This window comes from Lactuca sativa, chromosome 8 (assembly GCF_002870075.4).
Source record: "Lactuca sativa cultivar Salinas chromosome 8, Lsat_Salinas_v11, whole genome shotgun sequence".
Taxonomy (NCBI): domain Eukaryota; kingdom Viridiplantae; phylum Streptophyta; class Magnoliopsida; order Asterales; family Asteraceae; genus Lactuca; species Lactuca sativa.
Genome location: NC_056630.2, coordinates 277,816,361 through 277,888,449, shown reverse-complemented (window position 1 = coordinate 277,888,449; position 72,089 = coordinate 277,816,361). Strand labels below are relative to the sequence as shown.

The window sequence follows — 72,089 nt, the reverse complement described above, 5'->3', positions numbered from 1 at the left end:
TCAATGGTAGCGGTATATATCTATAGAAAAATATACACGTGCAACATTATTAAATATAGAAATTCGTTAACTGATAATTATAAAAATAATGCATAAGTATTACTGTATTAAGAAAAGTAAACTCGTACAATAAAAGTTCCACTAGACTTTGACAATATCAGGCCACTCGGAACCCACAAACACCGCTAGCTTATAGTCTACTGCACTGGATACCTACCCACTAATATGTATACTAGGATATGATTAAATTTTTAAGATTAATAATAATAATTTATAACTTAAATCTTATAGTTAGTTTCCAATTCTTAACTTCTTTGATGACCGGCCCCACATTTCGCATGCGAGCCATAATATTAGAGCCGAAAATGTCTTATTAATCGGTTATTGTAATAATTAAAAATAGTTAGATTATAAACTTGTCCAGGACATGAATTTTACAAAAAAAAAAAAAGTAAGAACGCAGAATTTAATGTAGTTATAATAATCATGATGACAAAGATTAACGGAAATTTCTCTTTCTATTGCAAAATTACAAATATAATTCTGCCGAGTTACACAACTTACTAGATATAAATGGAATTTTCTCTTTCTGTAGACATATTAATGAAGTATGAAGTCCTCTTCAATTATAAAGATAAACATTCTTCTCAAAGTTCTCTATAGGTGAGGTTGAAGAGTGAAATTGCATGGTGATTGATGCGTAAGAATGTGTTATGACACAGAATGTCCTTTTATAGGAGTGAGGCTTGGGTTTTTGGTGAACATGGAGCTATTACCTGGCATAACAATAATCATTGACTTGGTCTTGTTACTTGAATATTTTGTCGCTGCTAGCATCTATGTACATGTAATCCTCATCGAGACAGGCTTCTAGTTATTAATAATAATCGGATCGATTCTGGTCCTTGCAAAACTTGGTCACCGGTGCTTCTTGCATCTTTCTCGATCTCATCGAGTAGAGATAATACTTGTTGAGATAGTAGTTGCTAGTTGTTGGGATATAGTCCAAATTTCAATCAACATGACATTTTCCTAGTCTTGGTTTATATATATATATATATATATATATATATATATATATATATATATATATATATATATATATATATATATATATATATATATATATATATATATATATATATATATATATATATATATATATATATATATATATAGGGGCGAAACACAAGCATTAGAACTACGGGGGCCGGTATCAAAACTTCGAAACTAAACTATATAAACAAGTTCTATTCGGTTCAAAATTATGACGTATCAATTTTGTAAACAAGAATAATAATATAAAAATTGTTGTTACATTGTTTATGAAAATGGAACGCGACAATCTTTATATTTTTAACATCTTATAAAAGTGTCTCTAAACTATCTAAACTAAGGGATGTATAGAGATTTTAACTACTTTCATATCATACTAATAAAATATATATAAAAGTTCTAAATATTATTATAAGATTTTTGTTTACATTTTGCTAATAAATCAACAAATAATAGTTAATAAGCATATAAAATTCATATTCAATAGATTCTATTCTAATAAGTAAAAAATATATATGATTGATTTTAAAGTAAATAGTAAACTTTAACTAATAAGTAAAACCTCTCTCTCTCTCTCTCTCTCTCTCTCTATATATATATATATATATATATATATATATATATATATATATATATATATATATATATATATATATATATATATATATATATATATGATGTATCTTAATTCAATGAGTATTACCTATTTTATAGGGTGTAGTCATAATAATTAGGTCACATTTTCTTCACTTCTTTTATCTTATTTATTTGGAGCGTTTGAATAGTGAGAGAAAAGTTTCATCTTATTTACCTGGAGTGTTGTATGAATAGTGAGAGAAAAGAAAGATATATTGACAGAAAGATTAAGAGAGACAAAGAGATAATTTATAGGAGAAGACGGAAAGTACCTTTGAGATAGAATCGACAGCCGACTGAGCACACAAGTGTACGATGGAGGTCAAGTCTGAGCAGTCTAGGCTTCAGCGACCAACGAAGAGAGAGAGAGAGAGAGAGAGAGAGCATACGGCAAGAAAAGGGGGGGGGGGGGGGGGGGAAATCCGACGACCAGAAAAGAGTACAAGATGGAAACGATCTTAATGGACAGCGTTGTTTTTCCGGTGAGTTTCAAAAAGGCTTTTTCTGGCGGCTTGTATAAATTTGGGGTTTTAGGTTTACACTTTTTAATTTTTCTTAAAAGTTTGAGTTAAATTGCTATAAATTAGATATTTGGGTTTTTTTTTTATAGATTTTAATAGGGATATTGTTTCAATATGTACAGATTCCTAAAGAAATAAGATTGGTTTTGATTTGGTTAGCTATCTTCCGAAAATGTTGTTACCTATTATTTATTGTTTTAGTTAATATCTAATTTGCTTAAATTTAACATATTATGTATTTACAATAATCTGAAAACTAGGGGGGGGGGGGGGGGGGGGGGGAACTTGTGATTGTGGTATTTTTTTCAATTTTCATAATACATATACAATTATTAGGAGAGCAAACAGCGGGGAGGCCATGGCCCCCTTGGCCCCTAACAAGGATCCGCCACTATATATATATATATATATATATATATATATATATATATATATATATATATATATATATATATATATATATATATATATATATATATATATATACTAGTAGTATACCCGCGCGGCGGCGCGAGATAATTCGTTATGGCAGATAGTTTTCATGCGGCGATTAGTTTACTTTCGTGCCAGATAGTTCTTTTCAGCGAATAGTTTCGTCGAAATAGTTTCAAATTCGGTGTAATCTATTGCTCTAGTTTTTATTTTACGATTAGATTAAATGTAAAAGTATATGCAACGGTCTTCAATGCAGGATCCGTGAATAGGTTTGATCGACATTTAGTTTCCTTTCGTTTTCAGCGGTGACGACGATTAGTTTTTAGATAAAATTCATTTCGTTTTGACGATTGTCAAATAGTTTCGTTTTGGTTTGCTTAATTTCAACGATTTGTTTGTTTCGGCATATTGTACTAAATCGGTGAATACATATGTTTCGTATATTATTTTTATTTATAAATCATGTAATATATTGTTTTTAGGTTAAATAGATAAGGATATTGATGATTTTGGTTATATATAATGTTGCTTTTTTGTGTTAAAAATAAATATATTTTGTTGTTTTGGTTAAAGATAAAATTAAATTGTTTATGAACAATTTTAATAAAACCTAGATATAGATTGTTCTTTAATTCAAAAATAACATCTCATTAATCTATATTGCTTTTGTAGTACAAACTCACATCTCACAATTCCATTTAATATGAGTTAAAGACTTCAACTTAAAACAAAATATATTCATTATTTTTAACAGACTTATTCTTTCTTTTTTGTGTACATTCAACTTTTTTATTCATTATTTTTTATAATATAAATTAATAACAATAACAGAAAATATACGCTAAATGAAGGAAAAAGAGGGTTACAAATAAATTGTAGGCTCGAGTACTTTTCATATTTTCAAGCAAAAATATACACGCCATATTTTTTCTTCATTTCCAATTAAGATTTCACAGCCTAGATTTTATTTAAACATACCATTATCTTTTTACTTTTCTTTTATTACATTTATTTTACCTTATATAACCAAAACATAATACGTTTATAATTTCAAATAATAGTAACATGGAATTAAACTTTAAACACATAAAATTAAATAATTTATAAACTGCTTTGTTGATTATGATCGGTTCCAAATAAACTTTTGAAGTTAGCCCAAATTGATTAGGTTAAGCCCAAATCCTTGTTGTTGCCCTAATCTTTTGTTTGTCCAGCCGACAAAAGAGAACAAATATCCTTATTGTTTCTTTTCTTTCATCGATAACCAAAGGAACACAAATAATTTCTTTCTTTCTTGTTCTTTCTCCTTGTTCAAGTCGACACAAACAAAAGAAATCAAGAAATCTTTTTTCTTGTTCTTCCTTTCAATCAAGAGTTTGAAATAAATCAAATATTGTTTTTTTTTTCTTAATCTATCTTTCTTGGTTCGATGGTGTCGTGAAGTTTGGTTTCCAGTTTGGATGTGAAAAACGAAGAAGAAGCTGCAGGATCTTCGAGGTTCTTGGGTTTTACTGGTGAAGTCGGGTTGTCGAAGACGGAGGAGCTCGATTGCAGCAGTGGAGTGGTGATGATGTTCTTCAAAAAAATGGCAACCCAGCAGGTGGTTCTGGTCTCGAATTCTCGATGGCAGCAGTAGGTGAAGGTGATCGTTATCAGTGATGTTCGAGAGGGGTTGATATAAGGTGGTGGTTGTTGGTTTGTTGGAACGAAAACGAAATGGAACGAAAACGAAAGCAGTTGATGTAAGGCTTATCGGAATTTTCTTTGCTGTCCCATTTCAAATATTAGTTATTTTTTCTTATTTCCTTTTCTTTTGTGGGTTGATGCTGGAAAACAAAGATCAATAGTGTTGGCCTTGGTTGTAAGGCAAAAACGAAAGCAACAATTGTTGGCTCTGGTCTCGGTTGTAAGGTGAAAACAAACGAAATCCTCATTACTTAAAACTCTCAACAATTTAATTTTGAATATTTTAAAGTTAATTTTATTTTCTAGATCTGGATTTTGGCTCAACTGGATTTTAATTATTAAGGTTGTGCCCATATGTATTCCAGATGCGATGTGTAATGGTGGTTATAGGCTTTTTAAAGAACATATGTGGTTTTGAACCTTGAAACTTTGTATTAAAATCTATATTTGTCTTCAAAATTGATTGAGAAACTGAAGTGAGTTTGTTTATGGATCAGAATTATTAAAGGAAATAATATAATAGTACCAAGGATTAAACTCATTTCAATTTCTCAATTCAATTTCTCACATTTTAGATCTGAACCTTGAAAAAAACTCATTGTTTTCTTATATATTTGAAGATTGAAAATAATTAAAATCATAAATAATAAATTGGGAAAGAAATAGGAAGCTAATGTTACCTACAAATCTCAAATCACAAGTACATTATATGTATGGTTATTAAGCTTTAACTGGGAACTATTCTTGTTTGTCAACAGATGAAAGTGAATCCTTTTTAACATGAGACACAAATACACCAAAGCCACCTTCCATGACACCAAACACCAAGTAGTTATCTTAATCAGGATGAGAGATTCATGCAAACCTCTTTTTTTAATATGTCACCATCAAAATTCAACCCCATAAGAAAACTTGATAGGTTTGTTGTAATGATGTTCAATGAAAATGGTTAACATTATGATATCAAATTCCTACCAGTTAAAAATAAGTATTACTAGTTTAGTTTTAAATAAAGTGAAGAATGAACCTTTTGAATGCTTAAAACATGTACAATAACCAAACGATAAATTTATAGAAAGGTACTGATGTTCAATGAAAATGGCTAACATTATGCTACTTTTTATTTTGACAGGAAAAGATGAATGTGAAGAAAGTGCTACCTGGTGGTGTATAGAAAGATAATGAGGCTGAACAAAAAAATGTTCAAAAAAACAAAGAAATAAAGAAAGAGAATAGGGGGCTACGTTTGAGAGAGAGAGAGAGAGAGAGAGAGAGAGAGAGAGAGAGAGAGAGAATGTGAGGGTATAATGCTGGTGCTAGAGTTTATATAATGAAGAGTCTGCTTTTTGTAAAAGTTAAATATGTAATCCTATTATTTTGATTGGCTGATTCTTATTCTCAAGGATCACCATCTTAGACCATTCAAATTAGATCCAAATCATGTAAATTAGATCCAATGGCCAACATCCACTCTCCTTGTTTTTTAAGACTTAGTCTTAATTTTAAGACTTAGTCTTAATTTTGATGCGGCCCACATTTATATACTCTTTATAAGATGGTATATATATATATATATATATATATATATATATATATATATATATATATATATATATATATATACCATATATAGGGAGAGGATCAAATGAGAACACCTAAAAGGTTGAGAACGCGAGAACAATTCTGGACCAATCAATATATAAGGGTATACTAGTAATTGTATATTTTAATTAAATTAAAATAAAATAAAATTCAATCAAATTCCCTTAAATTTAGGACCAGTTACCAAAAAAGAAATAAATATTCAATTTTTTATTTTTCTTATTAATGGAATATAAAAAACATTTTTATCAAAATATATTTTAAAACTGAAAAAAAAATTCTTAAAAAAATCATTTTTTTCTCCTATTTTACCTTTTTTTTTGTGCTAAAAAATGAATAGAAATCGAATACCAAATTAGTACATTTGTATTCATAAATGATTTTTTTTCAAAAACCCTAATACTACTCCAATAAAAAATAAATACACATCAATTTACAAGTAATCCAATTTCTTTTTTTAATCAACTGAAAATAAAAAGAGTGTAAAAATTATCATTTCTCCATAAAAAGAATACCTCTAATCATAAATAAATATACTCATTAACACATGCTTACACTATTATTCATAAATGAATACACTGCTATTAACAAATATATACCTTGTTATTCAGAATTGAATAAATGAATACCTCTAATTATAAATAAATACATTAATTCACTGTTATTCACAAATGAATACACTACTATTCACACATGAATGCACTGCTATTCATTCACTATTATTCACACATGAATGCACTGCTATTCACAGATAAATACAATTTTTCATTCTTCCATTTCCTCTCACACTCCCTTCTTTTTCTCCTGTCTTCGAGGTGTAACAAAAACACCCCCACTAGAGGTGTTTGCGGTTTTTATCGGTAACGAAGTAGAGGGTCACACCATGCTTGTGGATATCCTTCACATGGATCAGAGGGGACAGAATGTCTTGACAGAACTTGTCATAAATCAGTATCTTGTAAACTTCCTCGTTTGCTGTTCCACTTGCGTTTATAGGTTGATTCAGATTTAGCATCCGAGCTATGCACTCCGAAAGTATATACAAAATTAGATCATGTTTTGCTTTGTTTGCAAGGAAAAAAACAACTACAATGGTATGGTATGAAAACTCTGAAACTCCATATCAAATAACTACATTTATTTTTAAATATTCAAGTTATGCAATCCGAAAACATTTCTATTTCTACTCAAGTGTAAGCCTCCAAGTTACTCATACACATACATATACTTCAATATGCGGATCAAAACTCACTAATTATAGAAAAAACCTACAATATCTCGTACAAAAGCATGAAATCGGATCGTACAAAAGCATGAAATCGGATGAGATGGTGCTGTAGCTTCAAATTAAAGAACACAATATAGAAAACCGTTCGATTTCTTATGAGAAGGCGTATCAATATTATTTCATATGATTCGCTATCAGTGCCCATCCGATGTAATACCTCAATAAACATTGATTTTCAGATTCGGATTTAAAATGGACGGTGTTTCGATAATTAGATCATAAATCCACAGCATACATATATATAAATTTATTTAAGATCCAGATTATGTTTATATTAATCGTGATAGACATTCAGGCTTAATTTCATATCCGATCGGAGCTTGAGATACATGAAAATCGGGCAATAGACATATGGGGGAGAGAAATCAATCACATGTCTGTCTTTGACGAAGATTGAGCGCCATTGATGGATCTAGAACGAGAGCGAGAGATCGATCAAGGGAGATGTTAGTCGGTTTTGTGGTTCGTCTGTATTCGTCCCTATCAATTCAACGAGTAGATCGAGAGAAATCAATCACCTGTCGGTTTTGTGGCACGGATATCATCGATTATAATCGGTGTTGAAGCGAGAGGTGATAGAAGTAGTTAGGGTAAGACGACAGTGGAGCGATCGACGGGAAGAGAGGAAAGAAAAGGGACCCGAATTCATTGAGAGAGGTGTTTATTTTGAAACCCTAGAGAGAGATCGAAGGAGATAAAGATATTGGATTATGAAAGGAAAGAGGAGAGATGGTGAGAAATTGTAGGAAATAGGTAAATTTGCAATTCCTATTATGCCCTTCTGGCAATTTAAAAGTTACACTTTAATGCCCGTAGTTTTAGAATTTATCATAAATTGCCCGTTTAATAATAGCCTTAGATCTAAATATTTAAATGGTTCAGATCTGTTCTCGCGTTCTCAACCTTTTAGGTGTTCTCATTTGATCCTACTCCTATATATATATATATATATATATATATATATATATATATATATATATATATATATATATATATATATATATATATATATATATATATATATATATATATATATATATAGAGGGCTGGCTAAATAGACACTCCATTTTACTATTTAGACACCATATATAATTTTTAAGGTATTTTTATTGGTTAAATTTACGTTGTTTTTTGAAAAAAATGATTAAAAATAGTTATCTATTGGTTGACTTTTCACAAAGATATCTATAGGATGTCTGAAGGGTGTAGGGTGACAAATATATATATATATATATATATATATATATATATATATATATATATATATATATATATATATATATATATATATATATATATATATATATATATATATTGAAAGTCGAAACCACTCATGATATTTGTTACGCATTTTTAGAGTTATTTCATATTATTTCAATGACAAATCACATACATACATTTTTTCAACATTTCCCCTATATAGTGGTTGGTAAAATAAGGGCATATATATATATATATATATATATATATATATATATATATATATATATATATATATATATATATATATATATATATATATATATATATATATATATATATATATATATATATATATATATATATATATATAAAGTTTACAACATTTCCCCGCTATATGTGATGGTTGCTTAAATTGCGTAAATAAGGGCATATAGATAATACACAATTAAAGCGTATCTTAGTCATTTCGTTTTATTTAAATGACAATCACATACATATATTTCCAGCATGGTTGCTAAAATATAGATAAAACTAAATACTAATATTTTAATTATGCAAACATTTTGATTTTGAACAATATTTTAAGATTGGACCGATATCTATATCTTGTTGAAAGTTATACATACAATCATACATAACAATATCCCAATACCCTATGTTGGACACTAATATTTAGAACATTTACTATGGACGAAGTCTTAAATTTTCTTTATATATATATATATATATATATATATATATATATATATATATATATATATATATATATATATATATATATATATAGAGAGAGAGAGAGAGAGAGAGAGAGAGAGGTAAGTTTAATTGAAAAAATAAAAAATGTTGAGAATGCATGAATCATTCTCAGTCATTCATTTATTTTTGCCGCAAAAGCCTTCATCGTACTGACGACAATGAGAAAGAATACGCATGTATTTTCCAACAAAACATGTTTCCTTAAACTATGCTAATCATTACCTTAATATATAGAAAAACATAGTTTTTTTCGTTTTTTAATTTTTAAGAATCTATTTTTATCGAAAAATGATTTTAAATATATCAAAATTCATAATTTTTTATTCTCTATAATAGACATCCATATTGTTATAGTTTTAAGATAAATTGATTTTTTTTATAGTTTCATTTATCGTTATTCATAAGTGAATAAAAATACATAAGATTTTTGTTACAGTACATTCGTTATTCACTTATGAATTAAAAAATATGATTATTTTTTTTACACATTTAAGTATCATTTATACACTACTTATTCATATATGAATAGCAAATTAACTGTAAAAAATTCTGATAAATATTTCATTCATATATGAATATAAAATATGACGACAACTAATACACGTTTTAATCATATATAAATATAATATATGATGAAAGATGAAGTAAAAAAATATATTTTAAGTAAGAAAACTTTATTACGTGTTATATTCATATATGAACGATACTCAAACTATAAAAAAAAGTTAAGCATACGTTTTATTAATAAGTGAATAACGAATGTATTGTAATAAAAATCTGATGAATTTTTATTCACTTATTAATAACGAGAACTGAAAATCAAAAAAAATAAATTTTTTATTTTATTTTAAAACTATATCAATATGGATTTTTATTGATAGAGAATAAAAAATTATGAATTTTTATATATTTAAAATAATTTATCAATAACAATAGTTTTCTAAAAACAAAAAAAACAACAAAAAAAAACAAAAAAAAAAAAAATGTTTTTGTGTATATTAAGGTAATGCCTAGCATATTTTAAGGAAACATGTTTGGTTGGAAACACATGTGTATCCGTTATCCATTTCCGCCGGTATGCCTAATTATTTTGCGGCAAAATAAATGTGTGGTGAGAATGATTCCCTCATTCTCAACTTTTTTTATTTTCTATATTGAACCCTCCCCCCTCCCCCCCCCCCCTCTCTCTCTCTCTCTCTCTCTCTATATATATATATATATATATATATATATATATATATATATATATATATATATATATATATATTCCCTAATAAATAAAGAACTTTTTGCTACATGTCACACTTTCATTGATTTGGCCATATGTCATTTTGTGGTTATTTTCAATTAATTTTTTTCCACATGGCATTTTATTAATTTTCACATAATATTTAAATGTAATAATTACAATAAATATAATAATAAATGCATATCAATTTCATTAATTGACTTCCATCTAATTTCTATTTTTCTAAATTAAAGTTTCATTATTTCGGTTGTTTATTTATCTAAATTATTTGTTTAATTAAAAAAAAAACAAACAATTTAATTTTAATAATTCAATATTTTTTTATATTTTTCTTATAAATTCAAACTTCTCGAATGTTTAGAATTTTATATATATATATATATATATATATATATTTTTAAAATGAACTCATGTAATACATGGGTGTTACACATAGTGTGTGTGTATATATATATATATATATATATATATATATATATATATATATATATATATATATATATATATATATATCTGTGTGTGTGTGTAGGTTCATATTTGGATGAACATTTATTTTGTAGACTTAGGAACGAATCAGATTTTAGAAGGAATTAAATTATTAATTAATAATATAAGGGTGTAGTGGTAATCTTAGTTATAATTAAATACGGTAAAAATACTAAATCAATAATTACATATACACTTAACTGTGGGGAGCCTTACCTAGAGTACCTTTTTGCCTTTTCATACTTTGGCCACCAAACTTTTCTATTTTTGGACTTTTGACACTTTGCTTTTTTTTTTTCGTCTGTGACCTTAGTTTCTTGCTGGCTCCCTCGAACCGACTTCCCCTTTTGATTTTAGCGGTTCCACCGCCTTGCTGACCACCGTGTTTATCGTCCAATGAAATCAAGCGGTTTTGTAAAACGTATCGTCAAGAACGTCGCCCCTCCGTCTCATCTTCTTTTGTGCATATGGCTGGAGCGTTGCTGTTGATCGGCTTTCAATCCTTTTTACCGGCTAATATTTTATGGGGTGCTATAATTTTTGGGGTTATTGGAATTGTTGGGTGGAACCGCCTGGAAAATTGGGAATCTTTGGTGGAATCATGACCATGTTGCGCACATGTTTTCTTCCTATTGTGTTCAGGTTCATCAACCTCCATCTTCTTTCCACCTCCTCGCGACAGATTATGGTTGCGCACCCTCCGAAAATGCTACGACGCCAAGGGGTTGACCGGTGGGTATGCTGGGTATTTTCCACTGACCGCCACTACCTATGTTGATGTCTCCTCCACTGCCTCACTCTGCCTACTCTTCTTCTCACCACTTTGTTCTTATTTTCTTCCACCGACTCAGGTTCAATCTCTCCTCGATTACAAGTATCCACATCTTCTTTTGCTTGCTTATGCTTGAAATCATAACCAAAAGGCTTCAGGTTCTTCTGGCTCTTTATTTACGACATTCTTTTCCTTGATTTGGTCATCTGTGTGTTAAAGTATATTTGGGTTGGTTATAGATTAACATTACATAACTTATTTCACCACAGGAGCTTCAGGTTCTTCTGTTTATTGACGTACTCTAGAACTGGCCTAAGAGGAGTACTCAAACTTATTGTGGTGACAGATGGTGAACATATCTTGGGACTTGAAGATCTTGTGTGTCAGGTTATGTCACACCCCCAAACCGGAACGACGGAAACGTTCGGGGGCGGATGACTTCATGTGGTAACGTAACAAATGAATACATAGTAAAGAAAGCAATACAACCATCATATATATAATTGAAAGTTTACATTGTTAAAAGGTACATGTTCAAAAACCAATTACAATATGATGAGTAGATCAGCATTTAAGCTGGTGAGTTTCATAAGTATTAAATGACAATGTTTGTATGAAATGAAATGTTTTGTTCTTGTTTGTTTGTTCCTAGAAAATCCTATATTTTCTACTAGCATAAATGTAGCCATCTATCAAGAGCAATGTTTGTTTCTAGAAAATGTATGTACGTATAAGCTTTCCAATACGTCTGAGAAACCCCGTAAATCAATGTGTTTTTAATACTCCATGTGAGTTTTATAACCATGCTATTGACTAGAAATGCCTATACACAACGTTCTTCAGGCGTTGGAATGTTCTGACGTTTGTCACCCCAAATGGTGGACTGTAGCTAACAGTCAGGGCGCAGGTTGTCAAGCCCGTATAGATCTATACACAAACACCATGCTCCCCTTCCAAGGGATTCTGGTATATAATACAGGACTTGAAATGTGTACTCGAACGTACGTGAAGTTAATGTCTCACAAAACTTAGTATAAAACAGATTTACGTGTGAAAATGTTCATTTGTTCTTGTATGTGAAAGTAAACTTCTTGAAATAGTGTTTCTAGTATGTAAAAGTTCGTAATGTTCTCGCAACACTATACTTATTATAGTTTTCTAAAAGGGTGTCTCGTTTGTATAGTAATCCCTAGTGAAAATGCTCACTTGTTATGAAAAGTAAAATTTTTATAGTGCCAAGATGGACACATATACATACAGTATAAGCAGAGTGTTTGATCTATACATATATATAACAACATTTTTCATTTCCAAAAATATGATGTTATCGTGATATATTTTACATACGAAAGTTTTCCTATAATAGTTATAAATCACATATGATTTCATTTATAAAAGAGGTATAATGAAACTTTATATAACATGCGATAATAATCGTGTGGTTTACTTGTATCCCCCCCCCCCCCCTTAAAAGTATATAAAAGCATTTATAAAACATTTAAAAGTGTGGATTATAAGGGCATGAACTCACTTGAAAGATCGAAAAAGGCGAGATGAAAACTGAGCAGAACTTCGACTCGAGAAAGCGGATTTTCTCGGGATTCTCGGGAATCTCGGGAGCACAAACGACCTTCGGGACTTGAGCAAGGTAACCGGGACTTCGGGATATCAGTTGCACGAAAAACGAGGCAAAACGCAAGAAAGTTGAGAGAGAAATGAGCCCTTTCTTCGGAACCCTAGCATCCCTTTTATAGGGGCTGGGAACCGCCTCGGTACGCTGGGGGTACGCGAGTACGCTGGGCGTACTCGTGCGTCATGCATAAGCGCATCCTCGACTACTTCGGACTCCGGATGAGACTAGACATAGGCTCGCATAGGGCGCGACGTGGACGATCTGATGCCTAGGCCTTGAGTAGGCTGGGCATATGCGTGTACGCTGGGCGTACTCGTGTGCGACTCAGCCTTCGGATAATACCGAAATTTCTATTAAATTTTATATTTTTAATATTTAATAAACTTCAAAAATTCATATCTTCCTCATACGAACTCCGTTTTCGACGTTCTTTATATCCACGCGTAGGTGAGACTATTCTCTATAACTTTCGCTTAGATTCCGTCGGAAAATTTCGAAATTATTTTTATTATTTATTTTAAAAAGGTCGCGGTAAGAAAATTTCGTTAGAAATTCACAACTTCTTTATCTGCCGTCTATTCTCGCCAGACTTTTTACTGTTGCAATACCATTGCCGAGACCTTCGATTCTCGTTTAGGTCATTCCGGCCAAAAGTCGCTCGATCTCCGATTCAAGTTTTTAGCTGTCTGTCGTTAAGCCGAACTTGGAAAAATCATAACTTCAATATACGAAGTCGGATTTGGGCGTTCTTTTTACGTACGATCACGGTTTAATGACATCAAACATAGTAGGTAATTATTTAGAGACTTTTTGGACATTTTATTTTCGAAGTTAATTTCATTATATCAAAAGTAGTTACAATACTTGACTTTCTAGGTCGTTACATAGAGTTGAAATATCGGGTTGTCACATCATCCCCCCGTTAGAGGGAATTTCGTCCCGAAATTTAAAGTAAGAAAGATACTTGTGAATCAGAGAAAAAGATGAGGGTACTTTTGTTTCATCTGATCTTCGCGTTCCCATGTGAATTCAGGTCCTCGCTTGGCGTTCCAGCGAACCTTCACGATGGGTATGCGACTTTGTTTCGTTTGTTTGACCTCTCGGTCCATGATTTCTACCGGTTCTTCCACAAAGTTGAGGCTCTTGTTGATCTCGATCTCGTTGAGTGGAATAACAAGAGTCTCATCAGACAGACACTTTTTCAAGTTCGAGACATGGAAGGTTGGATGTATGTTACTAAGTTCACGTGGTAGATTAAGCTTGTAAGCTACAGTGCCGATCCTGGCGAGAATCTCGAAAGGCCCTACGTATCTTGGATTTAGCTTTCCACGCTTTCCAAAGCGTATTAAGCCTTTCCATGGTGAGACCTTCAATAGAACGTGGTCTCCTACCTGGAATTCCAAAGGTTTCCTCCTTTGGTCAGCGTAGCTTTTCTGTTGGTCTCTAGAGGCTTTCAACCGTTCACGAATCTGAACGATCTTCTCTGTCGTTTCCCGTATGATTTTCGGACCGGTGAGAGTGCTTTCAGGAACTCGTCCTTTAGCTAACTGGGTGTCGCCAACTTCAGTCCAGCATAGAGGGGACCTGCACTTACGGCCATAGAGGGCTTCAAATGGAGCAGCCTTTATGCTCATATGATAACTATTGTTGTATGAAAATTCGACAAGGGGTAGATGGACATCCCATGTCTGTCTAAAATCAATCACATAGGCTCTCAGCATATCTTCCAAAGTTTGTATCGTTCTCACTTTGCCCGTCTGTTTGTGGATGGTAGGCTGTACTCATGTCTAGCCTAGTCCCCAGGGAACTTTGTAGTGACTGCCAAAACCTTAAAGTGAATCTGCTATCTCTATCGGAGATAATGGATCCCGGAACACCATGCAGTCGCACTATTTCTCTTATGTAAGTTCTTGTAAGCTTTTCCATCTTGTCAGTCTCCTTGATTGGTGGGAAATGCGCGGATTTGGTCAATCTGTCGACGATGACCCATATGGTATCGAGTCCACCCGTCGTCTTGGGCAACCTGGTTATGAAGTCCATAGTAATCCGTTCCCATTTCCATTCCGGTATCTCCGGTTGTTGTAGTAATCCTGACAGTTTCTGATACTCGACCTTAACCTTAGCGCAAGTAAGGCATTTACTTACGAAGATAGCAATTTCTGCTTTCATGTTAGGTCACCAGTACAGTTTCTTAAGATCCAGATACATTTTACCTGAACCTGGGTGAACGAAATATATCGTGTTGTGTGCTTCGTCCATGAATACGTCTCTGAAACCACCATGTTTCGGTGTCCAGATACGGTCCATGGGATAATATGCTCGGCCACCCTTGATTTCTAGATTCTTTTCCATTTCTCTTAGGGATTCATCCGCCACATTTTTAGGTTGCAAAGCTTCCAGTTGAGCCTCCTTAATTTGTGTGGATAAGTGGGAATGGATAGTCATAGTCAGAGATTTGACTCTCCGACCAGTGTATTCTTTTCGACTGAGGGCGTCGGCTACCACATTGGCCTTGCCAGGATGATAACGAATTTCACATTCGTAGTCATTGATTAGCTCGACCCATCGTCGCTGTCGCATGTTAAGCTCCTTCTGATAAAAAATGTGTTGAAGGCTCTTGTGGTCGGTGAAGATAGTGCTCTTTGTTCCGTACAGGTAGTGTCTCCAGATCTTTAGAGCAAATACCACTGCTCCTAACTCAAGATCGTGTGTTGTATAGTTTACTTTGTGTGTCTTAAGCTGTCGGGAGGCATAAGCAATAACCTTCCCTCTTTGCATAAGAACACAACCAAGTCCTTGGTTTGATGCATCGCAATACACTACAAAATCCTCTATCCCTTCGGGGAGGGATAGTATCGGCGTGGTGCACAAGGCCTGTTTTAGTGTTTGGAACGCCTTCTCTTGTTTTGCTTCCCAGTCAAAGGCCACGCCTTTCTGGGTTAATGTAGTAAGAGGTTTCGCAATGCTAGAGAAGTTCTTTATGAATCTGCGATAGTAGCCAGCAAGACCTAGAAATTGATGAATCTCTGTAGGTGTCTTTGGTGCCGACCAGTTCTCAATGGCCTTAATTTTGGAGGGGTCCACGTGTATCCCCTTCTCGCTAACAACATGGCCCAATAATTCGACTCTTCGAATCCAAAATTCGCATTTAGAGAAGTTCACATAGAGCTTCTCCGATCGCAATGTTTCTAAGACTTTTCGTAGGTGCTGACTGTGCTCTTCCTTACTTCGGGAGTAGATAAGTATATCATCGATGAAGACGATGACGAACTGATCCAAGTAAGGATGACACACCCTATTCATTAGGTCCATGAATACTGCTGGTGCATTGGTTAATCCGAACGGCATCACTACAAACTCGTAGTGTCCATAACGAGTTCGGAAGGTTGTCTTGGGAATATCCTCCTCTAGTACTCGTAATTGGTGATATCCGGATCGTAGATCTATCTTTGAGAAGTAGTTTGCTCCTTGAAGTTGATCAAATAGGTCGTCAATGCGGGGCAAAGGATAACGATTTTTGACAGTTAGCTTGTTCAGATCTCTGTAGTCGATGCACATGCAGAACGATCCGTCTTTCTTCTTTACAAACAAGACCGATGCTCCCCAAGGTGAGAAACTTGGTCTAATGAATCATGTTTGATGGAGTTCGTTATGCTGACTGGAAAGTTCTTGCATCTCTGATGGTGCCAAGGGATAAGGCGATTTCGCTACTAGGGTAGCCCCTGGAACTAAGTCGATTCTGAATTCGACTTGGCGTTGTGGTGGTAATCCCAGTAGTTCTTCTAGAAAGATATCGGGAAAGTCGCGTACTTCTGGAATGCTCTTGATGTCCTTTAATTCCTAACTCGTATCGACGATGTGTGCAAGAAATGCTTGACAATCCTTCCGCAAACACTTTCGAGCTTGGATGCATGAAATGATGCGAAGGTTTGTACTTGATTTGTCGCCGTAAATCACTAATGTTTCGTCGTTAGGGAGATTAAGACAAACTGCTTTCTCAAAGCACATGATGTCGGCGCGAAGAAGACTTAACCAATCCATGCCGACTATGACGTCGAAACTTTTAATTTGGATCGGCATGAGGTTGATTGGGAAAGAATGACCATCTAAAGTTAATATACAGTCCATGTATATGCAGTTAGTGTTTTCCGTTAATCCGTTTGCCATTTCTAGAGTGAATGATTTTTCTAACTTGCTAGGTTTATGTTTAAGTAAGTGAATAAAGTTTTGACTCACGAAGCTTCTCTCCGCTCCACTATCGAATAGTATGCATGCATATGAATTATCGAGAAGGAACGTACCATCAACTACTGTCGGATCAGCTACGGCTTCATCGTGGCCTATAGCCAAAACTCGTCCCACCCCGCCGGTATTTGCTACCTTTGGGCAGTTTCTCTTGTAGTGGCCCACCTCGCCACAACCGTAGCAAGCTTGGCTTACACCAACGTTGGGAACTTGAGTGATCGGCTTTGCAGGAGCTTTGCAGAAACGGACAGTGTGTCCCTTTCTGTTGCAGTTGGAGCACTGCATTTCCCGACAAGGTCCATGATGGTGGTAAGTGCATTTGGTGCACTTTGGAAGGTTACCCACATAAGGCTTTGTTCGGTAGGGATTTGTAGGAGCGGTAGTAGGTATAGTAGCAACATTCACTAAAACCAGTTGTTATTTCTTCGAGGATTCTTGGAAAGATCCACTTATTCACTGAAACCAGTTGTTGTTTCTTCGAGGATTCTTGGAAAGATCCACTTATCCCTTTATTCCATCCTCTCTTCTTGTTATTGTTGTTGTTAATTCCTTTTTGTGGTTCTGGTGCAGAAATTGTTGAGTTCTGATGACTTCCATGATCAACAAGAGATTGTGCCAGTTCCTTGGCACTTTCAAAAGTGTCAGGTTTTGAAGCTAACACGCTTGACTGAATTTGGGGCGACAGTCCCCAAATGTATCTCTTTATTTTCTTGCTCTCAGGAGTAATCATATCTAGGCAAAGGATTGCCAGATCGCAGAATCTATTGGTATAAGTTGCTATGTCGGTACCAATCATTCCAAGAGTCCAGAGTTCGTGTTCGAGTTTTTGAATCTCACCTCGTGGACAGTATTCTCTCATCAGCATGATTTTTAAGCTCTCCCAGCTTATGGAATTCTCCACTATCAGAGTAAGTACCTTAACGTGGCCATTCCACCAAGTTAAAGCTCTATCAGTAAGCGTGAAGGTGGCAAACTTAACTTTGTTGTGCTGGGGACAGGAGCAGATTTCAAAGACTGACTCTGTCCTTTCAATCCACTGTCTCAAAATCATCACACTCCCTGTCCCATTAAACATCCGGGGTTTGGCATTCGTAAAGTCTTTATAGGTGCATTCTCGGGGTTGTCCATGACTCTCGCCATGGTTGGAAGGAAGCGTACCAATTCCCGAGCCAGTAGTAACAGGGGTATTGATTTGTGACATGGCAGCCGCCATAGCTGTTGTGACTGCTGCTTGGAACATGGCAACATCAAATTAAGGAGGTGGAGGCAGTGGTGGTATAGGTGCTTCCCCACCGTTGTTTCGTCTCGGGTTTGTACGCGGAGGCATCCTTCAACTATAGGTTGAAAAAGATAAAGATAAGAATTCCATAGCATAGAAAATGAATGTGTCTCATGAACTAAATTGCTATAGTTCAACAACAGATGAAAGTATGAGTCTCAAAGAAGAATAATAGTTATTTGTAAGACCGAATATATGAAACAAGCATATGGTTTCTCCATAACATTTTAAGGATTGAACGAAATACTCAACATAGTAGTAATAGTGCCACTTATATTAATATAATAGTTGATACAACGATTGCGAAAATTTGACCCCTATAAGGGTCTCCGGTTACAAAGTTTAAGAAAAATAAAAACTTTTAGCCAAGGTCCTAACTTATAACAAAATTTGGGATTTTGGCAAGCACTACTTGCGACGTAGGTTGCGCTTGGAGCTTGACTCTGCATCCGATTGCTTTGATTCCATAAGACGCCTATCGAAGGCGGCTTGTTGTTCCTTCAATTCAGCGAGGGCTGCAATCATCTGCGCTTGGAATGCCTCGGTTTGAAGTTGGGCATTGTCCTGAGCTGTGTCCAGCCTACGGATGTCTGAAGTGTGAACCTATACTTCCACGTTGACTTCCCGAATCCGGCTAGCTTGAACTCCGGATTGGTAGGACTGGTTGGCTAGTTTACCCACCATGACTGGGAGTGCCCGATCGACTGAACCTCCTCCGCGGACATCGTAGAAGTCTCGGCACATGCCGTAGGGAGGGCGTAGGTTTTGTTGATGGCTCCAATGGTAGAGGTGACTTCCCCAGACGGGAGTCGGTCCTTGAAAGTTTCTCACGAAGACGGGAGGTTGTGCGGGTGGTGGGTTGATCACTTCCGGCTCTGAGTCGGTACCGGAGTCATCCTCTTCGTCCAATTCTATGGGTTCTTCTTCCTCCTCGGGATCCTCTTCGATCCATCCCCCGTTGCCTTGGTTGGGATAGTAGGGTCGCCGGGGCGATGAAATCCAACCATGTGGCTGTACGAGAATAGGGTTATATAAATTGAATAAATTTGGAACATGTAATACTAAACATGTAAGTTAAGCTATTTTATGTAGCAAATACTCCTATAGTATTTAAATTCTTGTGTTTGATCCTTGTGATATTTTTGGTAAGTTTTGACTTGTTGCTCACTACGAGCATTCCTCGATATACATTGGTCTGATCTCGGGAAAATATAGTTGATCACGCTATATTTGTCCCAAATCTGCTTACATATATCGAGTCTTAATCGTAGTGTCCAACTTGTCTAAATACTTGTTGTATAGTTATAATCATGAAAATAAGTTGTTGTATGCCTGTATTTGTACTCAAATGAACTAACAATTTAAGTTAAACGAAACGCGGCTTAGGCGTAAAACAAAAAAATGTTTTGTCAGAGAGTATTAGTCCCTTAAGCATTTATAGTTTGTATATCTTATGTGGTTCGATATACTTAGTTCACTATAAACATTGCTCTGATACCAATCTGTCACACCCTCAAACCGGAACGGCGGAAACGTTCGGGGGCGGATGACTTCATGTGGTAACGTAACAAATGAATACATAGTAAAGAAAGCAATACAACCATCATATATATAATTGAAAGTTTACATTGTTAAAAGGTACATGTTCAAAACCAATTACAATATGATGCCAAAATATGAATTTAAACTGGCGCCGCAACGTCCCTTCTTCAAAAGCTGTTTGTTACCTATAATTATTGAATCCCTGGGACATACAAGTAGTTTTGAAAGAGTAGATCAGCATTTAAGCTCGTGAGTTTCATAAGTATTAAATGACAATGTTTTTATGAAATGAAATGTTTTGTTCTTGTTTGTTTGTTCCTAGAAAATCCTATATTTTCTACTAGCATAAATGTAGCTTTCTATCAAGACCAAGGTTTGTTTCTAGAAAATGTATGTACGTATAAGCTTTCCAATACATCTGAGAAACCCCATAAATCAATGTGTTTTTAATACTCCATGTGAGTTTTCTAACCATGCTATTGACTAGAAATGCCTATACACAACGTTCTTCAGGCGTTGGAATGTTCTGACGTTTGTTACCCCAAATGGTGGACTGTAGCTAACAGTCAGGGCACGGGTTGTCAAGCCCGTATAGATCTATATACAAACACCATGCTCCCCCTCCGAGGGATTTTGGTATATAATACAGGACTTGAAATGTGTACTCGAACGTACGTGAAGTTAATGTCTCACAAAACTCAGTATAAAACAGATTTACGTGTGAAAATGTTCATTTGTTCTTGTATGATTTCATTGATAAAAAGAGGTATAATGAAACTGTATATAACATGCGATAATAATTGTGTGGTTTACTTGTATTTCCCCCCCTTAAAAGTATATAAAAGCATTTATAGAACATTTAAAAGTGTGGATTATAAGGGTATGAACTCACTTGAAAGATCGAAAAAGGCGAGATGAAAACCGAGCAGAACTTCGACTCGAGAAAGCGGATTTTCTCGGGATTCTCGGGAATCTCGGGAGCACAAACGACCTTCAGGACTTGAGCAAGGTAACCGGGACTTCAGGATATCACTTGCACGGAAAACGAGGCTAAACGCAAGAAAGTTGAGAGAGAAATGAGCCCTTTCTTCGGAACCCTCGCATCCCTTTTATAGGGACTGGGAACCGCCTCGGTACGCTGGGGGTACGCGAGTACGCTGGGCGTACTCGTGCGTCATGCATGAGCGCATCCTCGACTGCTTCAGACTCCGGATGGGACTAGACATAGGCTCGCATAGGGCGCGACGTGGATGATCCGATGCCTAGGCCTTGAGTACGCTGGGCGTACGCGTGTACACTGGGCATACGCGTGTACACTGGGCGTACTCGTGTGCGACTCAGCCTTCGGATAATACCGAAATTTCTATTAAAATTTATATTTTTAATATTTAATAAACTTCAAAAATTCATATATTCCTTATACGAACTCCGTTTTCGACGTTCTTTATATCCACGCGTAGGTGAGACTACGCTCTACAACTTTCGTTTAGATTCCGTCGGCAAATTTCGAAATTATTTTTATTATTTATTTTTAAAAGGTCGCGGTAAGAAAATTTCGTTAGAAATTCATAACTTCTTTGTCTGCCGTCTGTTTTCGCTAGACTTTTTACCGTTGCAATACCATTGCCGAGACCTTCGATTCTCGTTTAGGTCATTCCGGCCAAAGGTCGGTCGATCTCCGATTCGAGTTTTTAGCTATCTGTCGTTAAGTCGAACTTGGAAAAATCATAACTTCAATATACGAAGTCGGATTTGGGCGTTCTTTTTACGTACGATCACGGTTTAATGACATCAAATATAGTAGGTAATTATTTAGAGACTTTTTGGACATTTTATTTTCGAAGTTAATTTCATTATATCAAAAGTGGTTACAATACTTGACTTTTTAGGTCGTTACATAGAGTTGAAATATCGGGTTGTCACAGGTAACATAAGAAAAAAAATTTCTTTTCTTGATGATTACTTTCAGTTGTCTCTATTAATCGTTTTCAAAGTATGATTTTGATTTCATTTTTTATGATCCATTTGACTTCTTATTCAATATAAGATTTCCATTTCCCCAAATATTTTTGTATACACCGATTTTAGGTGGTTTGTCTATTTGATTCTGCCTTTTTTTATTGTTTTCCCCAAGGTAGTCTTCTGGGCTTTATTTTTGTTATGATGAGAGTAAAGGGTTTTTTTTTAAGATGAATGAAAATTTCCATCTATTCCTGTATAGCTATTACTAAATTGTTTATAAGGACTAGGGTTTACATTTCAAAGAATTTGCAAATGCAGAGTATCAACCCATGTTTTAGCGACGTTAATTAGCTATCTGCCAATTACTTTTCTCTACAACTTGGATTACGCGTATCAGGTAATTATGATAATTCCTATTTCTTAATCGAATTTTGTTTTATCATTGTGTTCTTGAATTTATGTGAATTGTCTTGGGTAAGTGGTATGAATAGAAGACTTATCCCGAGTAGAGGCTCTATTTAACTTCAAATTTATATGACGACGATCAAATTTTTAGGATCGTAAGAACTTAGGATAATTGTCTGAGCATTTTCATCATCAACAAATGTTGAAGATTACTCATGGGGGTTTATAAAGTGCTGCATAAGTTCTCAGCTTTCTAGTGAGTGGGAAAATTGAATATGATCAGGATTTGCTGACTTTTGCAATCAAAATAAACTACTTATTAAACATAATTCTACACTTATCCAACTATTGAGTTTAAATCAAAATTTTATCTTATTCTTATGGGTGTAATATGCTTTTTTTTCTTCTGATGAACAGGCAGACATGCACGTAGCCTCCAGTTATGGCATGTACCATATGATAGAAAAAGATGTTCCCTTAAGACTATGAATTCGGAACTTTACAAAAGACATTTTGTAATTTCAACAAAACATTTTCATTCAAGTGCATGCCACAATTCACCAATGTTCACATACAATCAGCCCAAAATAAGCCATATGAGAATCCATTCAGCATCTGCAGAGTCTCTAAGTCATGAACAAATTGAGCAAAATTCTGAACACGAGTTTGAAGTTAGTTCATATAATCCTGAGAAATCACAACAAAAACCAAAATATGAAAACAGATTCCTTATTTTTCCACGCGTAGGTTCGGTCATCACTAATGCTGCTGAATCATTTTTCAAGAGTGAGATAAGGAGATTATTTGTTACTGCCGCATTACTTGTAATTAGTCGTGTAGGATATTTTATTCCTCTTCCTAGTTTTGATAGAAGATTGGTACTAGAGAATTACCTTAGTTTTGTCTCGGTTCAGTTGGTATGTTAATGATATTTTAATTTCAATCATCATTATCTTTTCTTTTCATTTCTTATTGTACTTATAATTCCAATGTCTTAAATGACAGAGGAGCTTGGTGAGCTAGCACCAAAACTTAAGCTTTCCCTATTCCAACTTGGAATCAATCCCCAAATTGCAGCATCTATTTTTATGCAGGTTGATTGTGATTCTTGATTTTATAGAAATTGAATTTGATTTCATATATTTAAGCTAATTATAGAGTGATTATGGGATCAGGTACTTTGATATGTTCTTCCTTCATTAGTCAAGCTACGGAAAGAGGGGTTGGATGCTAACGAGAAAATAAAGGGTTATATGTATGTTTACTCACATTCTCTTAAAAATAGTTCTATACTTTTATACTATTATATAAGGTTGATAATCCCATGTTTTTCTTACTTTATTCTAGATGGTGGATGTCGTTTGGGTTTGCAATTGTAGAGGCATTGATAATTTCTTATTTTTCACTTTCATATTTAATTTATGCAGCAAATGCGAGTCAAAGGTAATTTCTAATATTGATTTACACACCTTGGAATTTGATATTTATTAAATAAACAGGTCTGATATTTTACTTTGATATTGAAGCACATCATGTTGACAACAATTTGTTCGTCTCTGGTGCAATGACTACAACTTGGATCTGTGACAAAATATCAGACTCTGATATGTGAAGGCAGGGTTGTCTAAATTTTACCATTGGTGTTACCAAAGCAACTGAAGAGGGTGGCTGAAAGCCTTCTCTGGTTTATGTGTTGCCAGCGGCGGACGAAGACTATTTTAGTAGGGGTGTCCCTCATACTTCAAGCGGCTGCACCTAATAGAAAAAATTAAAAAAATAAAACTTTTTTTACACTACGAGCCGGAAATTGAGCAGTGGCCCGGGACCCCCAATTCTCCACATAAGTCCGCCACTATGTGTTACTTTGATATGGATGAAGTTGACTAAGGATTTGTTTCTTAGCTGAAACATTTTTCATGTATATCGTATGTCTTGTCTTGTATTGTATTATAAAAAATAAAATCATCTCATTTGTTGCATTTGATGGTGTCATGTGACAAAACTACTACTACAAAGTATCTGGTTGACCACAGAAACAATTTGAGAAGGTATGGTGAGGAGAAAGACCTGAATGCAAGGCAGTTACATGCAGAACCTATGTTGCAAGCATGACCAACTTAACAATCTGTTTTAAATACTTGATCAATAACATTTTTTACAATGGAATACCTGCTAACCCCCGCAACACGGGGGGAAACTTTTCTAGTTATCCCTAATTTTAAGGTTTCAGTTTACCTTAAATAACCAACACCATCGATACTTTATACCGTTTCCTTTTCTCTTCACGATTACTAGTCCTCCACAATTCACAAATCACAGATTTCTGGCGTTGTTTGTATCCTCCCCGTCGCAGCAAGGTAGCAGCGCAGACTTCCATTGACCTTGCATCCTCAAACATCATGTTCCCCATCTTGTCGTTTGTCGCCATCTACCGTGTTTCCGTCTCTCAGCCTCGATTGAATCGTCACCCGACTCACATGGTCCTGTATCTTACAGTCAGAATCGACTTCCCTTGTGCTTCTAAGTTCTAACTCTCGTTTACCTCAGACTCACTCGCATTCTTCTTCTACTTCTCACTACAGACTCACACAAAAAGTTTCAAACTTATGTCTACAGTGCCATCAACCATCACCACCACCAACCACTGGTGCCAACACCACCAACATCTTTTCCTCAAAAATCAGATCTAGATAAAAAATCAGAATGCACAGTTTAATACAACATTTCAAACACTAATTCACAACTTAATTTAATATTTCATATAATAATTCACAACTTGGTCCATAAAAAATACACATTTACAACTTAATGAATTAGATGATAGTAGGCGGCGAGCAGTGGTGAAGAGATCGATAACAGTGACATGAGGCATGTCACACCCCCAAACCAGAACGGCGGAAACGTTCGGGGGCGGAGGACGTCATGTACAGTATCACAACAGTGTAATATAATAAACAAGCAACAACATCATCCATTGCATTATAAGTAAAGTTTAATACATGTGTGTTCTTTCATTGTAATAAGACACCAAAAATATACAATCAAAATAAAAGACGAGACTTGTCTGCTCCGTCTTCTCAAAACCTGGCCTCCGTACCTGACTACTGATGACCTGAGAATACAAGTTATTTTGAAAGCGAGTATCAGCTTTAAAGCTGGTGAATTCATAAGTATAATAGTGTCATTGCCTTGTTTGTGAAAATCTGTTATGAAGGCCATGTAAACCTTTAAATGAAAATGTTGAGGTAAGTATGAAATCCTTAGAAAAACCCTTATTTTCTATAAGTATGAAATGTAGTCTTCTACCAAGACCCGAATGTTCGGTACGTATAAAGTGTAGTCTTTTACCAAGACCCGAATGTTTTGTAAGTATGAAATCCCTAGAAAAACCCTTATTTTCTATAAGTATGAAATGTAGTCTTCTACCAAGACCCGAATGTTCTGTACGTAAAATGATAGTTTTTCCTTTGTATTGACTAGTACTAAAAGTGCTTAGTCTAACTCATCGTTTATGTGAATGTATCACAAAATAAAGTAAACATGAAAAGGTACTACTGTAGGTGTTGTCACTGGGTACTAGGACCAACACAGCATCGCATTAAGCGAAATGTATAACCTAATGAACATCCGAAGATTGTCCAATTGTCCTCTGTAGCAGCAGCAGGTGGGTGGAAGGGTTAGTCCCAAATCGATCTTCCTAATATAAGTAGTAACCTTAGACCTCCGAAGATGGTCATCGACCACTGGTGCTAATCAGTGGGGTTCGGAATGGTAAGTCCTGCCTAGATATCCCATTGAATCGTGATAGGAAAGATAATTTACACACAAAGTACTAATAAATTATCCTCTTAGTTCTAAGTACAAGTATCCAGGTAAGTGAATACAGGATAATGCACCTATGTAAAAATGTTCCTGTATGGCATTCATGTATGTGTGTCCATGTAACAAGTAAGTATGTGTAAACATATTCATGTATCAGGTAAACATCTGTAAATACTCATGTATCAGGTAATGTACTAGTATAGACTCATGAATGAACTGACTCTTGTGTGATTCCTTGTAATAGAAGTAATGTTTGATATCTTCAAATTATCCCTATGATAATCTACTATAATATAACTGGATGATCATGTAGGTTTATACATTCTTACTACTCAAGGGTGTGGGAAACTAATTGAAAGATGTAAACTATAAACTCAATACATATATAAGAATATAAGTGTATATGCATAGTTTAGTTCAAGAATGTAAAAATGGTTTTGTAAGACCTCTTATGGGTTTTGAACAACAATTAACAATGACTTTATGTCATTTTAATAAACCTTTCAAAGGTAAAACATTTGGTAACAATGTGTTTTTAAGATGTAAAACCATTTCATGCATCACATTTTGTAGCATGTGAAATCCGTTAAATGACAAACATAGTTATAAAATACATATCAATGATTCAATAACATGTTTGTTTCTACTTGTATCCCCCCCCCCATTAAAGCGTTTAAAATCATTTAACATATTGATTAGGGGTATGAACTCACTTGAAAGTTTGAAGATAGCGAGATGAAAAACTGGGCAGAGTTTCGTCTTGGGAAACGGATTTTTCTCGGGATTCTCAGGAATCTCGGGAGTAAAATCGATCTTCGGGACTTGAGCAAAAAGACCAGGGCTTCGGGTTTGAACGGGTACGGAAATCGAGGCAAGATCGTGAGAGAAAGGAGAGAAATGAGCAATTTTTCCGAAAACCCTTGCATTCTATTTATAGGGGGTCTGAGAAGCCTCGGTACGCGGGGCGTACGCTCGTACGCAGCGCGTACTCGTACGTCATGCATGACCGAGTCATCAACTGCCTCGGCTTTGGACGGGACGGGTCGGTAGCTTCACATAGGGGCGATGTGGACGGACCGAGACCAAGGCCCTCGGGTACGCGGGGCGTACAGGGTTACGCAGCGCGTAACTCGGATGAGGATGCTGACTCCTTCTTCGGATATTACCGGATTTTTGATATAAATATATATATATATATATATATATATATATATATATATATATATATATATATATATATACATACATACATATATATATATATATATATATATATATATATATATATATATATATATATATATATATATATATATATATAAATTATTTAATAAACTTCAAAAAATCATATCTCCTTCATACGAACTCCGTTTTTGATGGTCTTTATATCCACGCGTAGGTGAGACTACGCTCTACAACTTTCGTTTAGACTCCGTTGGCAAATTCCGAAATTATTTTTATTATTTAATTATAAAATGACGTGATTAAGGAATTTCTTTAAAAATTTATAACTTCTTTATCTGACATCGGTTTTTGCCAGACTTTTCACCGCTGAAATACCATTGTCGAGACCTTCTCATTTAGGTCATTCCGGCCAAAAGTCGCTCGATCTCCGATTCGAGTTTTTAGTTGTCTGTTGCTAAGCCGAACTTGAAAAAATCTTAACTTCAATATACGAAGTCGGATTTGGGCGTTCTTTTTACGTACGATCATGGTTTAATGATATTAAACATAGTAGGTCGTTAAATAGAAACTTTTTGGACATTTTATTATCAAAGTTAATTTCTTTAACTTAAAAGTGGTTACAATACTTGACTTTTTAGGTCATTACAAAGAGTTGAAATATCGGGGTGTCACAAGGCAGCAACTCGAAAGTGATGACAGATCTGAACGTAGATGTTCTAGATCTGAAGATGGCTACTCCATATTTAAAGGTTGGCGATCAGTGGTAGTAAGATTGGCATTGGTAACAAGAGGTAGCAGTGAGGGCGATGAGGGCATACCTGAAGCCAAAGGTTCTAGATCTGAAGTCCGAGGTTATAGATCTGAACATATAATCCATCATTTGTTCTTTTGGAAGTCACGAGAGAAGGACATAACGATGGTAGTAACGAGTTTAGCCAATGGCACGAGGCATCGACATGGCGAAGACGATAAGTGACGGTGGTGGATAGTCGTCAGAGGTAGGTGGTGACAGTGTTATATTGTAACCGAATGTATGTGGTGGTTATTATAGAATAAGGAAGTGTTTGAAAGTTTAGTGGATTTGAAAGCTTAGTGGATTTAAAAGTTGAGGGGATTTGAAAGCTCATGAAAGAGATTGAGTCTATTAAGTTTTGTAAGAATGATTCAAATATAATTATAAGAGAGATTAAGTGTACAAGGTTTTGTAAGAATGGTTCAAATATAATGATGTATATGCATTGATCTTAGATATGATGTTAAATGATAAGAAAAATATGGGAGAAGCTGTGTTATTTTTCATGTTTTTCTATAACCTTTTACCATCTTTTATAACATCAAACAACTACATTTCAATATTTTTATCTTCGATATAAGATAGGTTTTAATAAACGTTGCGTTGCAAATTTAAATTTAAACCTTCTACTATTTGTTTTATTTTTTGTGTTTTATTTTGTCAAATATTATAAAGTATGTCCTTGAAAAATTGTAAAACATATCTTATTTTTTCCATGACTTGTAATACGATTTATAAAACTAGGTTGCTCCTAAAACACACCTTTAACATACATAGCTTGGTTTGGATATATATATATATATATATATATATATATATATATATATATATATATATATATATATATATATATATATATAGAGAGAGAGAGAGAGAGAGAGAGAGAGAGAGAGAGAGTGAGTGAGAGAGAGATATGTAAGTTCAATTGAGAAAATAAAAAAGATTGAAAATGGGGAAATCATTCTCAGCGAATCATTTATCTAACATGTAAACCTTAGAAAACGTGTGTGTCATTTTTTTTCCTTAAGGGTATCTTTGTAAATTAGCCACTTTTTTAGATTAAACTTACCTGTTCTTCGTCTTCAGTTTTCGATTTAGTGAGATCTTTAGCTCGTTTGAATCGGATATAGAGGAATTCATTATCAAGATTTTTTTCTTTATATAATTCGTTAGCAATTACACGTATTTTTTCCATTAATCGTGAAGTTTCACATCTGTATTTCAGTTTTCTTCTTCGTATTCAGTTATCAGATATATAGGAGTTCATTATCAAGATTATTACTTTATATAATTCGTTAGGGATTACGCGTATTCTTTCCATTTATCGTGAAGTTTCAAATTTGTATTTCAGTTGTTTCATCGAATTGTTGTTGTATAGTTTGAGATCTCTGTTTCAATTTTGTGATATGACCGGAGCTGATTTAATTTTCAATCAGATATATCGTTGTAGTTTTTACACTTTGAAGTGAGAGAGATTGCTTAATTGATCAGGTTTTCATACGATCTTTATTGCAATTGCATCATCTGATCAGAGCTAATTTAAATTTCCTTCAGATCATTTGTACGCTGAGCTGAGATATATTCGAAATTATTCAGGTTTTAATATTTACGACTTTTTTTGTGTTTTTTGTTTTAATTTTGTTGTCGTTCAGTTTCTATTTTATTCTATTATGATTTTCATCGATATTAAGATTGTTTTTGTTGTTTTCTACAGATCAATTGGTTTATTATGTCAAATTCAAGTGTTATTGATGGTGACTTGTATTCTTCGATGTGTGAGAGTGAAGAAGAAGATGTTGAGAACTCATTTTTTTGAAGGTATAACTTATTGAATTATTATGTTGTTTTTAATTTTGTTGATTATAATGTATTTACATATGGACGATCCGAGTGCACAATGTCATTGGAGAAAATGTCTATAAGCCAGATGTACCTATTCAATTTATTCCATTTAAAAGTTTAATCTTCAAATCATTAGAGTTGGTCATCAAAATGTATTATGAGTATGCTGAAATTGGTGGTTTTGATGTGAGACTGAGCATATAGTCAAGGTTTGATAACAAGATTATAAATAATAAACATGTTATATGTAATTGTGGTGGCAAACTGAAAAAGAAATATTGTGACACATTGGGTACAAGTGGTGTTAGGAGGAAACAAAATTCAAGTTCAAGAGTTATTGGTTGTCAAGCAAAGATTATATTTGAATCTGTGTATGGAACTCAAGATTATAAAGTTTTTCAGTTTGATGGAGTTCACAAACATCCACTTGAGATGAGAAGTGATTTAAAAAAAGCGAGACAAATGACATATTCAGAAAAAGAGTTTATAGTGCGTGCTTCCACATCAAAAATAGGTCTAACTATGGCTCATAAGTTGAGGGTGACTCATAGGTTGAGGGCAAGTCTGAGAGGTGGGTATGAGTTTTTAAAGCCTAAAGTAGTTGACTATAAAAATTTAAGGACAAATATCAACAGGGTTATAGGTTATAAAGATGCCCAAATGATAGTAAACAAAATGAATGACCGTTGAGCTCACTATCCAAATTACTCATTTGAGTTTAATTGTCAATATGATGTTTTGGACTCTATGTTTTGGGCTGATGAAATGGAGAAGGCATATTATGTTGAATTTGGTGATGTTATCTCGTTTGATGTGACTTTCCATACAAACAAGTAAGTTATTTTATCTACTTTTTTAGAGCTTATTCATATATGAATATTTTAACTTTATGTTTAATGTTCAGTTTTTAATATTGAAATTATTTTAATAATATACTGTAACTGTATTCATACATGAATATTTTTATATTCACTTATGAATACATCAAAAATTGACTTTAATGAACACTTTTATGTGTTATAGGTATCAAATGTTTTTTGTTCCAATTACTGCAATTGGCCATCATAAAAAAATCAGTTATTGTTGGAGTGAGGTTGCTAAGAAATGAAAGCATTGATTCCTACTCTTGGTTGCTTAAAGCGTTTCTTAAAACTCATGGGAAATAACCAACAATTGTTTTAACCGATCAAAGATACTGCAATAAAACAAGCTATTGAGAATATGTTTCCTAATTCAAAGCACCGATTATGTATGTGGCATATAATGAAGAAGTTGAAAAACAAAGTATTATTTTACTATATTTCAAATATGTTACATAGTATTTAGTTATTTATAGATGAGTATAGTAATTTTTTTTGAAATATTAGTATATTCACATATGAATATTTATTATTATTTTACTTATTAATATTTATTCATTTATGAATAAATATAGAAGTTTACTTTATTTTTGTTTTAATATAGATATCAGATTATTTATTTACGAACAAAAACTTTAGAAAAAGATTCACGAAGCTTGTTTGGGACATTAATATGAAACCTAATGTCTTTGAGGTGACGTGGGGTTCGCTTATGAAAGAATTCAATCTTGAATACATGAGATGGTTTAAAGACATGTTTACAAAACGTGATTCATGGATACCTGGATATTTTAACGATATTCCAATGTGTAGGTTGGTGAAGACTACGTCGAGGTTAGAGAGTATGAATTCATTCTTTAATACCTACTCAGAAAGTGGTAATTTACTTTTGAATTTCATGATGAATTACGACACTGCCATTCAAAAGCAAAGGAATACTCAACGAGAGATTGATAAGACATCAAACAAAGCATCATATAGAATTCAAACACCTCAAGAAATAGAACACAAGCATCAAAAGTTTATACAAGTACATTGTTTTTTGAGGTGCAAAAGGAAATGTATAAAGCAAGTTTTTTCTGTACATACTCGTATGTTGGTATTGAAGATGGGTGGAAAGTTTACATTGTGCAACACAACACTAGTAAAAGTGAATTTAAAAATGAATTTAAGGTAATTTAATAGTTTTTTTATGAATAATTTAAAGTTTATATATAAACATGAGAATATTAATATACGAATATTCTGATCATTTTAAAATTAGAACATGTTCATATATGAATTTAAATTCATATCTTATATGAATATTTACAATGTTATTAGTCATATTTGAATATTTATTTATGATTATTCATATATGAATATGTATTATTGTATATGATTAGAATGTAATATTCGTATATGAATACTTATATATGATTGTTCATATATGAGTATTCATATGTGAATTTAAATGTGTAAATTTTGTTTAAATTGTTTTTCCATTTTGTTATTATCTTTTGGTATCAGGTTGAAATAAAAGCTGAAGAAAAAAAATAATAAATTGAAGTTGTGAACATTTCAAGCGTATGGGTGTTTTATGCAGACATGCTTTTACAATAATGATGAGATGTGGTGTTAAAGAAATTCCTGAAAGGTACATTCTGAAAAGATGGAGAAAGGATGCGATCTCAAGAAATTATCATTTTAGTTCTCATCAATCCGATTCAAGGGATTATGAGAATGTGAAGCTAGTCAATGATTCATTGTTGCACCCTAAAACCGGAACGACGGAAACGTTCTGGGGTGGATGACGTCATGTCAAGTATCACAACACATGCATTATAGTAATCAAAGTACAACAAAACATTGCATTAATAGTAATAGTTTTACATGGTTTACATAACGGTACATAAAGGTAATACATGTAATAATATAAGTACACTTGGTACTAAGCTATCTTCATCAACAACTCCGGGAATGTACCTGTCTAAAGCTGACATGAGAATACAAGTTATTTGAAAAGCGAGTATCAGCACTTTTACAAATGTTGGTGAGTTCATAAGCGTTTAGTGACATTTTAATCAAATACTTTATATAAGTGGTAGTTTTCAAGAATACAGTGAAATAGAGTCCTTTCCAGAAAATCCTATATTTTCTTAATTAAAAAGCAGTCTTTTACCGAGACTGGTCAGAGTTATGTGGTAAAAAGTAGTTTTCCCTTAAACACTTTCATTATCAAAATATGGAATTTGCTTTTTAAGAAAGACGGAGAATATCAGGGAAAATAACATATGCCTCAGCAGTGAGGACTGCTGACTAAGGCAAAGGAATCATAGACACCAGGAGGGTATCGAATGAACGACACGCCTGGCTCAGTCTAACAAAAGAGACACAGACCCAGACGGTACCAAATGAAAGGTACAGCTAGTAAGGTCTAAAAACAGTGAATACAGACCCTAGACAGTATCAAATGAAAGATACAACTAACAAGGTCTAAAAACAGTGTGACTCTGAGAGTGGGTTTCCAGCATACAATGTAAATTGCTGGTGAATTACCATTACCTTAAGGCCATGAATTATAAGGTAACCTGGGATACTCGTAACCATACTAACCGACACTAGAGTACCTGACGCCCTACAAGCGTCTAGAGAATATGACATTTGTCACCCATTGGCTTGGTAGGCCGTGGACTGTAGCTAGCAGTCAGGGTGCGGGGATGTCAATCCCGTATAGATCTATACACACAATGTCCGCTCTCCCTACAGGAGACTCTAGTTACCAACTAGACGACGGAGAAGGCCGTGTCCCGAAGATGCATCCCAAATAGTGGGTAGTGTGTTTCCAATACAATGTTGAACTAGAGGTAGAGACTCATAACTGAACTGACTAAAGTAAACCCATATGTCTATGCTTGTGTACATAGTATATAACTAATGAATCAAACGACCTTCGGATGGACATCCGATCCCACCAGACCACATCTCAACGAAGAAAAGGAAATAGGGTGGACAAGCCTTCCAAAGTCCTTCAATCATTACTTATATGCATCTAAACAAGCACAGACATACATCTAACTATGCTTGAGTGTGTAACAAGTGGAATCATATCGTGAAGTATAACCGAATCGTATGGAATCACCGGATCGTGAAGTATACGTGTACAGTGTGGATTAATCGTATCGTGATGAATAACTGAACAGTGTGGACTAACCAAATCATGATGTATAACCGTACAGTGTGGAATAACTGGATCGTGAAGTATAAGCGTTAACTGGTATAAGTGTATCACGAAATGGAAGCGACAACAAGTGAAGTAAGAGCGTCTAACAGGTATAAGCTATCACAAGTATAAGCGAAGTATAGGTAATAACAGGTATAAACGCATCACAAAGTGAAAGCCTTATCAAGTAGGAACTTTAACTAAGAAGGAGTATTAAAACATGGAAGAAAACCTTTATTCTCGAGAAAATCACGACAGGGTATTCTGTTGTAAAATAAGTTTGAAAAACCTTTAGAAATCCTTTGGAAACTTTTCATAAACCAGTTTACAATGAACTTTGATAAAACAGCATAAGTAAGAGTTTTGAAACAAGTGAAAACCTTTTAGAAAACCATTTATAGTGTCCTACTTGGTAAAACAGTTTACAGTGTGGTAAATCCTTGTGCATGCGGGTTATCAATCACATGTGATTGATATGATAACTGACATGTTTAACTTGTATTCCCCCTATAAAACATGTAAAAACATTTAAAAGGTTCATTCAGGGGTATGAACTCACCTGGTGTAAGTGGATCCGACGAAGGCGCCGGTTGGGTGCTGGGTGTCAAATAAAGACTTGAACACACCTAGTGACCTATTTAACATATGATAACATATGTTCACATACAATTAGTATATATAATACTAATTAAACAAGTATACGTACCCTAAGGAGCGGAAAACACTTTGGTCAAGTGTTTGGGGTGTCCTGTGTAACATTTAAGGGCTCAAATGGCTTAGGAATGGAGTTTACTCTTCAAGAGTAATCTCTATACACTTAGTTTACGGCCTTGGGACAACTCCCCATGAGTTTACGGCCGTAAACTCATGGTGAGGGGTTCTAGGATGTTTAAGAGGCTCATATCAATTTGTAGATTTATGCTAGGTCCAAAAATAACTTATATGAATGGATTTAAGGCTTCACATGGACCATTGAGGAATTTACGGCCCTAAGCAAGGGAGCTTACAGCCGTAAGCTCTTATACACTCATTCTTTTGGTGTTTTGAACTCTTAAATGGTAGAGGGTAAATTCCTAAGCATTTTTCCAAGTCAAATGGGGAGTTTAGGGTACCATTTGGGCATTAATTGGGAGTTTACGGCCCATGAACCACTCCTATGGGAGTTCACCGTGAACTCCTACTCCCCTAGTTTTATTGAAGTTTAAGGCTTCTACAATGTTGGTATTGCTTCAAGGTATTTTTCCAAGGCCATAGGGGGGTGTTTGGGGCATTTCTAGCACAAAATCTTGAGTTTACTCCCCATGAAGAGGAGTTTACGGCAGTAAAATCATGTTTCAAGGTGTTCTAAGTCCGAATATGTAAGCCTAAAAGTCATATCTAAGCCTTAGGGGCAATTTGGAGGGGTTTGGGGGCTTAAAAACCCCCATTAAATGGTGTTCACGGTCCAAGAGTGTTCTTGGGCCATAAACACATCATTTAGGATAGTTTACCTACTCGTTTGGGGCTCGAAACGGACGATTTTTGGCTCAGGAAAAGTTTGTAGAGAGAATGTTTAGAGAGAGAGTGAAAAGGGGTGGAATGAAGTCCATTCCCCCTTATATATGGGTTGGAGTTGAGGCTCAGTGGAAATCTACCTGATACTGCCGTTATACGGGGCTTTTGGTCGCACCCGATTTAGTGGTCGTAATAATAAAAACTAACTTTTTCTAAATTACTATGGAAATGTAATTTAAGTGTTTTCTTTTACTTTATTACGACTATCACGACATAAAACATAAATAAATAAAACATTTATTTATTTGACGACCTCTTATTAACGGAACTTTTATACAGTGGAATATTCCGTTAACGGTAACGGGGTAATGTAACGGAATAAACTTTGGGTTGTCACATCATCCCCCCGTTAGAGGGAATTTCGTCCCGAAATTCAGGTCTAGGCAAGGTAATAGGTATGAATGACCGAGTAGAGGCAGGAGGGTACTTCCTATTCGGTTTGTCCTCGCACTCCCAAGTGAACTCTGGCCTGTGTTTGTCGTTCCAATAAACCTTCACCTACGGGATGCGGATTCCGTCTCGTGTAGTTAGTGGGTTCCGACTGGTGTATCTACGAGGTTATGGTTCTTAACGGTTTCTATCAAGATGAGTGGGATACAAAGAGTGATGTCGGGTAAACACATATCGAGTCTAAGAAGTGGATCGATCGGGTGTGAAACTTGTGGAATATCTGAAAGTAGTAGTGGTCTGACAAGGGTTGGACCAAATCTCCGTGAGGATTCTCAGATGGTCCTAAGCTCTCGGAAGGGTAGAGCTTTTCAGTACTTAGAACATAGTGTACTTCTATGGCAAGATCATCACTGGCGTGATCGCCATTCTGAAGTTCCCAACGTTCTCTCATACTGGGAGTGTAGTCCTTCAGGTTGGTTCTTAGGAAGCTCGTGTTGTCCTTGGGTTCGCGTTTCCTGTCAATTGGCCTTTAGAGGTTTTCTAGATCATCGGACGGGTTGCGTATCTACGGTTATCTGCTTGTTGTAGAGTGTCTATCTCAAGCTCATGCAAAATGAACCTGCACTAACGAATCTTGAGATATGGAAACCCTCAGGGTCGGGGAAATAGGGTTTCACCAGGCGAGTGTTGGACTATCTCGGGAGGTGGTTCTACTATTTCTGCGCGAGATAGTATTCGTGGAACACCTAATAGTCCAATGAATCTCTAAGTCTTTGGTTTATTCTAGTGCGGAAAGCGCATGCTCCTGCATAACCCCTCGACTAACACCAAGGCTGGTGTCAAGTCTATAATCTGTTCGGGATCTGGGTCGTGAGGCTTAACGCAACTACTTTCGCACTTTGATCAAGTATTCCTGGCTGCGGAGGTTATCCTGTGGTTCTCGATATTCTAGTGTTTACTTCGGGGAATGAAGTCTATCGTCTACGGGGCGACGACGATTTCCTCCATACGAGAGGGTGGAGGGTTATAGGCACTACTTGTCTGTAACAGGGTGGACGAAGTGCCTGAGTAGTGCGGGCATCTACTGCAAATACTCTTCCGAAGGTTCTGAGTTTTCTCGGTCTAGGTCAAATCTAGTGAGTAGAGGTTCCCATCACTCGGAACTTTAATCTCTTTACCAACTGAGGGTATTAGCTACTATGTGGGCTTAACCAGTATGACCACAAATTTCGGATTTGTGTCATTATAGTAGCTCAACCCTCAACGGTTCTCTTGACTCCAACTCCTATTTTATGGAATAGGATGAAGGGCTTTACTACGAGTTTCATGGTAAAGCTCATACTTGGCTTAACCACTATTACATGGTGTATGCAGACCGTATATAATTGAGGTTGGCAGGATGTTCAGTTGTGCGACTCCACCCCAGGCCCACAACCCAACGAGGAACATGGAGTAGGGAGGAAACACACATCTTAAATCTTTTTGATCTCAACTATATACCACCTTTATGCATATACCTGGTTATAGTGGTCAGTCCCATGAGTTCTATCCTCTGGGTTCATGAACCTGATGTGCGAGGTGCGAAGGGTCTTTCTGGGGAGTCTACGAAGTGTGCTTCGGGTGGTTATTGTCTTCTGGAGTATCTTACAGAGTCTTTCGCTTTGGATTCCATATGACTAAGAGAGGTCGGTCAACAGCGCTCGGTACCCTTCTTCGGGTACTTCAGAAAGTTTAAGGTAAGAGGGAAGACTGACGGATCGCATTAGGTTTGTTTATTTGTATTATGTTTAGGTTCGGAAGAACCTTTATTTATCGACATGGCTACAGAGAAAGTTCTTTTTACATAGCACTAAGGATGTACACATGGTTGCACTAAGTCGAACCACGATCAATAGAGTCGTCGAAGTTGGCATACCTCGACATGATATAAAGTGAAGATCGATAGAGTCATGCACCGAACAGGCACACAAGTTCTAGGCGTCTAAGGTTTCGTCCTGTGTATCACTATCGCGGATACTTAGACCGATAGAGTCGACGTTGAACTATAGAGAGTCCTAAGTATTTTGAATAGGGTACCTTTTTCATGAATGGATTCTCACGAGTCATTTCTATAATCGCCTAACATATACTAGTCATGTATAGTTAAGGTGGGGAGGACTGTTGACTGAGCGACTCCACCCTAAATCCACAACCAAACGAGGAACAGGAAATGAGGCGGCATTCACTCACTCTAGGTCTATCCATCTTAACTATACATGGCCGTAACGCATATGTTTAGCCATCATAGTTTTACCTAATGAATTTAAATTTTATAACAGTGCTGCGACTTTCGCCTTAATGGGGAAGTATTTACATTTTGAATTAGTCTTTTAATGTTCTCGGTTTATTTGGGATCGAGAGACGTACCAAAAATCTACCAGGTTCCTTGATGCTTCTCCCTAAGCATTAGAGTTAGACTCCTCCTGTATCTTTGTCTTTCCCTTCGGTTGGGCAGTCCCTTTTGAAGTGTCCCATTTCACCACATAGGTGACAACCTATATTGGTTGTCGCGCCAGTGGTTGGTGTAATGAACTCAACCGGGGTTCTGCAGACGCGAGCAGTATGCCCCAACATGTGGCACCTAGCATAATAGAGCTCCCGACAGACACCATGATGATGGTAGCTGCACTTGCTGCAATGGGGAAGGTTTCCTAAGTATGGTCTCCTAGGCGTAGGGATGGGAGGGTTGGCAGGGATACTGACTGTCTCAGCTCGTTGCCCTTCGGAAGGTCCATGAGCCGAGGTACTTCCCTCCTCGATCTTGATCTTTCTCTTCAGTGGGTTTCAGTGAGGTTCTTGGGTGGCTGGGTATGAAAGTGTTGGTTGTTGCTGTCCATTGCTAGGATCGGAAATCCCGACAGGCACCTTGCTAACATTGGCGTTGTTAGCATTCAGGTGAGCCATGACAGCTGCTACGGCTGCCGAGACTGCAGCTTGGAACGTAGCTTCATTGAATAAGAGAGTAGGTTTCTTGCTTGTGGATTGGTTACGCTTCTTCGGTGGCATGGTTTCTCCTACACGGAAAGGAATACAAGGTAATGAGAGACGATGGCTAACCCTGGACATATCTGTCCCAAATGTATTAGGCATAAATTTTTCCCGTGCCTTGGGTACTAGTTGTCTGAGTGTCGACCTACATCCCTATGATGTAGTCCTGGTGTGCAAGGTAGGGGTATGAGTATCGGGAAAAGACCATAAGATGCAAGTCGTTCCTACTACATTACCTTTATACTGGGAAAGGTTTTCACTCTCTGGCCTGGAGAGATTGGAGAACAGTCCGGAACGAACCGCGGAAAGAGAGGCTCATGAAGGCTTATGGCTAAATATTCTCAATAGAGGTGCGGGGATCCGCTCTAATCGTGTTACTGGCAACGGGAAACAACGATTTACCTAACACATAGCGTGAGTAGTGTAATCACTAACTCACTATATTGTATTATTTTATGGGTGTATTAGTGTGACGAACACGAGGGTAAGACACTTCTTGGGTTCCATGTACTGGCTCCCTCTGTCTGCCTCGTATCTTTGACTGGAATCGGCGTTGGCTTCATTCGGGTAGTTACCTAGGGTTCTCTCCTCGTATGGACATATTGAATTTCTACTCCGCCTTCCTTCTTATTCTGAATCTGGGTGTCATCACTTCATGGCGGATGACTGGGAATCTCGGAAGTTTAGGCGAATTTCTCACCGATGTCCCTAAAATGATATAGGCACTTGGTGATTTCAATAGTCTCGACCCAGTTCATTTATTTCCGAACAGGAAATCTTCTCACTGAACCTCTTCCGGGTTTGCATCAATTCTTCTGTCAAGCACTGAAGTGGATAGGGTTTTCTACAGGGTTCGTGCGAGAACGGAAATGTCTAAAGAATCCTAAGAGATTATTAACATTTCACTGAGTGATCCATATTGAGTCCTGCTATGATTACACAGGGTATACAAATCATATATAGCTTAGATCCGATAGGCCTTCGAATATGTGATACTACTCTATATCCACATCCCAATGAGGAAAAGGAAGTAGAGCGAAACCACACATTCTTAGCCTATGGGATCCTTATTATATATAACCTTGGGAGTACACCCTCTGTAGTTTTAGGTGTTGGATTAATGTCTAAGTCCATAACTATAATTGGTAAGACTTGACCCGACCTGGCATGGTCCATTTGGGTTGCATGGCATCATGCATTTGGATAGACTATAATGAGAGAAATAAGACACTTATGGTTATTAATATATTATAAGTTCTAGTATATTAATAATAAGAATAATAAGATTATTTAATTAGTATTGATCAAGAATTAATGTAGGATTAATTAAGTGATCAAAAGAAGACTAATTAAATATATGGGTTGATTGTGTAAATCATCCATACTTGTATAGTGGGCTAATGCTCCATGGATAATCAAGTTGGGCTAAAACCCATAGGATGGTCCATGGATGCTCCATGGTGTATTTGAACCCATGGATCCAAGGAAATGGAAAGTCATGACAATTAGGGTTTACCCAAATTGTAACACTATATAAAGATCTTATTCTTGACAAAATCGGCCACTAGTATTATTCTAGAGAGGGCTAGCCGATTTCTTGAAGTGTAGAATTCTCTCAAGTTATTCCAAGTGGATTTGGTGTTGTGTGAACTATTTGAGGTGTCACACTTGGGGCACTAGGCACTCAAGCTTTATGAAGACTTTCTACATCAAAGAGGTATGTATTCTATCTTGTTATATTTATTGTTTTGTATGCTAGATTAGGATAATACCTTGGAAAGTTCTTATTTGCATGTATAATAGAGAAAACATAGATCCAAGGTATTTAGGGTTGCATGTACACTTAGGAGTGTTAGAATGCTCAAAACCCAACAGTGGTATCAGAGCCTAGGCTTGTTTTCTTGTTATACTTGCAAAAGAAGCTAGAAAATCGAGTTTTGATGCTGTCTACCCAGCAGACTCGCCAAGTCCAAGGCAAAATGCATCCAACTCCCCGAGTTGGTTCGTGCACTCGACCAGTTGGACCCACAGACAGCATAAATTCGACCTTTTTTGGCTGGAATTGGACTAGGAACATTACCCTAAGATGTTTTTGGACTTATAAACTTGTTTTTGATGTGGTAATGTTCATGCTAATCCAATTTCAAAGATAATTGTCAATATATTCATGTTTTGTATTAGCTTAAGGTTTAGACTAATTACATGAAAAAGTTTGATTTGAATTATCTTGTTCTTATGAGTTGCTTAGATTAATAGAAAAGTTGAGTGAAATAGTTGTTTTCAATCCATTTTAATCTAAGAGTTGAATCCAAAGTGTGTTTTTGGAACTTGTCCTCAAGTTATATGAAAAGTCACATTTAAGAATCATAAAACTCATAAAAGTTGGCAAAGGTTACAAAAATGAAGAGTCTAGTTCTAATTAAAATGGTTTTATGACTCCATAACTTGTCCTCAAGTTATGGAGGACCAAGAGTCTCTTCATTAAATAATAAAAAAATAAAAAAAAGTGTAAACTTAATTAATTCCATAAGTTATAAAATAAAGAAAAGTTAATTCTTTTATTAGTTTAAAGTCTTCCATAACTTGAACTTGAAGAGTTTTTGGATTAAAACTACTTTAAACACAGAAGTTATGGAATTAATTAGTTTTGAATAGTTTCAAAACTTGCCCTCAAGTTTTGGAATTTGTAAAGTTTTCTCTTATGAATACTTTAATTCCAAGTTAGCCCTTAGAATTTTAAAAGTTAAAATTCAACCCTTATACTTTATAAAATTATAAGTTTATATATATATATATATATATATATATATATATATATATATATGTATAAGAGTAAAGTCAGTCTTACCACTAGTACGCCTCATTCACGAAGCCGGTCTATAAGGTGGGTATAAGGTTGTTGCCTATAAAATAGCAACTTAATGGGTGTCCACTCTCACCCACCGCTTGCTTGACTGGTGGAGGGTCGTTAGCCGAACGGGTTTGACAGGACTAGAATTCTCCCTTCATTAAAAGTATTAATGATAAATACTAAGTAACTAAACTCTTAATAATACCCAATCTTAGTTACTTAGGAAAATGTGAATAAGGTGCTAATCCATGAAATTACACTTTGCACTTTGTTTAAGTCGGTTAGTGGAGCGTGTGTGGTTAACCGGCACACTAACTCGTATTTAACAAGGTAGGCAAAGGGTAACTTAATGTTTATCATAGTATCGATGGAGCGTGTGTGGTTAACCGACACATCGATTGATGGGTAAACACTTAAGGGTACCAAGTAATTTGCATGGTTACTTCACACCTTGTTTTGTGATCCTCGGCATCCCAGTCATAAAACCTGAAGGGCACACTCGAGATTGAAACATGCCATTGAACAGTTCAATGAATCTCAAAGATCTAGGAGTTTCTAAAACCAATTAAAACTTAATAATACATTTTGTTTATCTTGGTGGAAATTGGTGAATCGTCATTCACCTACCTTAAAATATTTTATAGCTTGGATTACGACATCCCTCTTCTAGGTTATAAAATAGTTTGTAGGGTCCTAGCCTTAATATTTCATATTGGGTGTCATATTAAGGACTTAAGATCAACTATCTTGAATATCTCCCAAAAGATGTCTGGTTTAGACATTTATGATCTTCCCAAATCTCTTGAAACAAGCTTTCCTAAATGAAGATGATGTCCCATGGAAATCATACTTCTTTCACCTCCTCCAATTATTCTCCCTAACCCACAAGTTCAAGGTCACTCAAGCCCTATTGGCAAGGCAAGGTCTAGGCGTGATCACATCTCGGAGATGTAGTCACATATTGACAAGCCAGGAGAGTTGGGTGTCAAAGTCTTGAGAAATTTGGTGGTTCAATCACTTTCTAAGTCACATAGTGAGTTCCTTTGTGATACCTATGAAACAGACTATGACAAGACCCTTAATGATCTTATCTATTTGTTAAGATCAACTTCCTTAAAACTTGATGGACATTGACAATAGTGACATAGGAAATCCAGAAAAGCATTCTCTTCCCAATGGAAAGGGATCGGCCATAGTCAACTCGGTTGACCAAATGGTAAAGAGAAAAGCTAAGTCTGTGATAGTCACGTGTACCATTATCAAAGGGTCCATATGTTTATATTGCCAAAGGAAGGGCCATTGGATACGAATCTGCCAAATTTACCTAAGGAGGTTGAAGTCAATAAAGTTTGACTCTACTTCAGGTAAAGTCCACTATCTAACTCTGCTAAGTTTCTATTATGTGATTCTTGATACATGATGTGACTGGGTCACATGGTGATGTTTTAAGAATCAAAGAAAAAAGTAAAGAAACTTAAAGAAAGAATATGTTGAATCTGATCGCGTAGATGGATTTCTATCGCGTAGTTTGAAGATTGGATTCTTGAACTACTTCTTAGGAGTTATGATATTTTTGCTTAGGAATAGACAACAACAAGTTTTCATATGGATTGTAAGGATAAGTTTTCCGCAAAGTTTAAAATAAAAGGAAAATTTTGATTTTATTTATTTTAAAATATCCTTACAATGGCATTTGAGGAAGAATTGTTGCTTATATGATTCCATTAATAGCAAGAGTGGAAATATGAAATTGATTCTTTCATTTTTGGTAATGTCTAAATTTACCAAATAAGGGAAGATTCTCATCACCCAAGTTTCAGTTGGACCGGAACTTGGAATCATGCAAGTTGTATAGCATGATGAATGAAAACTTTCAAGTATTGGAAAAATTAAGACTAATTACTCGGTCACATGGATGTGTGATTCAAGTAAAGGACTAAGGGATTGAGTACACATTCTTGTGCACTGATTAAGTCCACCACAAAATAAGTTTGAAAAACCTTTAGAAATCCTTTGGAAACTTTTCATAAACCAGTTTACAATGAACTTTGATAAAACAACATAAGTAAGTGTTTTGAAACAAGTGAAAACCTTTTAGAAAACCATTTATAGTGTCCTACTTGGTAAAACAGTTTACAGTGTGGTAAATCCTTGTGCATGCGGGTTATCAGTCACATGTGATTGATATGATAACTGGCATGTTTAACTTGTATTCCCCCCCCATAAAACATGTAAAAACATTTAATAGGTTCATTCAGGGGTATGAACTCACCTGGTGTAAGTGGATCCGACGAAGGCGTCGGTTGGGTGCTGGGTGTCAAATAAAGACTTGAACACACCTAGTGACCTATTTAACATATGGTAACATATGTTCACATACAATTAGTATATATAATACTAATTAAACAAGTATACGTACCCTAAGGAGCGGAAAACACTTTGGTTAAGTGTTTGGGGTGTCCTGGGTAACATTTAAGGGCTGAAATGGCTTAGGAATGGAGTTTACTCTTCAAGAGTAATCTATATATACTTAGTTTATGGCCCTGGGACAACTCCCCATGAGTTTACGGTCGTAAACTCATGGTGAGGGGTTCTAGGATGTTTAAAGGGCTCATATCAATTTGTAGATTTATGCTAGGTCCAAAAATAACTTATATGAATGGATTTAAGGCTTCACATGGACCATTGAGGAGTTTACGGCCCTAAGAAAGGGAGCTTATGGCCGTAAGATCCCACACAATAATTCTTTTGGTGTTTTGAAGTCTTAAATGGTAGAGGGTAAATTCCTAAGCATTTTTCCAAGTCAAATGGGGAGTTTAGGGCACCATTTGGGCATAAATTGGGAGTTTACGGCCCATGAACCACCCCTATGGGAGTTCACGGCCGTGAACTCCTAATCCCCTAGTTTTATTGAAGTTTAAGGCTTCTACAATGTTGGTATTGCTTCAAGGTATTTTTCCAAGGCCATAGGGGGGTGTTTGGGGCATTTTTAGCACAAAATCTTGAGTTTACTCTCCATGAAGAGGAGTTTACGGCCCAAGCATGTTCTTGGGCAGTAAACTCATGTTTACTCTTCAAAAACTCATTTTAAGGTGTTGTAAGTCCGAATATGTAAGCCTAAAAGTCATATCTAAGCCTTAGGGGCAATTTGGAGGGGTTTGGGGGCTTAAAAACCCCATTAAATGGTGTTCACGGTCCAAGAGTGTTCTTGGGCCGCAAACACATCATTTTGTCCCTATTTTATGATTTAAACACGAATTTGCATGCTAGATAGGCTATACAACAAGTTAGGATAGTTTACCTGTTATATATGGGTTGGAGTTGGCTTGGGAAAAGTTTAGAAAGAGAGTGAAAAGTTTGTAGAGAGAAAGTTTGGCTCGGGTTGGAGTTGAGATCGGGAGGTCAGAAGGGCTCGAAACGGACGATTTTTGGCTCGGGAAAAGTTTGTAGAGAGAAATTTTAGAAAGAGAGTGAAAAGGGGTGGAATGAAGTCCATTCCCCCTTATATATGGGTTGGAGTTGAAGCTCAGTGGAAATCTACCCGATACTGCCGTTATACGGGGCTTTTGGTCGCACCCGATTTAGTGGTCGTAATAATAAAAACTAACTTTTTCTAAATTACTATGGAAATGTAATTTAAGTGTTTTCTTTTACTTTATTACGACTATCACGACATAAAACATAAATAAATAAAACATTTATTTATTTGACGACCTCTTATTAACGGAATTTTTATACAGTGGAATATTACGTTAACGGTAACGGGGTAATGTAACAGAATAAACTTTGGGTTGTCACATTCATATTATAATTTTGAATCATGTTTGGCTATTTTAAGAGATGACAAAAAGAAATTGGCCTTATTTGCTGAGAAACAACAGTCATTGTTAAAGGAATTTGAGAGTGATTATACATCTAGTGGATTGAAAAGCAAGAAGGATTGTGAAGTCGTATGCAAGCTTATGGGTGCTTCTATTCCTATTCTAGAAGAGATTAATATTCATGTTCCTCAAGTTCTAAGCAATAAAGGTTTTGGAATCAAGGAAAGAATTTCAAGTGCAGGTGAAGCAGCATATGAAAACTCTAAAAAAGAACATAGAATGTGCTCAGGATGTGGAAAACGAGTTCCTCACAATTTACGTACACGTCCAGTAAGAATTGCAGCAGTTCAATCAACAAAAGACATTTAGGGTTTTATTTATTTATTTATTTATGTTTTTTGGTTCTATTCATTTATGAATATATGCACATAATAACCATAAAAACAATATTCATGTATGAATAATACACATTTATATAGATATGATAAATTGATATGTGATACATGTTATTTTAAAATGAATATATCATATTTGTTTTTTAATTTACTAATAAATAAGTTATATTGATATTGTAAATTGATATATGAAATACACATATTATTCGTAAATTATTCATAAATGAATACATCATATTTTATTCATTTATCATTGAAGATGTTATTATTTACATATTAAAGGTAAATGAATATATCATATTGATATTCATTTTTTAATAAACTTAAATAAAATTGAAAACTAGCAGAAATGAATACATCATAAATGAATACAAATATGAATATATCATATTTGCTTATTAATTTACTAATAAATAAGTTATACTCATATCTAAACTTTGTTATACTGACATATTACTCCTAACTTAATCATAAAAGAATACATCATATTTGTATTCATTTATAATTGAAGACGTTATTATTTACATATTAAATTTAAATAAATATATCATATTAGTATTCATTTATGAATAAACAGAAATAAACTTTGAAAATATTTGAATATAAAAAACTAACAGAAATAAGCAAACTTGTTTCTATTACATAATGATTCAACACAAGATAATAAAACCTGTTAATAAGCATTTCACAAACTATTTAAACGATGCTCAATAACGCTTAACAAACCATCTAAAACTTGTTTTACGGAACCATCTTACATGTCCTCCAAATTCATTCAACTTCAACACAAACTGTTCTATACGATCTCACTTCATCACAAGCAATCATTAATATTCTTGTAACATTTTTTGAATTGTTTGCATAGCCTTATATGAATGAGCGGTACGTACTTTGAATTCCACATTTTGATATTTTTCAGCAAGATCCAACACCTTAGCCTTCAACATGTTAATTTCAGAAGTTAGCATTCGTTGTGCATACTTTTGCTTGAGGTTCTCTAAAGTAGTTTGTTGAATAGCACTTTGTTTATGATAACCTGGTTTCCACTTTGAGATTGGTTGTCCCATATAGGTCTCCATATGTCTCATTGCAAAGACCCCACAATCAACTTTGTTTTTAACTATTCTCCATTGCATTTCAAGTCGTAGGAGTATGATACTTTCTTTTGAGATGGCATTGGCTCTTGGATGGTTTATTTCTTTAAAGTATCTCACAAACAAATTTTTCTGATCATTAAATAAGATAAAAGTTAGATATGTAATAAATTGGTTCTTATACGTTGTTGTGAATTGGGTACTTACCAAAGGTTTAAATAGTACTCCATATTTCTCTTCATAATCCCCCTCAACTGCACTGTTGTCTAGAATTTCAATTGATGGTTTCTCTAAGTTGAAGACAATCACAAAAATATGAGCATTTCTAACAACTGGAAAGAATACATGTTTTTATGTATATAATGGTAAGTATTTTGTTGATCATATATATATATATATATATATATATATATATATATATATAACAAGTTTAATTTATGTTCAATATTTTTTTGTACCCATCAGTACTGTCATAAAAGTTCTGCTTGAATATTTCATACTTTTTTTCATCAGACAATGTTGAAGATACATAAGCATTCTATAACCAATATAATTTTAAAGGATTAGTAAGTTGTTAATCATAAATAAATACAACATGTTGGTATACTAATCATAAGTATATACTAATGATATTTATTTTTGATTTTTATATTCATAAATGAATACATCATTTTTTTTATAATCATATGTGAATTTCAGTTGCATATACATAATTATCTTAAATGATAGTAAATAAATCTAATATTCGTAAATGAATAGTACCTCATATTGGTATATTAATTTATCAATAAAGAAGAATTTAATGTTAGAACACAAACTTACAGAAACCTCAACTTTCAAGAAAAGTCTGTATGGTGAATTTCCGAAATCCCTTCCAAGCTCTTGGTGGTTAACTAAATCACCCTAAGTGTCTTAAACTTCTGCAAAAATCTTTGTGTTTGCATATAGACTTTCCATAATTTCTCTTTCTGTTACCCGACCATATTTTGTCTGGACAACCACATCTCTGCAAATATATAATCAAAATGTCATACATTATTATCTAAATAATAATCATATATGAATATGTCTATAAAACAAAAGTTACGATGTATTTCCTTACATTGTGAACAACCACTCACAGACAATACTCTCCTAATTTGTCGGCTTAGGTTTTTGTATATTATCTTGCATTTGTAAGGTGATTTGAAAGCATCAACAAGCTTCTTCTCTCTTGGTTCATCCAGATCATGCTTTGATGGAATTACTTCAGTAGGAATTGCTACAGAGATTGGATTTGGATTAAGATCATTTTTGTTTGTTAATCCGATTACAACCCTCTGATGGTCGTCTTTGATTTTTTTTCTTTGTAAGTGGTTTTTTTGGTGAAGATTCATTATATTTTTTACTTGAAGTTTGATCTGAATCTTGACTGAGACCTAAACTAAAGTTTGGATGAGTATTGTAACATCCCGGAATTCAGGTTTATCTCTTTGATCCTTTCTTTCCTCAAGTTATCAAATTTAGTCCTTGAAAATATTTTATGGCAATTGAGTATGCTGGGCGTATTGGAGGGTACACTGCACATACTCATGAGTGTGTTCTTGACGCGGAGGCTACCCATTACGCTGGGTGTACCATAGTGAACGCTGCGCATACTAGGTTCAGATTGAAACCCTAATTGTGGGGGTGAGCCCTATAAAAGGAACATATTGGCCTCACTTGTAGCCACCATTTCTAGAGAGTGAAACCCAAAGAGTGCCAAACCCTCGTTCTAGAGCTTGTGTGTGTGTGTGTGTTTGAGCTTGATAGTGTTCTTGTGTGCCTTTGAAGAGAAGAAGGTACCATTGAATAAGCTAGAGTTGGAGTGAAAGCCTTAGATCTGATATTTTCAAAGGTTGGAGCATAAATTGGAGGTAAAAAGCTCAAAGCTTTCTTAACCTTTTTGGATTTGTGCATTATAGGCAATTTTTAAGGTTTTTGCCCCAAAGGTGGAGACTTTATGAGTAAAGGAGCTCCATAGACCTTGATCTGCCCCTTTTTAGTGTATATTGTGTCTTAGATCCATAAAAATCCAATCTTTGACGTTAGGAGTGAACCATGCATGAGTTGTGAGCTTCATAAGGAAGGAAGTGGTGTGATTTGGGTGTTGGTGACCTTTACAGCCATGCAAAGGCTGAAAGTCACCGAATTTATGGATTAAGATGCTTTAGAGTGACCAGATCTGGGATTTGAGCTCATGTCTTAGATTTGGGATTTGAGCTCATGTCTTAACCGATTAAGAGAAAAGTCATGAAGTTGGTGAAACTGGGGCGTACGCTGGGCGTAATCCTAGTACGTGCAGCGTAGGGGTCGAGTGTCCCCGATCTTGTATAGCATCCGAGTATGTTCAGCGTACAGAGCTTGTACGCACCGCGTACTCCTTAGGGTTGACTTTCATTGACTTTTAGGATGTAGTCAACAAGTGGACCTTTGGACCATTGGAGGGGTAGACTGGTCTTTTACCCTTCTTAGTGAATATAGGAAGGGACTAGTCTAGCCTTTGAGAGTCGTTTTAAATTAGAAGTGAATTATGTATGTATTTAGGCGGAGGCTAGATCAGTGTTTTGAGTTCGAGATCATCCGAGTTTACCCGAGGTGAGTCTTCTCACTATACATTACCTAGGGTGGTATCTATATGTGGACCGGAAGATCATGCGTGTTAGCTTGAGATTATGTGTTTTGTGATTATGTATTCTATGTGCTATTTTGACTGGATCGGAGGGTCCAACGATTTACGTGGCCAGAGGGTCCTCAACTAGGCTGGACCGGAAGGTCCAACGAGCTAGACCGGACCAGAGGGTCCAATGAGCTACGGGACTGGAGGGTCCCGCTGAGACACGTTGACCAGAGGGTCGTACTAAGTATAGCCTCGAGTGGAAAATTGTTGTATTTGGTATTTTGGGGAACTCACTAAGAATTTGTGCTTACCGTGTTATGTGTTTCAGGTACCTTAGAGGATCACGGGAAGGCACAGGCGTGATTGTACACACACTTTTGATTTGGAGATGTATTTGTGGATCCTGGAATTGAACAATTTTTTTGAAAACTTGTTGATTGGTTTTTGGAGATTTAATGTTGAGACATATGTTTTATGAATATTAAAAAAGAAAATTTTGGTTTGAAATTTCTTGTCGTTACAAGTTGGTATCAGAGCCATGGTTTGCAGGATTGGGATACACCTTCGGGCATATCTGGACTCAAACTGAGGATTTGAGAAAAAATTTAAAAAAGAAACAATTTTTCTAAAAAGAGAAAAGGATTTCCAGAAAGAGCGGAAAAGAGCAGTGTATACAATTAGCCAGGGCCCGAACAGTGATTTCCCAAAATACCCTTACGTTATGTGTTACGTTGTTATGAGATGTGTTATGCATGCTAGAGTAGGTTAGGTAAATTTATATCTTAGGACTAAAGTGGCCTAATATGTCATGCCTTAGCCTAGGAGTTCTGTTGCTGTGAATTGCTTTGAGTGCATGTAGGTAGCACAGAGTAGCTTGTGAGAAGTCTGCTAGAGAGTAGGCTGTATTCACGGTGGTATAGAGTACTTGTGAGTTGGGATCCTAGGAGGAGGACTTGGTGTGGATACAAATACGGTGTGGAAGGTAGTATTGGGCCTGTACTACTGAAAGCACCGGATCGGTAAGCATTCCAAGTAAGAATCCTTAGGGTGCTAAGGAACAAGTAGGAACGGTTGATCGAGTGTGAGTAATCTTGGTCGAGTTTATGATTATTTTATGTCGTATTTCAGAGGCATCATGGTGGGTACACGCTACAACCCAGGAGGCAGTGGTACCAGTGGTATTAGTGATGAGGAGATTCGTAGGTTGATTCACGAGGAGGTGGCTGCAGCCATTCAAGCTGAGATACTGGAGATGTTTGGCTCTATCAAGATCATGCTGATTGAGACATTCGACGAGCAATATGCTACTCTGACCGAGGCTGCTGCTGCTGCAGCCACCGCAGCTGTCGCCGCTACTAGGCCACAAGGGGGTGACTCGTTGTTGTACCGAGAGTTCAGCAACACAAAGCCACCAGAGTTTGACAGGACGCAGGACCCGATTGTTGCTATGAGATGGATCTATGACATTGAGGGGTGTTTCTACACTTGTTCCTTCCCGGAACATCTGAGGGTACGGTTCACGTTGAACCAGCTTTGCTTGGGAGCGAAGGACTGGTGGAAATTTGTGACCGCTAACTTTTCTACTGCAGAGCTTACCACGGTGACTCAGGAGAGGTTCACCGCAATGATTCGTGATGAGTACGTTCCCCCGGTGGAGAGGGAGCGATTGGACCAGGAGTTCTTGTCCCTCAACCAGGGGACTAGGTCTGTAACTGTGATCACATGGATGTTTAATGAGAGGGCGTTATTTTTCCCTGAGCACGTGTCTACTGAGCAGGCATGTATGAGTCGATATCTGAGCATACTAAGGAGAGACATTCATGAGTTTGTGGTGAACTCGACATACCAGACATTTTCCAAGCTCCAGGAGAATGCTCGGAAGAGGGAGATTGAGCTAGAGACTAAGGCCAGGGAGGAGGTGGAGTCTCAGAGGAGGGATAGGCGGCCGACACACAGTCTCAGCATGCGGCCAAGCGGGCAAAGCCTGCTGATTCGAGATCGGGAGGTCAGAAGGGCCACACTTGTGGGAAGTGCGGAAAGAGCCATGATGGGATATGTAGAGCAAGTGTGTGTTACAAGTGCAGGAAGGAGGGACATATCACGAGGGATTGCCTTAAGGGATTTTTGGTTTGCTTTCATTGCAACCAGACTGGCCATAGGAAGGCTGAGTGCCCGCAGTTGCTTCAGGGATCAACGCACGGATATGCGCCTTCTGCTACTCGAGCTACAGAGATTCGGCCAGTGAAGTCCGAGGCATCGAAGGCTCATGGTAGAGCCTTCCAGTTGACTGCAGAGGAGGTTCGTGCAGCACCTGACATTGTGGCTGGTATGTGATCTTTTGCTTATTCTTTTGTTATATATATATATATATATATATATATATATATATATATATATATATATATATATATACGTGATGCTTATTGTGTTGTGCTTCGGTACTTTCCTTGTGAGTTGTGTACCTGCTTTAGTGTTGTTTGAGTCGGGTGCGAGTCGGTCCTTTGTATCGCTAGCTTTTATTCGTCACATCAGTATCCGACAAGAGGCGTTGAGTCTACCCTTGAGAGTTTCCATAGCTGATGAGAATGTTGTTTTTGCGACTGATGTGATCCGGGGATATGTGATTGAGATTTTTGGAGTCGAGTTTCTGATAGATTTGGTACCTATCGCTATGGGGATGTTTGTGTCATTGTGGGCATGGATTTGTTGAGGAGATTCAGAGCTAGGATCGACTGTGAGCATCAGCTGGTGACCATCCGAAACCCTAGTGGGGGGAGTACTTATAGTGTTCGATGAGGGTACTCGGTCTGGGTCAGCATTTTGTTCGGTTGCGCGAGCAAGGCAGAGCTTGCAGCAGGGTTGCATGGGTTTTCTGGCATATGTGGCAGATACGTGTGATGTTACGGGGAGACCGAGTTCTGTCACTGAGGTTCCGGTAGTGAGTGAGTTTCCGAATGTTTTCCTCGAGGAGTTACCAAGTGTGCCTCCCGAGAGGCAGGTGGAGTTTCATATTGATATACTTCCGAGGGCGGTACCTATCACGAAGGCACCCTATCACCTTGCGCCACCAGAGATGCAGGAGTTATTCTCGCAGCTGCAGGAGCTGGTTTGAAAGGGATTTATATGGCCGAGTAGCTCGCTGTGGGGAGCACCGATATTTTTTGTCAAGAAAAAGGACGGTTCACACCGTATGTGCATAGATTATCAAGAGTTGAACAAGTTGACGGTTAAGAACCATTATTCCCTCCCGAGGATCGAGGATCTGTTCGATCAGTTGCAGGGTGCATCTTGGTTTTCCAAGATCGATTTGAGGTCTGGTTATCATCAGATGAGGGTTCGTGAAGAGGACATTTCGAAGATAACATTTAGAACTCGTTATGGGCATTACGAGTTCGTGGTGATGCCTTTCGGGCTCACCAATGCACCAACAACATTCATGGATCTCATGAACCGGGTATGCAGGCCTATGTTGGATCGTTCGGTGATCATGTTCATCACGATATTTTGGTGTATTTGAGGTCTAGAGAGCAGCATGAGGAGCATTTGAGGGAAGTCCTTGGAGTACTGAGATCGGAGACAATTTTTTCCAAATTCTCCAAGTATGATGTCACAACAGGAAATTTTGTGTCATGTAATCTATACATTCAAGTTAATGTGAATCAAAAACTTCAATCAAATGCATTATACTAGTACTACAAATAGTCATCAAACAATTGGAGACCCTAAAAGTCCTTGTTAAGTCCATTTTGGATTAGGACTCCCCTATTGGATCCAAATGGACCAATAAGCTTCCAATTAGACTATCATGGGCTTAGAACCCTAATTGGGCTCTAATTGGACCCACACTTATTTATTTCAACATTTTGGGCCATATTGGGCCTAGAATGAAATGAATTGAAAGCTTTGAGTCATGAATAACCTAAACTAGTCCAATAAAAATATAAAAATCCTACAACATTCTTTTAAGCTTAAAACATACCCAAGATTAACTCTAATAGTGGGCTTAGGGGCAAAAGCCCAAATTTTTCCTTTTTCCCTTCACATTCTCGGCCCAAGGCCCAAATCCAAGAAAGAGTTGACCTTCAAATGACACCTCATCTTTACCCATAGGATATCCATGCATTATTCTCATTTCTCCATGCACATCACCTCAAATATCACCTCTTCTTCTCTTCTCTCTCTCACTCTCGGCCATACACACATACACACCCCAAAAATATCTCAACTCTCTCTAGATTCACTCAAGAACACTCCCTTCTTCCCTCTCCAAAAATCTCGAGTTTTAGGAAGCTTTCAAGAGGATCTTGCAAGTTAATCATCATCTAAGGTAAGATTATGCATAGATCTATGATTTAAATCCTTTTTGTTATCAAAATCCTTTCCTAAACTATGCAAAAATCGTGATCTTGCACCCTAGAACCATCTCAAACTCAAGATCTACCAAGGAAAGGTGCTAAGGCCAAGAATCACCAAGTTTTCTTCCATCTTTTCTTCCAAAAACCGAAACCACACCCAAGGTGAGCTTCATACCCCCTATTTTCTGTTTTTATGAGTTTTGTGGGGGGGGGGGGGGGGAATACAAGTGAAAGTGTAGATCTATATGTGTTTGTATGCCTTGTATGATTTCCATGCTTATATGTATGCATTTGTGTGTTATAATGTTGGATCTAGCCATAAAACCCCTCAAAACCGAGATATATCTTGTGTTAAATGATTTTAGCGTCAAATATATTTCTACATACAAAGTGTTTCAAGAAAGATAGTTAAATGGTTTAGTAACAATTTACTTTAAGCTAAAAACACAAATTTTGGGCCAAAAATGTGAAAAATACAAAATTAAGGGCCCAAATTGACATTTCACAAATTCTGATGGATGAAGTGTGCCAAAACAGTTTCCATAAAACTATTTCTGGAATTATACTCAATTAGAGGATTAAAAACATGAATTTCAAGCTTAATGGGCTAAAAATGAAAATTTCGGCCCAATGAGGCCCATTATGCGAAATTTTATGTTTTGGAGGGCCAAAACTGTGATTTTCTGTAAAACAGTGGACCATAAGTGATCCAAGTCCTTTTCAAAGGTTTGAAATGCTTTTTAAATTTAAAATGGACCAAAGTTGCAAAAATTTTCCAATTTGGGCCAAAATTGTCAAAGTTGCGAAAAGAAGGGATTAAAACCGAGAAAACTGCATTTTCAGGGACTTAAACTGTTTTCTATGAAAAATATGCTGAAAAATATTAATTTCAATGATTTTTGGTGTTAAAATGTCAAGAAAATTAGTTTAAGGACCAAACCGTGAAGTATTTAATAAAAGGGTTGAAAATGTAAATTTTACAAACAATGAGGGGATGAAAACAGAAATATTTCAAGGCTAATTCAATGTATACTATTTGATCAAATAATGGCACCGCGACTATCGACGAAATACAATACATTACAATACCAAAAGTCGTTGTTAAACGAATTGGCTCGGTCTCGAGCCAATAGAAATCTACAACTACTAACACTACGACACTGCGATTCATACAAGTAACGTTTGGTAATACATATACATACGAGTGTGCACAGACGTCTACGCACCATCTTTGGGCCCCACAAGTGTAAAATCTTGTTCGTTGAGCCTAGCTAGTCCAATGACCTGATCTTAAGGCCCGAAGACATTTTTTTACGGAGTGTTGGGTTTTACCGATCTGACACAACGTAACTGGACTTTCAATGGCTTGTATACTACTGGTCCCCAAGGGTCCTTTGGTATTGCTAGTAAAGTCTACATTTCATGCGAGGCGGGTCGGGGACCCCTCGTACATTTTTATCCCCAACCGGTTAATGGAGTTACCGGGGTCTTCGTGACCTCTTTCTCTTCGGATGTGGGACTACACCTAGTCAGGGCGATTGGATAACGTGATTAGTACGGACGACGCCTTCGGGATCGTTAGTATAACTATAAACTGGGCGTTTGTGAAATGCGGGTTTGTAGTAAATAATCATGCTCGAGAACCTTCCAACGTCGCCTGGGACTGACACTATACGCTATGCAATGGTTTCAATGTAACTTCATGTAATTCAAGGAACTAGGAGAACATCGGGTTTTCCTAGGGTTTTCAACACATACAGATTTGAAATGCATACATCTTCAATGAACATTTTTTTACAAGTATAGAAACAAACAAGCATACCTATGGATCTTCACAAACGTTTTCAAAAGCTTTTCTTTTCAGAAAATATCGGATTTTCTGGTGGTTTTTCAAACAATACAAACATTGGATTTCAAACACTACTTATGAACTCACCAACATTTCATATGTTGACGTTTTTCAAAATACTTGTATTCTCAGGGAACCAGTGAATCAAAGGAAATCATATTCAGTGACGACTTGCAGTTTATTTATGTACGAACCGAACAATTTAATTTTTGGGAATGTAATGTTTAAACAATGTATGACATGTAAACGCTACAGGTTGTACTGTTTTGATGAATGGTAACGAATGTTGTTATGTTTCATATATATTCAATGTTATGGTATTCAATTGAGTCACGACAGCCCCTGGACGTTTCCGCCGTCTGGTTCGGTGGTGTGACAGGTTGGTATCAGAGCTTTGTTTATAGTGAACTAGCATGTCGAGCCATACATTGATATGCAACTATAAACCAAAAAGAGGGACTAACATAACTCTGAACAAAACAAGTAAATAAAACACACTTGCTTGCATTAGAGATAAGAACCTAACGCCGAATCAAACACAATAACACTGGTATCTTGGTTAATTCGGGACTGTTCTTAGTGATACCAAGGAGTGAATGTAGCCTGATCAACTACATTCTCTCCAAAGTAAAACTAACACACGTCTTGATGAGATCGGGATAGCTAGGGAACCTAAAATTATACCCTCTATCACCAAAAAGAGAATGTTTGCTTAGTCTGTACAATAGTCGTAGCATCCTAGGATAATGTTAGCATATTTACGTACTCGCGCAGACAGCATGGCTGGTTTTCATCACCCTGGAGACCCCTACTTCCCTAATCAGGGAAACAACGGGTGGCTAGAGGAGGAGGAGGAGCCTGAGGAGGAGCAGTAGGGTATCCAGTTTCATCAGGCCTTAGTAGCTCACGGGATGCTTGTGGATGAGCCAGGAGAGAATCCAGGTGAAGCACACGATGTCGGACCCGACGAATACGTAGACACTGACTACGAATTTCGAGAGCTCGACGATGACGACGAAGACGGCCAGGTCGGGGACCAGGACCCCGTCCCGCCATGCGAGGACGAGGCACGACTAGATCACCCTGCTCCACCAGCGAACCCCCCAAGAGAAAACCGTTCCCTCGAAGCTGAGATCGCCGCACTGCGACAACAGCTGTATGCTATGGAGGCTCGGGCAGTACAAGCAGAGCATGAGAGGGATGAGGTTATAGGAGACATGGCAGAGATGGCGCAGCTACTGGCACAACATTTCGGCATATGACCTCGGCACCACCTCCTGACGCAGCTCATCGCGGTTAGGGATAGACTTATCATAGTAGGTCATTAGGAACTATGTTATGTACTCCGGCTCTGTGTTTAAGTGACTACACTACTCATGGAGCCGTTATGCTGTCGGATTAGTGTTACATATGTATGCTCTTACGGGCAAATTTTCTTGTACTAAATGCGGATAATATTAATAACTTTTGTGTGTTTTGTTATGATATTACCAGTTGTTATGTGTTGAGACGTTATGATTGTATGCCCGATGGTAGTAATGTTTAGGTTCGCATCATACACCTAGTTAGTAGGGTCGCCACCTCACAGAAACCACGTACACTCAACATCTTTCCGTTTCATGACAGAAAGATGCCTCGCCCAGCTACTCGCGGAAATCCCGAACCAACCCCGCCCGAAGTTGACTCCACTGCCCTCCAGGCAGCCGTGTCTGCTGCGGTCACAGCAGCTATGGCACAACTTCATCGAGGGAACAACGGAGGAGGTAACGGACAAGGATCCGGAAGTTCGAACAACGGGACGAACCAAGGACCCACTAAAACGTGCACCTACAAGGATTTTGCGAACGCTAAACCCCGAACTTTCAACGGCACTGGAGGAGTGATCGCTCTGAAGCGATGGATCGAGAAGGTAGAGTCGGTATTCGAGATATGCGAGTGCCCCGAGCAGATGAAAGTGAAGTTCGCGGCCTGCACTTTTGTGGACCAAGCACTCACTTGGTGGAATGGACACGTAGAAGCTATGACACTCCCTGTCGCCAACTCTATACCCTGGGTAGAAATGAAAGAGATGTTAACGGCTGAGTACTGCCCCCGAGGCGAAATACAAAAGATGGAACAGGAACTATGGAATCTCACTGTGCAGAATGGGAACATCGATGCCTACATAACGAGATTCAGCGAACTATCCCTGTTGTGCCCGGGTATGATTACGTCAGAAGGAAAGAAGATTGAACGATTCATCTGGGGACTGACATCCCCCATTCAAGGGAATGTGATAGCTGCGAACCCTGAAACTTTTGACAGTGCAAAGAGATTGGCAAAGAGGCTATATGATCATAACCACAAAAAGGGCGAGAAGCCAGTGGAGACTGAGAAGAAAAAGGAGAGTGATGGTAAGAAAGGATGGAACAACAAGAGAAAGGGGCGTCAGGGCCCCGAGACCTCTAAAAAGCAGCAAACAGTGGCAGTTAACGCTGTTACTGCACCGGTTCCAGCCACACCACATGCTCCAGCCTCAGCTACTTCAAATGCTTCAAGACCCTATTCCGGTAATGCTCCCAAGTGCAATAAGTGCAGTTTCCATCACCATGGAGAATGTAAGGAGTTCCATTGCACCAGTTGCAACCGAAGGGGACACACTGCAAGGTTCTGCAGAACGTACCCTCCTAGGGATCAGAGTCAGGGGAACAACCAAAACAACAACAACAACAACAACCACCGCAACAACATCAACACCAATGCTGGTAGCAACAATGCAGGGCCTAGCCACACCTGTTTTGGGTGTGGAAGGACGGGACATTTCCGTCGAGATTCCCCTAACAACAACAACTCAGGAAACAGAGGAGCCGGAAGAATGCTGACTATGGGTCAAAGTGATGCAGTTCAGGACCCTGCAGTTGTGACCGGTACGTTCCTCCTAAACCACACTTATGCATGCATTTTATTTGATACCGGAGCGGAGCGAAGTTTCGTAAGTGAGAAGTTTAAACATTTATTAAAACAACAACCCCAGAAGCTAAATGAAACCTATACGGTGGAAATGGCCAATGGGAAAACCGAATCCACTAGGGAAATCTACATCGGATGTACCCTAACCCTCAATCAACACGTCTTACGAATAGATCTGATGCCAGTATCAATTAGGAGTTTCGATGTGATTATCGGCATGGATTGGTTAAGCCCCCACCATGCTGAGATTATGTGCCACGAGAAGGCCGTTCGCCTTCGTCTCCCAAATCACGAAACCCTAGTAATTTACGGAGATAAACCCAGTACGAATCTTCGTATCATCTCGTGCATCAAAGCACAAAAACACTTGCGAAAGAACAATTTGGCGTTCTTGGCTCACATAGTGGACAAGACCAAAGAAGAAACTAACATCCAAGACATTCCAGTAGCGTGTGAATTTCCGGACGTGTTTCCCGAAGATCTTCCAGGAGTACCCCCAGAGAGACAGGTTGAGTTCCGAATCGACCTCGTTCCAGGAGCAACTCCTCTCGCTAAATCACCATATCGGTTGGCACCTGCTGAAATGCAGGAATTGTCCAGCCAACTCAGTGAGCTTCTGGATAAGGGATTTATCCGACCTAGCTACTCGCCATGGGGAGCTCCGGTGCTCTTTGTCAAAAAGAAGGACGGATCTTTCAGAATGTGCATCGATTACAGGGAGTTGAATAAACTCACTGTTAAAAACCGCTACCCACTCCCCCGAATCGATGATCTATTCGACCAGCTCCAAGGAGCTAGTTATTTCTCCAAAATAGATCTACGGTCCGGATACCACCAACTCAAAGTCCGAGAAGAAGATATTCCTAAAACCGCTTTTCGAACCTGCTACGGACATTATGAATTCGTCGTAATGCCCTTCGGTCTAACAAATGCACCCGCCGCATTTATGGACCTAATGAATCGAATCTGTCGACCGTTCCTGGACAACTTCGTCATTGTGTTTATCGATGATATCCTCGTCTATTCTCGAAACAAAGAGGAGCATGGCCAACATCTCCGACAAGTCCTAGAGACGCTGCGATCGGAAAAGCTTTACGCCAAACTCTCTAAGTGTGAGTTTTGGCTACGGAGTGTGAATTTTCTAGGTCACATAGTTAGCCAAGACGGAATTCATGTGGATCCCTCCAAGGTCAAAGCTGTGGAAGGATGGGCAACTCCGACTACGCCCACAGAAATTCGTCAGTTTTTAGGCCTAGCAGGCTACTATAGGAGATTCATCCAAAACTTCTCTAAAATCGCCAAGCCACTTACCTTGCTTACGCAAAAGAGCATTCCATTCAAATGGACAGACCGACAAGAGATTGCGTTTCAAACCTTGAAGCAAGCTCTCTGTAGCGCTCCTGTACTATCACTACCTGAAGGAACAGAAGATTTTGTAGTCTACTGTGACGCGTCGAATCAGGGCTTAGGTTGCGTTCTCATGCAACGTGGAAGAGTGATAGCATATGCGTCCCGCCAACTAAAGACGCACGAAGTAAATTACACGACCCATGACCTAGAACTGGGAGCCGTGGTCTTTGCTCTAAAAATTTGGAGGCACTACCTATACGGTACAAAGCGCACCATCTTCACAGACCACAAGAGCCTCCAGCACATCTTGAATCAGAAGGAGCTGAACATGAGACAACGAAGATGGGTGGAATTGTTAAACGACTATGAATGCGAGATCAAGTACCATCCAGGCAAGGCCAACGTAGTAGCCGATGCCTTAAGTCGGAAGGAGTACTCTAATCGCTGTACGGAAACGCACTCGATAACCATTCAGTCTCATCTGGCCACTCAAATTGCATCAGTCCAGGCAGAGGCTATGAAAGCGGAAAATAGAACTAGCGAGGCATTACGCGGAATGGAGAAGAACCTGGAAGTCAAAGAGAATGGGGTATACTACTTCATGAACCGTATTTGGGTCCCAAAAATTGGAGGATTTAGGGAGACGGTTATGAAGGAAGCCCACAAGACACGATACTCCATTCATCCTGGTTCGGACAAGATGTATTTGGACATCAAGCAACACTACTGGTGGCCTAACATGAAGGCGGAAATCGCAACCTATGTTGGTAAGTGCCTTACGTGCGCCAAAGTGAAAGTGGAGTACCAGAAACCTTCCGGATTGTTACAGCAACCGACAATCCCTGAGTGGAAATGGGAAGGGATTTCTATGGACTTCGTGACCAAACTTCCCAAGACGTCGGACGGACTGGACACCATATGGGTAATAATTGACCGACTGACGAAATCTGCCCATTTCTTACCAATCAAAGAGTCCTACAAGATGGAGAGACTGACGCGTTTGTACCTACGAGAAATCGTAAGACTCCATGGAGTGCCAAAATCTATCATCTCGGATAGGGACAGTAGGTTCACGTTGCGGTTTTGGCAATCACTCCACAAGGCAATGGGAACTCATCTCGATATGAGCACCGCGTATCACCCACAAACGGACGGTCAAAGTGAGCGAACCATTCAAACGCTTGAAGACATGCTTCGTGCTTGTGTGATAGACTTTGGAAAGTCTTGGGATACCCACCTACCGTTGATCGAATTCTCATATAACAATAGTTACCATTCGAGCATCAAGGTGGCCCCTTTCGAAGCACTGTACGGGCGTAAATGTAGATCACCGTTATGTTGGGCTGAAGTAGGTGACACCCAGCTAGCAAGAACGCATACGTCGGATAGGGCAATAACAGGACCGGAGATTATTCGCGAAACCACAGAAAAGACCGTACAGATCAGAGCTCGATTGCAAGCGTCGCGTGACCGACAAAAGAGCTACGCTGATAAACGGCGAAAGCCCTTAGAATTCCAGGTCGGCGATCGAGTACTGTTAAAGGTCTCACCCTGGAAAGGGGTTATACGTTTCGGAAAACGGGGAAAGCTGAACCCGCGATACATTGGACCTTTCGAAATCGTCGCCCGAATAGGCCCGGTAGCCTACAGACTACAACTACCCGCGGAGCTAAACGGTGTACACCCCGTGTTTCACGTCTCTAATCTGAAAAAGTGCCTATCAGATGAAACCCTTGTCATTCCTCTTGACGAAATCGAAATCAATGAGAATCTCCTGTTCGTCGAAGAACCAATCGAAATCATGGACAGGGAGGTGAAGCGTACTAAGCTAAGTCGCATCCCGATCGTGAAGGTATGGTGGAACGCGAAGCGTGGGCCAGAATTCACGTGGGAACGCAAATACCAAATGAAGCAGAAGTACCCTCACCTATTCTAGCATTCTCAAATCTAGCTTTCAAACAGAATTTCGGGACGAAATTCCCTCTAACGGGGGGATGATGTCACAACAGGAAATTTTGTGTCATGTAATCTATACATTCAAGTTAATGTGAATCAAAAACTTCAATCAAATGCATTATACTAGTACTACAAATAGTCATCAAACAATTGGAGACCCTAAAAGTCCTTGTTAAGTCCATTTTAGATTAGGACTCCCCTATTAGATCCAAATGGACCAATAAGCTTCCAATTAGACTATCATGGGCTTAGAACCCTAATTGGGCTCTAATTGGACCCACACTTATTTATTTCAACATTTTGGGCCATATTGGGCCTAGAATGAAATGAATTGAAAGCTTTGAGTCATGAATAACCTAAACTAGTCCAATAAAAATATAAAAATCCTACAACATTCTTTTAAGCTTAAAACATACCCAAGATTAACTCTAATAGTGGGCTTAGGGGCAAAAGCCCAAATTTTTCCTTTTTCCCTTCACATTCTCGGCCCAAGGCCCAAATCCAAGAAAGAGTTGACCTTCAAATGACACCTCATCTTTACCCATAGGATATCCATGCATTATTCTCATTTCTCCATGCACATCACCTCAAATATCACCTCTTCTTCTCTTCTCTCTCTCACTCTCGGCCATACACACATACACACCCCAAAAATATCTCAACTCTCTCTAGATTCACTCAAGAACACTCCCTTCTTCCCTCTCCAAAAATCTCGAGTTTTAGGAAGCTTTCAAGAGGATCTTGCAAGTTAATCATCATCTAAGGTAAGATTATGCATAGATCTATGATTTAAATCCTTTTTGTTATCAAAATCCTTTCCTAAACTATGCAAAAATCGTGATCTTGCACCCTAGAACCATCTCAAACTCAAGATCTACCAAGGAAAGGTACTAAGGCCAAAAATCACCAAGTTTTCTTCCATCTTTTCTTCCAAAAACCGAAACCACACCCAAGGTGAGCTTCATACCCCCTATTTTCTGTTTTTATGAGTTTTGTGGGGGGGGGGGGGGGGAATACAAGTGAAAGTGTAGATCTATATGTGTTTGTATGCCTTGTATGATTTCCATGCTTATATGTATGCATTTGTGTGTTATAATGTTGGATCTAGCCATAAAACCCCTCAAAACTGAGATATATCTTGTGTTAAATGATTTTAGCTTCAAATATATTTCTACATACAAAGTGTTTCAAGAAAGATAGTTAAATGGTTTAGTAACAATTTTCTTTAAGCTAAAACACAAATTTTGGGCCAAAAATGTGAAAAATACAAAATTAAGGGCCCAAATTGACATTTCACAGATTCTGATGGATGAAGTGTGCCAAAACAGTTTCCATAAAACTATTTCTGGAATTATACTCAATTAGAGGATTAAAAACATGAATTTCAAGCTTAATGGGCTAAAAATGAAAATTTCGGCCCAATTATGTTTTGGAGGGCCAAAACTGTGATTTTCTGTAAAATAGTGGACCATAAGTGATCCAAGTCCTTTTCAAAGGTTTGAAATGCTTTTTAAATTTAAAATGGGCCAAAGTTGCAAAAATTTTCCAATTTTGGCCAAAATTGTCAAAGTTGCGAAAAGAAGGGATTAAAACCGAGAAAACTGCATTTTCAGGGACTTAAACTGTTTTCTATGAAAAATATGCTGAAAAATATTAATTTCAATGATTTTTGGTGTTAAAATGTCAAGAAAATTAGTTTAAGGACCAAACCGTGAAGTATTTAATAAAAGGGTTGAAAATGTAAATTTTACAAACAATGAGGGGCTGAAAACAGAAATATTTCAAGGCTAATTCAATGTATACTATTTGATCAAATAATGGCACCGCGACTATCGACGAAATACAATACATTACAATACCAAAAGTCGTTGTTAAACGAATTGGCTCGGTCTCGAGCCAATAGAAATCTACAACTACTAACACTACGACACTGCGATTCATACAAGTAACGTTTGGTAATACATATACATACGAGTGTGCACAGACGTCTACGCACCATCTTTGGGCCCCACAAGTGTAAAATCTTGTTCGTTGAGCCTAGCTAGCCCAATGACCTGATCTTAAGGCCCGAAGACATTTTTTTACGGAGTGTTGGGTTTTACCGATCCGACACAACGTAACTGGACTTTCAATGGCTTGTATACTACTGGTCCCCAAGGGTCCTTTGGTATTGCTAGTAAAGTCTACATTTCATGCGAGGCGGGTCGGGGACCCCTCGTACATTTTTATCCCCAACCGGTTAATGGAGTTATCGGGGTCTTCGTGACCTCTTTCTCTTCGGATGTGGGACTACACCTAGTCAGGGCGATTGGATAATGTGATTAGTACGGACGACGCCTTCGGGATCGTTAGTATAACTATAAACTGGGCGTTTGTGTAATGCGGGTTTGTAGTAAATAATCATGCTCGAGAACCTTCCAACGTCGCCTGGGACTGACACTATACGCTATGCAATGGTTTCAATGTAACTTCATGTAATTCAAGGAACTAGGAGAACATCGGGTTTTCCTAGGGTTTTCAACACATACAGATTTGAAATGCATACATCTTCAATGAACATTTTTTACAAGTATAGAAACAAACAAGCATACCTATGGATCTTCACAAACGTTTTCAAAAGCTTTTCTTTTCAGAAAATATCGGATTTTCTGGTGGTTTTTCAAACAATACAAACATTGGATTTCAAACACTACTTATGAACTCACCAACATTTCATATGTTGACGTTTTTCAAAATACTTGTATTCTCAGGGAACCAGTGAATCAAAGGAAATCATATTCAGTGACGACTTGCAGTTTATTTATGTACGAACCGAACAATTTAATTTTTGGGAATGTAATGTTTAAACTATGTATGACATGTAAACGCTACAGGTTGTACTGTTTTGATGAATGGTAACGAATGTTGTTATGTTTCATATATATTCAATGTTATGGTATTCAATTGAGTCACGACAGCCTCCGGACGTTTCCGCCGTCTGGTTCGGGGGTGTGACATGTGATTTCTGGTTATGAGAGGTCCAGTTCATGGGACACCTTGTTAATCAGAATGGGATTTTGGTCGACCCGGCCAAGATTGAGGCGGTTATGAGCCGTGACGTGCCAAGATCCCGCAACAAGATCAGGAGTTTTTTGGGGTTGGCCGGCTACTATCAGAGATTTATTAGAGATTTCTCCAAGATCGCCGTTCCTCTCACCAAGTTGAACCGAAGGGTGTTTCTTTTACTTGGGGTCCTAAGCAGCAGACCTCATTCAAGACTCTTCGCCAGAGTTTGTGCGAAGCTCTAGTGTTTGCTCTTCCTGAGGGAATGGAGGACTTTGTGGTTTACTGCGATGCATCCACATCAGGGTTAGGTGCAGTGCTTATGCAGAGAGGGCACGTGATAGCATATGCATCGAGGCAGATAAAGCCTCATGAGTCGAGGTATCCCACCCACGATTTAGATTTGGGTGCAGTAGTGTTCGCCCTCAAGATTTGGCGCCATTACTTGTATGGGGTTCGATGTACCATATACACGGACCACAAGAGCTTGAAGTATCTGATGGACCAGCCCAACCTGAATATGCGCTAGAGAAGGTGGTTGGACGTGGTAAAAGATTATGATTGTGAGATTCTGTATCACCCGGGCAAGGCTAACATGGTAGCCGATGCCCTGAGTCGCAAGGTGGAAGGTGCCCCGATTCGGGATATATGTATGAGGATAACTGTGATGACTCCGGTGTTGGATACCATTCGAGAGGCCCAGGCGGAGGCTGTGAGACCAGAGAACTGCAAGAACGAGCAGGTGTATCCGAGTTTGTGACGGATAGCCGGGGACTTATGACCTTTCGAGGTCGGGTTTGGGTGCCTTATACGGGCAGAGCTCGTAGTATTTTGATGGAGGAGGCGCATAGATCCAGATTTTCGATCCATCCCGGGGCCACTAAGATGTATCTGGATTTGAAGAGGGACTATTGGTGGCCCTGTATGAAGAGGGAGGTGGCGTGCGTGGTCAAGAGGTGCTTGACCTGTCGCCGGTTCAAGGCCGAGCATCAGCGTCCGCCTGGCAAGTTGCAGTCGTTAGAGGTTCCCCACTGGAAATGGGAACAAATCCTCATGGATTTTATCACCAAATTGTTGAGGACCGCATTGGGTGTCGATGCAATTTGGGTGATTGTGGATCAACTGACGAAGAGTGCTCACTTCATTGCTATCAGTGAGAGCTGTTCTGCAGAGAGACTAGCAGAGATATATGTGAGAGAGGTGGTGGCTTGGCATGGAGTGCTGGCGTCCATAGTGTCAGATCGGAATGTGCGTTTCACTTCCAGGTTTTGGAAGAAATTCCATGAGGAGTTGGGCACGCGTCTGCACTTTAGCATTGCGTATCACCCACAAACGGACGGGCAGAGCGAGCGGATGATTTAGACGCTCGAGGACATGTTGCGTGCATGCGTTCTGGACTTCAGAGGAAGTTGGGACATCTACATACCATTGGATGAGTTTTCTTATAACAACAGCCATCATTCGAGTATTGGTATGCCACCTTTCGAACTCTTATATCGGAGGAGGTGTCGAACCCCTATTTGCTGGGGAGAGGTGGGACAGAGGGTGATGGGCAGCATAGAGATAGTGCTGAAGACGACCGAGCAGATTCAGCGAGTCAGAAAGAGGTTACTGACGACCCAGAGCCGCCAGAAGAGTTATGCGGACAAGCGGCGGTCTGAGCTTGAGTTCCAGGTTGGGGATTTCATTCTCCTGAAGGTATCCCCGTGGAAGGGGGTGATTAGGTTTAGGAGGAGGGGCAAGCTAGGACCCCGATACATTGGTGCTTTCAAAGTGGCCGCTAGAGTAGGTAAGGTAGCTTATCGTTTAGAGCTGCCCGAGGAGTTGAGTCAGATTCATAACACCTTTCATCTGTCACAGTTGAGGAAGTGTGTGGCTGATGAGGCCGTAGTGGTTCCACTAGAGGATATTCAGGTGGATGCGGGCCTAAATTATATTAAGAGACGATCGTGATTATAGATCATAAGGTGAAGACTTTGAGGAACAAGGAAATACCCTTGGTTCAGGTTCAGTGGTAACATCGGAGAGGGTCCGAGATGACTTGGGAATCAGAGTCAGAGATGCAGGAGCAGAATTTAGAGTTATTTGCGGAGCATGACTGCGGGGGCGAAGTCTAGTTCTAGTGGGGGAGAATTTTAACATCCCAGAATTTAGGTTTATCTCTTTGATCCTTTCTTTCCTCAAGTTATCAAATTTAGTCCTTGAAAATATTTTATGGCAATTGAGTACGCTGGGCGTACTGGAGGGTACGCTACGCGTACTCATGAGCGTGTTCTTGACGCGGAGGCTACCCAGTACGCTGGGCGTACCATAGTGTACGCTGCGCATACTAGGTTCAGATTGAAACCCTAATTGTGGGGGTGAGCACTATAAAAGGAACATATTGGCCTCACTTGTAGCCACCATTTCTAAAGAGTGAAACCCTAAGAGTGCCAAACTTTCGTTCTAGAGCTTGTGTGTGTGTGTGTGTGTGTTTGAGCTTGATAGTGTTCTTGTGTGCCTTTGAAGAGAAGAAGGTACCATTGAAGAAGCTAGAGTTGGAGTGAAAGCCTTAGATCTAAGCTTTTCAGAGGTTGGAGCATCCGTTGGAGCTAAAAAGCTCAAAGCTTTCTTAACCTTTTTGGATTTGTGAATTATAGGCCATTTTTAGGGTTTTTGTCCCAAAGGTGGAGACTTTATGAGTAAAGGAGCTCCATACACCTTAATCTGCCCCTTTTCAGTGTATATTGTGTCTTAGATCCATAAAAATCCAACGATTATGTGATTTGTGATTATGTATGCTATGTGCTATTCTGACCGGACCGAAGGGTGCAACAATTTACGAGGCCAGAGGGTCCTCAACCAGACCGGACCGGAAGGTCCAACGAGCTAGACCGGACCAGAGGGTCCAACGAGCTACGAGACTGGAGGGTCCCGCTGAGATACGTTGACCAGAGGGTTGTACGGAGTATCGCCTCGAATGACAAATTGTTGTATGTGGTATTTTGGGGAACTCACTAAGCATTCGCGCTTACCGTGTTATGCGTTATGTGTTTCAGGTACCTCAGAGGATCGCAGGAAGGCACCGGCGTGATTGTACACACACTTTTGATTTGGAGTTGTATTTGTGGATCTTGGAATTGAACAATTGTTTTAAAAACCTGTTGATTGGTTTTTGGAGATTTAATGTTGAGACATATATTTTATGAATATTAAAAACGAAAATTTTGGTTTAAAATTTCTTGTCATTACAAGTGTTATTTGCATGCCAGGATATTTATCATACAAATAGTTATATGTTAATTATAATATTTTTTTATATTTTGAAATGTTTTTTCCAAATTTTTACCTCATTCATTTCCTTTTGTCTTGTCAGCTTCTCCTCGTTTTTTGTTTTCATTTTTAGACTTTTTCTTGCCTGAAAGATAAAAAACATATATTAATATCATATCTATATTCAAAATATTGTATTACTTCTTCATAAATGAATATAAATATTGTAATATGTTAATTTATGAATAAGTAATGAATAACATTAGTTATGAAACAGTAAATCTATCTTTTACTTAGTAATAAATGAAAAGTGTGTTATTCAAAAAATCAATGTAAACATTACTTATATTGTCTTATTCACTTGTGAATAAGTAATATATTCAGTTATGAATAAGTAATGAATATCATTACTTATGAATAAGTAATACTATATTTTTTATTTATTCGTATATTGTGTTATTCATTTGTGAAGAATCAGTCTTATCATATTCATTTATTAGTGAATTGACTATTTACCTCTATCATCTACATTTCCTTTCTCAAATTTTGTTTGTTTATCTGCACCTCCATCTTTGATGTTTTTAGCTTCTGCTCCTCCTTTATTTCCCTGTTCAGACTTTCCCTTGCCTAAAACAAATATATATATCATATATGATTATTCTATCTTTTTTACTCATTTATATAGTGTCTTATTCACTTATGAATAAACAATGTTATTAAAAAAATCAACATAAGTATTGTAATATATATTGAATCATTCATTTACTTGTATCATCTCCATTTCTTTCATCAACTTCTTCCCCTTGTTTATGTACACCTTATGATTTTCCCTTTTATGCAACAACCATATAATATTATATATTAAATATAATTAATTAATGAATTAGTGAATAAATAATAAGTTGATAGTAACATACTTTGAATAACTTGAATGATCGGAGTATTAGTTTTACTTCTAGTCATTGGTGACCCTGGTCAAAATTTAATAAGAAAATTTGTTATTGTGTATTAATATTTTTATATGTTTTTATAAAATAAAAGTAAGTAAAACTTTACCAATATCAATATTATCCAAAATAGTTTTCATTTCAATGTCATTCCAGATTTCATCTTCTTGACTATTTAAACTTGAAAATCCAATTCCAAGGACTTTAACCACAATGTTTTCCACATCTTTATCCGACAGATTTTCATTTTCACTTTGTTGAATAGTCACTCCATTAGGGGTGAGCATCTGTAATGCCCGTAGATCCGGGCTAGTCAATTTAGATGCAATAAGTGTCGAAAACGATTTTTTGGTAAAAGATTATTTAGAATAAATAATTTGAACCAATTTGTAGTGTATGTCACAAGGTTTCCGTACATATAAAGAACGCCGAAATCCGAGTTATAACGAAGAAGTTATGACCCGCCGAAGTTTTACGGCAAAACCGGCACGACACCGGGAGACGTAAATAGTGAATTTACGATGGAGGACTTTTTAGCCTTAGCGATCTAAACGAAAGTCATAGAATATGTTAAACCGAGAAAATCCATAAAAAGAACGCCAAATCTGACTTCGTATGAAGAAGTTATGATTTTTCTAAGATTCGGCTTAGCAATGCATGACCCGAAACTCGAATTTTAGTTCGAGCAGTTTTTGGCTTACGCGACCTAAATGAGAGTTGAAGATCTCATTAATAGGAACTCAACGGTAAAAAGATAGACAAAAACGGAGTCCGTATGAAGGAGTTACGAATTCTTCGCGGTCATTTAATAGTCTAAACGCCTCCTACTGTTAAATTTGAGATCGGTCGACAATTAGCCGACGGAGTCTAAACGAAAGTTGTAGATCTTGATTTTACCTACGCGTTGAAAAAACGAACGTTGAAAACAGAGCTCGTATGCGAGAGTTATGATTTTTCTAAGTTTGAAGGCTGATACGCGATACGGAATGACGTGGCACCACCAGAATTAGACACGTGGCACCACCAGAAGGCCACCACATGCACCAACTTGGCGAGTAGGCCCCCTACTCGGCGAGTCCATCAGATATTTTCACTATAAATAGAGGTGTCGGGCATTCACTTTTCTTCACACCTCCCAAACTCACTTTCTCTCTCTACCCTCCCAAACCCCCCCTAAAGCCTAGGTAAACCCCCTAGCACCCAAAGGAAGCCCCGAGGCTCCCGGAATCCCGAGTAAAGAGCCTTTCAGCTCGGGAACGCTGCTCCAGCGAAGCCCGGTTTTCGAGAAAACCCGTTGTAAGTGAGCTGTACCTATCCTATCTTTAGTATAGCTTATGTTTTAATATAGTAATGTTATTAGGACCTTATAATAAGTACTTGGGCTATTATTATGGGTTATATAAGTATTGTGTAACGCTTATATAATAGTAATAATAGCTAGACTAATAATTAGTCTCGATGAATATTAAACTAAACCCTAGTGGTAATGATACTAGGTTTTGTCGAAGGAAATTGTTTTAAGAGTAACGAAGTGCTGTCCGAGTGCCGACTCACCACCTTTCCAAGTGAGTGCATGGTCCCCTTCAACTTACACATAGATATGAAGTATTTACTACGTGCTATGTGTGCATATTGTCTGTTTACTTGTTGTCTATGCTCGGTGAAAGATTTTATACATGTTTTAAATGATTTAAACTATATATGTATTTTATATCTACGAAAATGTTGGGGTAAAACATGGGTAGATATAATAGAAGAAATATGAGTTGGACGATGAGTTGAGAGGTGATATAGACCATGAGGTATGAGTGAGAGGTGTATGATGTGAGAAGCCTTTTTCCCAAACAATTTCCCCGTCATTCAGCAGAGTATGGATGACAACCACGGACTATTCTAGACAGTCCAGTGGAACACTAGCAGGCTCGGAACCTGTAGGTGTTATGAACGATGTGTTCACCCGATGTACTCTGAACCTTGGTGACCATGCAAACTTGGTGCCTAAACCTTGGTGATCATGCAGACTTGATGTCTAAACCCTGGCGACTATGCAGACTTAGTGCCTAAACCCTGGCGACTATGCAAACTTAGTGCTCGTTGTGTAAACCATGGCAATGATGGACTTCATGCCGATTCCTTTGGATGATCCTTAGGAACGAATA

General features: G+C 37.4%; 1 protein-coding gene, 1 long non-coding RNA gene and 1 pseudogene across 2 annotated transcripts; all 3 read left to right on the top strand.

The window, feature by feature from the left end:
• Positions 1–3,911: 3,911 nt before the first annotated feature.
• Positions 3,912–5,791, top strand: LOC122195526 (uncharacterized). The gene is made up of 3 exons (XR_006185793.2): positions 3,912–4,390; positions 4,488–4,559; positions 5,467–5,791. It is a non-coding gene; the product is annotated as an uncharacterized LOC122195526 (long non-coding RNA).
• Positions 5,792–22,663: 16,872 nt separating this feature from the next.
• On the top strand, positions 22,664–24,527 carry LOC111904921 (preprotein translocase subunit SCY2, chloroplastic-like; annotated as a pseudogene).
• A 6,636-nt stretch (positions 24,528–31,163) lies between these two features.
• On the top strand, positions 31,164–46,472 carry LOC111904920 (uncharacterized). Its single transcript, XM_023900622.1, has 6 exons — positions 31,164–31,231; positions 31,422–31,491; positions 31,863–32,288; positions 32,367–32,431; positions 32,844–32,894; positions 46,121–46,472. The coding sequence occupies exons 1-6, from the start codon at positions 31,164–31,166 to the stop codon at positions 46,470–46,472; spliced, it is 1,032 nt and encodes a 343-aa protein (XP_023756390.1).
• Positions 46,473–72,089: the final 25,617 nt, after the last annotated feature.

What these genes read in the sequence shown, in the direction of transcription:
- LOC111904920 (XM_023900622.1), top strand. Translation starts at nt 31,164, where the DNA reads ATGGAGAAGGCATATTATGTTGAATTTGGTGATGTTATCTCGTTTGAT. An exon ending in GTGACTTTCCATACAAACAA is followed by an intron (nt 31,232 to 31,421) that starts GTAAGTTATTTT and finishes TATGTGTTATAG; the next exon opens with GTATCAAATGTTTTTTGTTC. An exon ending in AGCATCAAAAGTTTATACAA is followed by an intron (nt 32,289 to 32,366) that starts GTACATTGTTTT and finishes TTGGTATTGAAG; the next exon opens with ATGGGTGGAAAGTTTACATT.